The sequence below is a fragment of the Xyrauchen texanus genome, chromosome 37 (assembly GCF_025860055.1).
Source record: "Xyrauchen texanus isolate HMW12.3.18 chromosome 37, RBS_HiC_50CHRs, whole genome shotgun sequence".
NCBI classification, from domain to species: Eukaryota; Metazoa; Chordata; class Actinopteri; order Cypriniformes; family Catostomidae; genus Xyrauchen; species Xyrauchen texanus.
Window position 1 is genome coordinate 1385114 of NC_068312.1, and position 72089 is coordinate 1457202.

The following is a 72089-nucleotide window of genomic DNA, read 5'->3' on the forward strand; positions in this document are numbered from 1 at the left end:
AATTTGTTGACTTTAATTCTCTCTATGTTGGACAATTCAAATGTCGTGGCAGACAAACCCTCAAGTCATCATGTTTTACAGACAATATGGAGCTCAGTCTTGACTATGCGTTTACCTTGACCTTTCATCTGTCTTTGTTGAAGGCAGTCAAGTTCAAGTATAAGAATGTCCTTTTGAATGAAGCAGAGGCATTCTGGTGAGAGGCGGAGCTCACATGGCATGGAGCAGGCTGAGGCGTGGCTGTGACATGACCTGGAGCTGACTCTGGAAAGTATGGCAGGACGGATGATTCAAAACATCTGATGTACCATGGGTAATGTAGTTGTTTACCATGTATTTCCACTATCAAACTCAGCTATTACATTTTTAAACAATGAAGTTGAGAGAATGCAGATGGATAGATTCAACGGAAGCATATAACATTGATGAACAATCTCACAGTAGGTCTGTCTTTAAAGTTTTACAAGTTATTGTTGAAAATTTTATAAAATAAAATTACTGGCAAAATGTCACCAAGCACACGAGTGAAACTGTAAAACATTGTATTGTAATTAAAAGTACTGAATATTATTAAATGTTCAGTGTTAAAATGTCACCATAGACATAAAGGGACATAACATAAGTGTTCAAATGTTGTTTGTAGTAAAAATAAATAATAATAAAGAAAAAACATTGTTTAATAAAACATGGGGAGACGTGAAAATACAAAAAAAAAAATCTGATAATTTTTTTAAATAGATTCACATAGATAACAAAGAACAGCAAAACAAATATACAAAGAATCAACATTAAATATATATATATATATATATATATATATATATATATATATATATATATAAAAAAAAAAAAAAAAAATCACACATTTTAAACTAAACTTCTCCTGAAAAAACTCTGAACCTTCAACCAAAATTCTTGGATCTTAACACTCCACAAAAAAACAATATATGCAGGGAGACCTAACCCACCTTTGTCAAATGGCCTGTGTAACTTATTAAAATGCATCCGAGGACGCTTACCATTCCAGATAAAGGATTTAGCTATACTATTAAATTATTTAAAATAAATGAAGGAAACTTCAATGGGGAGAGACTGTAGTAGGTAGTTGAATTTTGGAATACAATTCATTTTAATAACATTATCCTTCTCATTCATAGATGGTAAATGGTCTGCACTTATATAGCGCCTTTTTAACCTTAACGGTATTCAAACACTGTGACACATTCACCCATTCATACACACATGGCGGCAGAGCTGCCATGCAAGGCTCTAGTCTGCCATTGGGAGGAACTTGGGGTTCAGTGTCTCGCCCAAGGACACTTCGGCTTGTGGAGTCATGTGGGCCGGGATTCAAACCACCAATCCTGTGATTAGTGGCCGACTTGCTCTACCAACTGAGCCACAGCCGCCCCTTAATAGATAAATGTGCCAGCATCTTGCAACCTCCCTTCAAGATTTATAAAAAAAAAACCCTGATCATCAGCGTTAGGTGCATAAATACTAGCCAAAATCAACCTTTGCCCCTGATTTTTCTGCAAGTACAATAATGACTCTTCCTAATTTATCTTTACTCTGTTTGAGTAAAAGATAAATTGTAGATAAATTGATAGATGTTTACTTTTCAGTATAATGACTCCCCACTCTTACTTCAGCCATGGAAAGAAATAACCCTCTTTCTTTTTATGGGGTGCCCCAACCCAATCACATTCCACGTGGAGAGAGACAATCCACTCATATGAACATTTGACATATTAGAAAAAATAGATTGTGTGTCAAAAATAAAATTATAAAGACCACATTCCAACATTGGTTTAACTTTCAACCCTCGAACTTCCCCCAGAAAAACAAAACAAAAAAAACATGCGCATTAACGACTGGAGTGCATGAAGGCGTCAACTGGTGTCCATCCCTCTAAACTCAAACAGTACATGTGTGCCTATGAGAACCCCCGCGACAACATTGCCATCAGAATGCTCAGGTCCGGTGTTTCTATACAAATTTTATTAGACAGAATTACACAACAGAAAATAATCTATAAAACAAGCTCCAGCCACTAGCGGAACCAGCACAAAAAATAGAAAGCCGTTCAGTTTCCTTGGGTAGTCAAACAAATGTTCATTGAGCTGGCCCATTTAACTGCTACATGAGTGCAACAAATGACCCAATAACTCCAATGTCCTGCAAGAAATATTGCACAAAACATGCAGATTTATACACAATACTGTCGCAAAGGTGTTTAATCCACAAAACAAACTCCAGCCGCTAGGAGGAACCAGCTCAAAAAGAAACAAAAAAGGCACTCAGTTCCTCGGACGGTCAAGTGAATGTTCAGTGAGTCAGACCACTTGGCTGCAATGTGAGTACGACAAAATAACTTACTCAGTCATTGACTTTATGAAGGACATCGCTTGCTGGGACATGTAAATATTTTGCGGCCATCCTTAGCATCTATTCTCAACTTGGGAACATCAGTGCAAAAGTGACCTTCTGTTGATGTAAGAGTTTCTTGCATTCCTTGAATCGATCACATTTGTCTCTTGTCGAATTTGCAAAGTCTGGGAAACACTGTGATTTTTCCAAGAAAGCCTTCCATTACCCCTCACCTCACGTAACGCAAGATCTTTATCGGAAGATCTCAGAAATTTGGCCAGAATAGATCCCTCAACCGGATCCCTGAGAACTCGCTCGATTTACAGTTTATGGCCTGTTATGTCGAACAGACTCGGGAAGAGCCCGTCCAGGAATTTCACTTTATCCTGACCTCAGGAATTCCAACAATTCGGACGTTATTACGGCGATTCCGATTATCCAAGTCCTCCAACTTCTCCCAGACACGCTCCAAATCCATCTTGGTCGCTAGCGGATTAGCAGCTAATTCCCTCTCCGATGACTCCAGATAATCAATCTTTGACATTCTCAACATCCGCCACTCTTGTAACCACCTCAGTGAACTTTGTCTCCATGGCAGTGATCGATTGATGTATCACAGCAAGATCCTCCAAATCAGCAATGACCTTCATCAGCATTGCAGACACGTACATCAATTCTCACCAAATTTCCTTCAGTTGTCCAATCAAATCGGCTTCCAGTCTTGCGGACTGCTGCTCAGTTGCATCAGCTTGAGCACATCTTTTAATGTCTCCAGAGCCCGAGGATTTTGAATTCTTTGACATATTGTCTTCCTAGAACAGTTAAGGATCAGGGTGCATCGAATCTCACCGGTTTATTACATAAAAAGTATTAAAACTAGCACAGTGTGCAGAGCTCGCCGTTCACACTTCCGAAACCACATGGCGTCACGTGACTCCAAGGCTTATGTTTTAAGATGAAAACAATTATTATTATTCTTGGTTTTTTTATAGGTGTAATTAAAGTCACATTTACACCCCTGTTTCCATTTATTTTATTTTTTTCCAAAGTCAAAGGCGAATTATGTAGGACATTTATACCTTGATGAGACGGTGAAGCATTGGACTTGAAGGAAACAGGTTTGTATATTTATCTTGCCTTTGAAATACTTCCAGGGGCTGATCAAAATAGGAACATGCTAGAATCTGCCAGAAACATTTTACAGACCTTATTTTTTGGGAGTTTGTAAAGCAGCAGACTTATATTGTTTAACTCGTTTGTAAGTTTATTTGGATAAAATGCATGTAAATATAGACAAAGTTGCATGCATCAAACCAAATGACTGTCAATTTAAGTATCTTTTTATAATAATTATATATTATGTTAATCAAATTAATAAGTATATTTAATATAAATGATAATAATTGTATTTATTTAATTTATTTTGCAATTATTTGTACTGTATATTATATTTGGTAGAGTTTTTAATTTTAAGCATCTCTTTTCTCTTTCTAGTTATGCATTATACTGACAATATAACAATGTCATCTTGCCATGCAGAAAATAAACAATGTGATGCAATAAATTTGTATTTAAAAAAATATATATTTAGAAGTTTATTGAACAAAACACATAACTTATAGGGGATAACTGGAACAATAGTTAAGTGGCAGATGCAGACCTCACGTTCATTAAGACAGTGAGAGAAGGGAAGTCATTTGGGCAGACGCCGACACGCCAATACATGTTAGGGATGTGAGGATCGATACAATATGTTGATACTTCCGATACTGATGAGGTATCAAGAATATCGATCCTCACATAAAAATATCGATTCTGAAGTTTTTTTTTAACAAGTGCTCTTATTATTTATATTACATGAATATTAATGCATCTCATTAGCTTTAAAGTGGAAAAAAAGAATTAAATAGACAAATTGTTTCATGGCACCGGAACATTCTTCCTCCGCTCATCTTGATGTGCAGAAATGCTTAAATACACCTGCAGACAGACAGCGCTCACCCTTTCAGTCATTGTGCTTGTTCAAAGAGAGAGCAGTGTTTTCCTGATGTAATGACAGAAAAACAGCATCTGGAGTTATTCACACTAAATAATGACAAACCTAGACATGACATGTATTATAATGGACTGAGGCACACTGAGGCCGTTGTGAAGAAGGCTCACCAGTGCCTCTTCTTCCTGAGACGGCTGAGGAAGTTTGGACTGAACCACCACATCCTCACACGGTTCTACACCAGTACTGTAGAGAGCATCCTGACTGGCTGCATCACTGCCTGGTACGGCAATAGCACCGCCCACAACCGCAAAGCCTTGCTATATATAGCAAGCCTTGATATATATATTTCATATACTCCTTACTTATTGTATATTGTGTGTATTGTTTACTGTACATTGTATATAATTATTGTGTTGTGTAAGTATGTGTACATCTGATATGTAAATTGTGTTGTGTAAATATGTTGTTTACTGTAATTGGTATATGTCTCGTCACTGTCATGACTGCTATGTTGCTCGGAACTGCACACAAGAATTTCACCTACTGTTGCACTTGTGTACATAGTAGTGTGACAATAAAGTGATTTGATTTGATTTGATTTGATTGATTTCACTTGTTTGACAATTTTTACATGTAAATTCAGAGGTGTTAAAACATTGATGTGTAATCCTCATAAATAAATGATACCCTTATGACAACTTACTATGGGTTTAATGTAGTAATATTGTATTAACCATGACTAGTAACCACGACTGTAGTAACCATGTTTTTGATACAATTAACCATGGTTTTACTACAGCATTACTGTAGCATCCATATTGTAACTTGGTTTTAGTAATAGTAACCATAATAATATCTATGGTTATTTTTTAGGTTTTATATGTGGCTTATACTAACTCATTTTTAAAGAGTAAACAAAGTAGCCTAATAATTTTTTGTTTAGGCCCATACATATATACAAATTTAAGTAATAATAATGTAAAACATTTTATACAAATAATTAGTCAAAACTCCATTTAATAGAGGTATTGGTATCGATATTGGTTATATTGGCCTAAAATTAATCGTTATCCAATCTAAAATATAATAAGTGGTATTACCCATCTCTAATATATGTTTGCCAAATTGAACACAAATCACTCCACTGCAACATGTGAATGACACGTGACATCTGCCTAGGCCTTTCACTGACTTCACGCGGTTTACGTCTCGTCTGCGTCTTGTATTTAATGTAGTAGCCTAAATGGTAGAACCTTTAAAAATCAAGACATTGAGTGTTCAGTGAGAGTGCGTGATGCAAAGTCATAATTTTGACCCTGAAGGAACGTCACTCAAAGAATCCTCCCGCCCCATTGAACAGTGACTTTCGGCGTCTGTGTCGGGTTGACTGTATTCACCCGGATCATGAAACGCTCTGGTATTTTTTAATGTTATTTTGCGGCCATGCACAGATTGTCTTTTGTCGTTTATGTAGTTTTGTCTTTTGTTTCGTTGGAATTGTCGTTTTGCCTAGAGATCTACCGACGGGACATTCTCAAAGCTAGAGAGGTGAGCGTGATTTTACCGTCTTTATGAGAAATAACGATACACATACTACTTTAAAACACAAATATGATCAGTGTTTGAGTGTCGGTTGTTGAGTCATTTTGAACCATGTTTACAGGTAAATCTCACACTGTGATGTTGCTTTCCATCTACTTAAACTTCATAAACATGTTGTGCTTTAATGCGTTCGGTTAATGAAATTATTACTTGTTCCAATATCTGTATGACTATACAGCGCTGTGAAAAATGATTCGCCCTCTCCGTGAGTATTTCTATCTTCAAGCGAAATTTAACACAAAGGCATCCTGAATAAACACAAAATACAGTTTTCAAATATATATGCCACCATTAGCAGCAACAACTGTAACAAACACTTCCGATAACTGGAGATCGGTCTTTCACAACACTGTGGGGGAATTTTGACCCACTCTTCTTTGCAGAACTGCTTTAGTTCAGACACATTGGAGGGTTTTCGAGCATGAACTGACCGTTTAAGGTCCTGCCACAGCATATCAATCGGGTTTAGGTCAAGACTTTGACTAGGTCACTCCAAAACTTTCATTTAGCTTCTTTTGAGTCATTCAGAGGTGGACTTACTCATATGCTTTGGATCATTGTCTTGCTGCATAATCCAGTTGAGCTTGAGCTTCAACTCACGGACTGATGACCGGACGTTCTCCTTTAGGATTTCTGGTAGAGAGCAGTATTCATGTTTCCCGCTCTTCCATGCATGGCATTTTTGGCCAGTGTCTTTCTGATAGTGGAGTCATGAACAGTGTCCTTTATTGATGCGAGAGATGCCTGCAGTTCCTTGGACGTTGTCCTTGGCTTTTTGTGACTTCCTGGACAAGTTGTCGCTGTGCTCTTGGAGGAGTTTTGGAAGGTCAACCACTTTTGGGACGGGTCACTTCTGTGCCAAGTTTTCTCCATTTGGACATAATGGTTCTCACTGTGGTTCTTTGGAGTCCCAGAGCCTTTCAAATAGCTTTGTAACACTTCCCAGACTGATGTATTTCAATAACCTTGTTCCTCATCATTTCTGAAATGTTTTGACCTCAGCATAGTGTTGGCCTTTTAGCCAATTTCATGCTGCTGATAAAGTTGTGTTTAGGTGTTGATTTGATTGAACAGGGCTGGCAGTAATCCGGTCTGGGTGTGTCTAGTCCAGCTGAACCCCATTATGAATGCAGTTTCATAGATTTGGGGATTTAGCAGGGGACAAATACTTTTTCCACACAGGCCCAGTTGGTATTGGATATCTTTTTTGCTTCAATAAATAACATTATCCTTTAAAAACTGTATTTTGTGTTTGCTCAGATTGCCTTTTGTTTTATGTTAGATTTTGTTAGAATTTTTGAAAACACACAAACGCAGAAGAAATCAGGATGGGGACAAATTATTTTTCACAGCACTGTATGTCTATATACTGTATATACTGCTACCTATATCTAAATAAATACCTTTAGGCCTATATCATATACTGGACCTATACCTCTACTTACCTATTAAATTTATTGGATAACACCTATATATCTACACACCTGGATATGTTATACAGATGTTTAAATGAGCTTCAGTAGGTCCAGTACAAGAAGCTTGAACATGTTAGTCTCAGGTCTAAAACACTAAACTTATCGTCTGAAAAATATGAGCATCACTTCAATTTTCTTTTCAAAAGTGTGTCACTAGTCACTCAAATAAACATGCATTCAGAGTTACTCAGAGAGGAAAATGAAGAGGAGGTTTTGGTCTTCAAATTTCCCCTCCCCTACTCTCTTTCTGACTTTGAAGAGATCTTTGAAGTGGATATAGAAAGTTTTCACTCCTTTCACAAAGTTCCTGTTGCTGCTATGTTATTTGCAGTGTAAACAACAACATTTCAGTTACAGAAAAATGCTTCCATTTTAAAACAAAAGTTAAAAAAATTAACAAATAATCCAGTGTCTTGCTGCAATGCTCTGATTAGTAGTTAATGAAACTACTGTTGTACTCGCGATAACTATATCAATATTTCAGGTCCAGCTTGCTAAGGGTGCACCAAAGTGGCATTCAACTGATCACAATGTAAATTCAGGACATTAATAACATGAACAATTACATTACAATTTGAACTTCTTAAACTACTTCAAAGAGTTCTCATAAAAAAAAATCCTCCATGTACAGTTTGTCCAGATACTCAGGTGACCTTTCACCCCACACTTCCTGTAGCACTTGTCATAGATGTGTCTGTCTTATCTGGCACTTCTCACGCACCTTACAGTCTAACTGATCCCACAAAAACTCAATGGGGTTAAGATCCATAACACTCTTTTACAATTATATATTGTCCATATATATTGTGTTTCTTTCAATCAATCAATAAATCAATCAATAAATGTATTATTTATAGAGCACTATTAAAAACAACTACCGCTGACCAATGTGCTGTACAATAAAACATAAATTACCATCAGATACAATCAGCACAGAGTCACACATAATACCCTATAAAGCATCACGTCACAAATTGTAGGCCAAATCAAATACAAATATTTTTAGCTTAGATTTAAAAATAGGCAGTGTGGGGGCAGTTCTAATTTGACTTGGTAGGCTGTTCCAAAGTTTGCGAGCTGCTACGTCGAATGCTCGATCGCCCCTAGACTTTAACTTTGATTTTGGAACCACTTAAAGTCTTTGATCGGCTCACCTGAGAGCTCTCACTGGGTGGTGATCTATCTACAGGTCAGAGAGATATGAGGGTGTTAAACCATTTCTAGCACTTTAAAATCAATTCTATAGAGAACAGGTAAACCATGCAAAGAGCGTAAAATAGGGGTGATATCTTCCTGCTTTCGAGCCCCTGTTAAAACTCTAGCAGCCGCATTTTGTACCATTTGAAGGTGACATGAAGAAGAATGGTTAATTCCCAGGTATAGAGAGTTGCAGTAATCAAGCCTAGTGCAAATGAAAGCATGAATCACCCTTTCAAAGTTCTTAAAAGAGAGTAAAAAATAGATTTTACAACCGTGTTAACTTGTCTATCAAGTTTTAGTGCACTGTCCAAAAGGACTCCCAGATTTTTTCCATAGGGCTTAACATAGGGTGTTAAGGCATCAAAATTGAAATTGGCATTAATCTTGTAGAAGTAAATACCACAATCTCTGTTTTAGACTCATTTAAACTTAAAATTTTTTAAAGACATCCATGATTTAACATCCATAAAGCAAGCTACCAAGGGGTCTAAACTGCTCTTTTGAGTCAGTGGAAGATAAATTTGTGTGTCGTCAGCATAACAGTGGTAAGATATGCCGTGTTTATTACAAATAGAACCAAGTGGAAGCATATAGAGTGAGAACATTATGTGAGTTAGAGTAGAAGCTTGGGGGACACCGCAATTCAAAGGAACAAACTCAGAGTGGAATTGGCCTATATTGACTGAAAAACTCCTGTTTGTAAGGTATGATTGAAACCAACTTAAGGCTGAACACTTTATAACCACAACCTGTTCTAGATGAGACAAAAGAACATTATGATCCACAGTGTCAAAAGCAGCACTCAGATCTAACAGTACTAGCGCTACAGAATCTCTGGAGTTGGTGGCTTATAAAACATCATATAACACTTTTAAGAGAGCTGTCTCAGTAGAATGAGATTTCTTAAATCCTGATTGAAACGCATCAAAGATCTTGTTTTCAACCAAGAAACTCTGAAGTTGAACCTCCCCGCTTTCTTTTCCGGCGCTTTTCCCTCAGGAGGAGGTACAGAGGGTGGCGTAGACGTGTCGGTAAGAACGCTAGGAAGGGAGAGGAAGAGTCATTTGGGCCTCTCTGGGATTGATTAGGCCGAACATCAGTTGCGGTTTGAAAACTTAAGAGCGTTTGCTGATCGTACACTAGTAGCATCGAAACAGCTTGAAATAAAAGAGACCAAAAACACATTAAAACAAACAAACTGCAAGCATTGTATAGCCTTCATTCCTCAAAACAATGATTGACTGACGAGTTTCCAGAGAAAGCTGTTTCTTTTTGCCATTTTTGATCTAATATTGAGCTTAAGACGTGCCAGTCTATTGCATACTGTGGCAACTCAAAAACAAACACAAAGACAATGTTAAGCTTCATTTAATGAATCAAATATCTTTCAGCTGTGTTTGATATAATGGCAAGTGATTTTCTAGTACCAAATGATCAATTTAGATGATTACTCAATGAAAAGGTGTTGGAGTGAAGCTGCTGACTAGATTTGATCAAAAATGACTTTTTTCAAATAGTGATGGTGCTGTTTTTTACATCAGTAATGTCCTGACTATACTTTGTGTTCAGTTGAATGTCACTTTGATGAAAAAAGCACCAATTTCCTTCCGAAACAGCAAAATCTGTACATTATTCCAAACTTGTGGCTGCCAGTGTATGTAAAGAGATTCCAGTATTGCAACGTGCACATTTTTAAAAATGTTTATAATATAAATGTTTTCTCAAACTGCAGAATAATGTTTTATTATTATTTCTTTAAAAAAAAATGCAAATGTGGTGCATTTAACATGCATATGAATTTTAATCTTCATTCAGATTTGAGTTCTGGTAATAAATGAACTTGATTTGTGTGCTTCACATGATCTGTGTCATTGCATGTTAATGTTAGACTTTCTGAAGATGTTTCGTGAAGTTTTATGCATGTAGATGTATGCACTTTTCCCAATATTTCTATATGACGTTTATTTTTTTAAGGTTGCATTTAACTGGCAAAGTTTAAAAGTCTTGTTTATTAGAGGCTGATTGACAGACCTGAGAAGACAGTCCTTCACTGTTGTGTGTGTGTGTGTGTGTGCGTGTGTGTGTGTTACATGACAAATGCAATGTGGTCACATGTATTTGACATGCATGTGGTTTGAGAGATAAGATCACAAAACATTTTCAACCATGTTTACACCTGTATTTTCATTATTATTACTTTTTTGGATCATCCAAGATGGCTGTTAAAGGTGTAAAAAGAGTCCTACGTCCACTGTCAGAGAATATGATATTTAAGTAAAAGTGGTTACTTTTTGATACTGAGTTGACAAAAGTGGCCCAATTTATCAGAATTCACCCTATTTTTATTCATGTGCGTGTACTATGTTTACTGTATTTTGGCTTAAGGAAAGACTGAAAATCCATCAGTCTAAAAATAAAATGGTGAACGTTGAACAGTTTGAATGTAGAAATGTAGCTATAATGGGACCAGTGAAAAGTCAGTTTTATTTGTATTGCCCCTGTCACAATGCAGATGTTTATATATGGCAGTATAATATGTGTTCAGCTGAGAGTCAGTGAGAATCACAGTAATGTGCATGATTGTATGAAAATCCATTCCTTGTGGAATCAAGATCTGTTTCACCTCAAACGTGTCTAAAAACGATTTGTTTTAACATAGAGCCTTATCACCATGCTCATATATACAATATGTACAGTATAACACCAGACAGAATATTGCTTTTTTCATGAACAACATTATATTTAAGCACAGTTAAACCTTTTGTGATGCACAGAGTTTAATTCATAGACCTGTGAAAACCACATGCTTTCTCATTTTAAACTCAAATATCAGCTGCTTTATTTTCATTTTTTACTTAAAGAAAAAGGGGAAAAATGCCTTCCATATGAAACAGACACACTGTTTTCATGTTCAGGTCTGAATTATAGATGCATTGATTGTAATTATGTTCTATAAATAATCTAATAAATAAATTACAATCTTGTAAAGGAATGCTCAAGTATCAGACATCTATTTTAACATCTCTCCTTTTCTTTTTCTTTGTTGTATCTAAAGGAACGCTGTGGTGCTGGTAAGTAATTATACAATACACCATTTCATCAAAATGTCATTGGATTATTCCATGTCAAATGAATTTCTGAAACTTCTGCTCAATATTTAGATGTTGTTAATACTTTGTCTGAAGTTAAACATACTTGATCAAGATTTTGACATTATTGTTTTAATGTGAATAAACAAAGCTACATTTCAAGCTTCACATTATTTGGGCATCAGACCTTTGTTATGTTGGACAAGAAAAATTAGCTTCATACCATGTGACCCACATTTGGTTTTCAACCGTTGAAAATGGGTGAAAAAAGAATTCGTTTTTTGGATGGAACCAAATTTAGATCCCCATATCTTTGGAATTTAACAATATGTAGCTTTAAAAATGAAGATACAGAAAAGAAAGTTTATTCCGAACCAGAATCTAAAACTATATTAAGATATCTTTAATACTTCTGAAGTTCAGGCACTTCAACTTTAGAAAAACAACACACAAACAATTGGCATTGATATTAGTAATAGATCTACCTATCTCTGTGTAAAAAATACAATAATACTGAGGTTATTGTGTCATAATACTGACACATTTCTGAGGTTATTTTCTAACATGTAGTTTTGCTCCATTGTGGTGAAAATTGTCATTTTGACCCTGATGACAAAATAATGGATCAACTAAATATTGATCGATGACATTTCATATTTGGGCTTTCATCATCAATATAATTATTGATATATGTCTACACTAGAAAGAATTTATCCAAAAAAAAATTTGCAGCAGGGACCTGTTTAATAGCACTGTGTCTGAAATGACTTTCCGCTGATGTCACCAAAAGAGCCAAATAGCGCCATAGTTTTAGGCTAAAACATTTTGGTAAATGTTCTGGAATGAAATAATGCTGGGCGATAGGCCAGATAGATATATCTGACAAATATCCCGATGCCAATAATCAACACTCATCGGCAGACGATGTTCAACAATATCGGAAACCCATGGAACTGGGAAGTTTCCATAAAAATTAAATAGTAGCTGAATAAAATTAGCACCTGCTGAGAGTTGCTACCCACCAAATGCAGGTTTTTACGTTCTTATTTCATGCGCTGCGACGTGTAATTTTGCTCATCTATCTGCCATTGTAACGGGCAACCTGCAAGACGTTTCAGAGTGACACATGACGAGAAATACTGTTAGACACAAAGACACTTGAAGAAATACACTTTATTATCATTTCAAGAAGAGATGACCATGTCTGTGTCTGATTCGCTGTTTGTTCAGAGGCGAGTCCTCACTCTTTCAGTCATATGAGAACAGTTGCAAATATACTGTCATCTGTGAGAATGCTGCAAATAAAAAAAGACATTCTGAGGAGGTGCTCGGAGTTAAGCTCGCTTTATTTCCACGGACCAGTTCCAGTTTAACATGCACTGTTAACACAACTCTGCAGGTTCACAACTCGTAAAATAATACAAAAATACCTTGAAAGTAAATTTGTAAATAAAAAAAAATATATATATATATATATATATATCGTGAACATATTTTGGTTACACTTTATTTTAAAATATCCTTGTTACAGTGTAATTACACAAATAATTACTGATGTAATTATTATACGTTTAGGGTTAGTTGCTTGTAATTACATATAATTGACTGTTATTACTATAGTAAATACATATAATATGTGTAAGAAGGACACATTAAAATAAAGTGTTTATTTTACCATGTAACCCATATTTCTCAAATATGAAATGCTCACTATTCACCATCCAATCAATTCCTGATGAATAGAATCAAGCCATGTTCTCCATTTTTTTATCTTAATGAATATCCTGTTTCACATTATTACATTACAGAAGTAAAATGGGTTGTAAACGCTGTTTCGTGTTAACTTTAAATTTGGATTTCTCTTTCATTCATATAGATCCATACATTTCATTTACACTGAAATTCAGCAGCGCAGACTACAATTCAGTCAAACATATGCTCATCGCAGATCATTGTCAATGTCTGAAATCTTTGCTTTTTGTTCATTTGTATGTTTCATGTATGTTGGCATGAAAGAGCGCCACCTGCCTCAGCTGAAACTCTACACGGCTCTACATGGACAGGATGTGTGCGTCCGTGTGCATCTTTCTGTGGAACCTCTGCGTATGTACAAGATCACAATGAACCATATCACCCATTATGACAGCACAATGATGACTTGGGTTCAAGGAGTAGTTCCCAAAAATAAGTAGTTCCCATGTTTCTTTCTTGCATGGGGCACATAAAGACACATGTTAAACAATGTCCTGCTCAGAGTTTCCATTCAATTACTTTAAAGGGGGAGCTGAGTGCCAAACATCACCATAAACGTAGTCCATATGACTCTTCTGCTGTGAGTCTTCCAACAGACCAAAATTGACGTTAGTTGTATAATCAAGAACGACTCTGACAGGATAATTGAGTGAGACTATATTGAGAACCGAGTTAGTCTGATTCTCCAACAAAGTTTAGTGATGTAGAACAACTGTTTCGTTGAAAAGATCTGACTCTTGTGTTACACAGAAGCAAACAAGTCATATGGGGGAGTAAATGATGACAGAATTGTCATTTTTGGGCGATAAATCATTTGTGTTTTGTGTTTTGTAGTGACAAATGAAGCTTTGAAGATTGACTTCAGTGACTCACAAACGGGTGCCTCCCACACACTCCTCATCTGGAACAGAAACCGCACTCTCTTGGTAGTCTGCTGACGTTTGGAAATTGAATATGAGTTGCGATAGAGAGAGAGAACTACAGTTATATTCCAAACACATATACGTTGGCCTCAAATGTGTTTGGATGCTTCAGTCATACTTCAAAATGTGTGAATGTCAATGCATTAGATAACCTGCAAACAAATGATGCTAAAGTATATTTCAGAACCAACTAGCATCAAGGCAGTAAAGATTTTTCAGCAAGGAAAGACAGAATTGTTCAATAAAGGGTTCAATGCATTAATATTAATAATGAAAATAAACTATTTCTGTAGGCTGTTAACAGTTGCCAAGACACAGAGCTTGTCACATTAATGGAGAAAGTATGATCACAGTTTTGCGGTTATTGACTTTAAATGCTGCTCTTCTGATCAGAATTCAGCTCAGGACTACCAGTACGTGTTATATAATAATGATGATATTTTCTTCCTCTCCAGTGGAACAGCACTAACGGGGAACAGCTGTTTCAGCCTCATAAAGCTAAAGTTCTTACACGCAAGACGACCACGACACCCCATCGGACATATGTGAGTGAACGCTTGTGTACCTCTACATGTGTTCAGCTGTACTGCGCGTGCCGTCTTCTCAATGTCACACTGTCTCCCTCTAGTGGATCCTACGGTATGACTGCTTCCCGGCTCAGTCTGGCTCTGAGGTCAACATGTCTGTTTACAGCCACAGTGATATGCTGATCAGTGCATCTTACATCGTTGAGCACGTCAAAACAGGTGTCTGTCTCTCTCACTCGCTTCACAAATGTCCAGAGTTTCCATTAAATGACAAAAGTTGCTGATTCATGAGTGTTTTGACTATGTCTCGAACCAGACTATGACGACCCAATGCCTGAAGCCAGTGTCACCGTGGATAATCGTGCTAAACAATTCACTGTTACGTTGCAAACAGACCAAATTGTGAGGATCAGCCTGTGTTACAAGCATTCATATGCAGAGTGTAATGAATTAACCTACTTTGGTCAGGTGGGTGAATATGTGCAAGTGTGTGTTTTTGTGTGTATGTGTGTGTTTAGACCTAAATATTCGAGAATGCAGTGAATTCTGTCCTGTGTGCTGCGTGTGTACGAACATGTACAGGTCATATTTCACCCCAAAATCAGAAGAAAGAAGTATAAAATGATTTAGTAGTTACTTGTGCTGTCAATGGATTACGTTTGCCATTTAACAGCTGTGTGCAAGTGACGTTTCAAGCACACGTGATATGTTGTCGCTAGCTTTAGCACACTAGCCTGCCTCAGGTAAACACCTGTGTGGTGATTGTGAAGCGTTCAACTCACATTTGTAAAGGCGCTCTGTTCACTGAAGCTTTGCTACATTCATACATATCATTATTTACAATTGTTTTGTCAGACCAGCAGTGCTGCCAGGTAACTCCGCCCCTTTTGCTACGTACGGCAAACGGTGTGCTCGGAGTGCATTTAGTGTCCAACATTCCACACTCCGGTTGAAGAAGTGTATTATCCGGGTACTTAAATACACTGCATTTTCAGTGTTAACATACTACTCACACCACAAAATCGTGCAGGAGTGTGCGGTTGGGATGCAGCTAATGTCTGTAAAATGACTGTATTACTGTCATTAGAATCACAATTGTAAGACGAGAGTTACAATAACATAAAATGTCCGGATACATTGTAATTAAGTTTTTTCTTGGATTTTGTGGTAAAATATTACCACGTCATAGTTATAATGACATTTACCTATGTACAGTTTCACTCTAGATGCACAGGATTTGCATAGATAAATGATTTATCAAATGATCATGCTGGATGTGAAGTCAGTGTTTGTGTTTCAGATTGACCCAAAGGTGAATCGGACAGTTAATCTGAGCTTCTCTTACCTGGTGCCATGTCTCTGTGTGCAGGTGTGCACCTCATCCAAACTCTTTATCAAGTACACTCATATCTACATAATCTGAATACACTATGAACTCGTCATAAACTAGTAATGCATAACACAGATTATTGTGTGTTCACAGCTGTGGTATACAGGAATTGACACAAGAAGAAACACACAGTGTCCCTTAAAAGAGAGCATACTGCCACGTGAGTTATATATATATTTGTGTATATAAATGGTTTTATTTCCAGATATTCCAAAGTTGTTGCTGCATTTGTTTCGATCACAGCCTGCAGCTGAATTGTGACACAGTAGTGGGGTTTCCCTCTTACATAAACCTCTGGGATTCCCCCAATGTACAAGCTCACATATGCAGACGTGAGGGACGGATGATATTTTACATTGGTGTGTATAAATGGGTGTAGTTTATAGTATATGTCATTTTCCCACTGTACTCCCAGAAAAGTTGAATTCTTTCCACTGTGTTGACATGTTGTTGGGCTCTATTCTATGACGTTTGCTATCCGGTCTGTTCCTCGCACGTGCACTCTTCAAACACCATGACCATTTTCACATTCAATTTTGAAACAAAACTATAGGTTAAAAAATAAACTTGGCGGCATCATTATTTTATTTGTACTCAAAGATAGGTAGTTCTATTACAAAAATGGGTATGCAAATGCGTTTAGTCGCATAGATGGAGATAAACTTCATTGAGATTTTGACATTTATTGTTTTAATGTGAATAAACAAAGATTCATTTCAAGCTTCACATTATTTGGGCATCAGACTTTTGTTTGATAAGAAAAACTAGCTTCATATCATGTGACCCACATTTGGTTTTAACCTTTGAAAATGTATAAAATGTAACAATTTTCTGGATGGAACCACATTGAGAGCCCAGTATCTCTGGGATTTAACCATATAGGGTCTTAAAAATGTAGATATGAAGAGAATTTTATTCTGAACAAGAATCTTAAAGGATATTAAGATATAATTAATGCTGGCGTTATAGGCACTCCAACTTTGGAAAAACAACACAAAAACTATTTTTTCCCACTGGGATATACAGTAATGCAACAAGAGGTGTGGATGTCAACTGATTTTTGCAATGGATGGACCCATCTCTGTGTACAAAATAAAATAAAAAAAATCCAGTAATAAACTCTGTGAACCTAACTGGGTTCTCTGGTTAGGTTCACAGAGTGACCTAACTTTGCGAATGACGGTTCCCCTTTCAGCCACTGTCCCAGCGAGGAACCTCTGAAGTGCCTTTGTCGGTGCTGGTGTAGTTTGTGCCCAATTGTGTATTTATTTGAATTGTGTGCTTGATCAGCATTGTAATCTCTATCCTGCTCTTGCAGAGGGAGGTGAAATCTTGCCTTCGAGTTCAGTTAGAGTTCTCGGCTGTGTTCTGCATTGGGAGCCGGTCTGCCCATCTGACCAATCAAATCCCTCTGTCTCTCTGTGCTGGCTTATTCATGGGTGGAGCTTTTACTGTGTCCCTGCCCCCAACTCCACCCTGCACAGCATACAGCACCTGGTAGGTGATCAGAAGAGCAGTGATGAACAAAGACGATATATTGGCAATGTGAGGATGAAATGGTAGTTCACCACACACACTGCACACTGTGCAGAATATACTACTGTCTACTATTTTTCAAAAATGAAACAGTATGCATCATTGTTAATATGATGAGAAAAAAAAATCATTCTGTAAAGGTTTTAGCAATGCACTAACATGTTTTATTTTATTCAAAAAAGACAAATCTAAATGAGTTTATTGAAATAATCCAGTATGCATTTCTCAGCTGAACAGCTGGACAATGACCTTTACTAACGGGCTAATTACCTCTGTAACGTTCCTGTGTTGTCTGTCCTATGTTCTCTGTTTTCACCCGTCACGTTTATGTCATGTTTCCTGGTCTGCTCCGTGTTTTCCGTTTCACCTGTCACCGCTCCCATTCCATGTCACGTTTTCCCTGTTGTCCGCACGTAGTCTCACTGTCCGAGCGTGAAACTACAATTCCCACAATTCCTGGCCCCTCTCACTGCCTGCACTCTTCATTGTTCTCACCTGTGTCTCGTTGAGTCTTCATTGTGTTTGTGTATTTAACCGTGTCTGTTTCTCCTTTCCCTTGTCGGTCTTTGTTGTATGTAGATGCCGGTTGCCCATGTTTCCATCATTGTTTTTTCACCGCAGTTTTCCCCGAGTATGCCTTCTGTGTTGTGTTAACCCTTTGTTTGCCTCTCGTGTTTTGTTTACCTTTTCCCATCGTGGATGTTTCTTTTGTTGGTGTTCTTTTGTGTTGCCATTTACTTTGAATAAACCTTGCTGCGTTTAGATCCTCGTCCCTGTGTCTACCTTCACCGTCATTCGTGACAGAAAGACCGACCGCAAATGGATCTAGCAGCGGTTTTCACCATGCTGGCCCAGGCAAATTTTCCCGTCCGCGAGTACTCACGGCTCTTCTCCATGGTCGCCATCCACACCGGGTTCGACGACGCTTCCCTGAAGCTTATCTACCGGATCGGGTTATCATCAGCCCAGCGGCGGAAAGTGCCGGAATTCGGAGTGCACACGTGGAGGGAGTACGTGAGTCTCACCCTCCGAGAACACGCACCCGAGGAACCACCCCTCGTGTTCCCGGCTGACGACCCTGAGCCCCTGCCTTCCCGGATCGATGAGCCAGCGCAGCCAACTTCTTCCGCCCGGAGAAGGAGGAGAAGGAAAGCCTCCGCTCTCCAGCTCACGCCTGCCACAGTCAGCGAGCCAGCGCCCACGCCTGCCACGGTCAGCGAGCCCGCGTCTGCCACGGTTAGCGAGCCAGCGCCCGCGCTTGCCACGGTCAGCGAGCCAGCGCCTGCCACGTTCAGCGAGCCGGCACCTACGCATATCACGGTGAGCGAGCCAACGCCTACGCACATCACTGTGAAGCGAGCCTGTCGCCCCTGAAGTCAGTGAGCCAGCGCCTGTAGCCTCGACCGTCCCTGAGCCAGCGCCTGTAGCCTCGACCGTCCCTGAGCCAGCGCCTGTAGCCTCGACCGTCCCTGAGCCAGCGCCAGTAGCCATGACCGTCCAAGAGCCAGCGCCAGCAGCCATGACCGTCCAAGAGCTAGCACCAGCGGCCATGACCATCCAACAGCCAGCGCCCCTCGAACCTTCCAGGGCTCCGCCTCTCGAGCCTTCCAGGGCTCCGCCTCTCGAGCCTTCCAGGGCTCCGCCGCTCGAGCTTTCCAGCGCTCCGCCTCTCGAGCTTCTCGAGCCTCCCAGGGCTCCGCCTCTCCAGCCTCTCGGGCCATCCAGGGCTCCGCCTCTCAGAAGTCCTCTCGTGCTTTCCAGAGCTCCGCCTCCCGAGCTTTCCAGGGCTCCGCCTCTCAAGTCTCTCGAGCCTTCCAGGGCTCCTCCTCCCGAGCCTCCTAGGGCTCAGCCTCTCAAGTCTCTCGAGCCACCCAGGGCTCCGCCTCTTGAGCCACCCAGGGCTCCGCCTCTCAAGCCTCTCGAGCCTTCCAGGGCTCCGCCTCTCGAGCCTCCCAGGGCTCCGCCCCTCAAGTCACTCGAGCCTCCCAGGGCTCTGCCCCTCAAGCCTCTCGAGCCTCCCAGGGCTCCGCCCCTCAAGCCTCTCGAGCCTCCCAGGGCTCCGCCCCTCAAGCCTCTCGAGCCTCCCAGGGCTCCGCCCCTCAAGCCTCTCGAGCCTTCCAGGGCCCTTCTCCCTGAGCCTCCTACGGCTCCACCTCCAGAGCCTCCTATGGCTCCGCCTCCCGAGCCTCCTACGGCTCTACTCCCAGAGCCTTCTGAGCCCCCTACGGCTCCGCCTCCCGAGCCTCCTATGGCTCCGCCCCTAAAGGCCCCGCCTCCAGGGCCTCCTACGGCTCCGCCTCCCAAGCCTCCTACGGCGTCACCTCCATCGGCTCCGCCTCCAGAGCCTCCCAGGCCTCCGCCTTCAAAGCCTCCTACGGCGCCACCTCCCTCGGCTCTGCCTCCAGAGCCTTCCAGAGCTTCGCCTCTAGAGCCTCCTATGGCGCCACCTTCCTCGGCTCTGCCTCCTGAGCCTCCCACGGCTCTGCCTCCTGAGCCTCCCACGACTCTGCCTCCTGAGCCTCCCTCTGCTCCGCCTCCTGAGGCCCCAGAGCCTCCCTCAGCTCCGCCTCCTGAGGCCCCAGAGCCTCCCTCAGCTTCGTCTCCAGAGCCCCTTGCAGCTCCGCCCCCAGGGTCTCCTACGGCCTTGCCTGCGCCTCCTTCGGCGCCACCACCCAAGTCTTCATGGGCTCCGTCTCAGAAGTCCTCCTTGGCTCCGCCAGCTCCCCTAGTGGCCACTCTTCCTCCCAGGCCCCTTGAATCAGCCCTAGCCCTATGGCCACCTCCTAGGTCACCTAAGCCAGTCCCTGTCCTGGAGCCACATCCCAGGTCCCCTGAACTGGCCCCTGTTCTGCGGCCACCTCCCAGACCTCCTAGACCTGTCCCTGTCCTGAGGCCGCCTCCCAGGCCTCCTGGACCCGTCCCTGTCCGGTGGCCGTCTCCCAGGCCTCCTGTCCCTGTCCTGTGGCCACCCCCCAGGTCCCCTGAACCGGCCCTTGCCAAGTGGCCAGCTCCAGGGCCATCTGAACTGGCCTCTGTCCTGTGGCCACCTCCCAGGCCCCCTGAACCGGCCCTTGCCTTTCGGCCAGCTCCCGGGCCACCCAAACCTGTCCTTGCCCGGTCGAAACCTCCCTGGCCTCCTAAACCTGTCCCCCCCAGACCACCTGACCCGGTTCCCTTCACCCCCAGGCCACCTGACCCGGTTCCCTTCACACACCCCCAGAGACTGCTTACCTGCCCTCTCGGCCTCCCTGGTCTTCCGGTCTGCCCCTTGTGCCCCCGTGGACTGTTACATTTCCCTTCTTGCCCCCGTGGACTGCCTTGCCCCCTGTGCCCACATGGACTGCCTAATTGTTCCGTGTACCTCCTTACTCTGTCTTTGTGTGCCTTGTGCCCCCTTTGGTCTGTTTGTTTTTCCTCCCTTCTAGCCCCTCTCGCCCTGTACATCTGGTTATTCCTGTTGGTTTTTCCCTCCTGTCTCTTAGGACCGTCTGGAATCCGGTCCTTTTGAGGGGGGATTATGTAATGTTCCTGTGTTGTCTGTCCTATGTTCTCTGTTTTCACCCATCACGTTTATGTCATGTTTCCTGGTCTGCTCCGTGTTTTCCGTTTCACCTGTCACCGCTCCCATTCCATGTCACGTTTTCCCTGTTGTCCGCCCGTAGTCTCACTGTCCGAGCGTGAAACTACAATTCCCACAATTCCTGGCCCCTCTCACTGCCTGCACTCTTCATTGTTCTCACCTGTGTCTCGTTGAGTCTTCATTGTGTTTGTGTATTTAACCGTGTCTGTTTCTCCTTTCCCTTGTCGGTCTTTGTTGTATGTACAGGTCCTTCTCAAAAAATTAGCATATTGTGATAAAGTTCATTATTTTCCATAATGTAATGATAAAAATTAAACTTTCATATATTTTAGATTCATTGCACACCAACTGAAATATTTCAGGTCTTTTATTGTTTTAATACTGATGATTTTGGCATACAGCTCATGAAAACCCAAAATTCCTATCTCAAAAAATTAGCATATCATGAAAAGGGTCTCTAAACGAACTATTAACCTAATCATCTGAATCAACTAATTAACTCTAAACACCTGCAAAAGATTCCTGAGGCTTTTAAAAACTCCCAGCCTGTTTCTTTACTCAAAACCGTAATCATGGGTAAGACTGCCGACCTGACTGCTGTCCAGAAGGCCATCATTGACACCCTCAAGCAAGAGGGTAAGACAAAGAAAGAAATTTATGAACAAATAGGCTGTTCCCAGAGTGCTGTATCAAGGCACCTCAGTGGGAAGTCTGTGGGAAGGAAAAAGTGTGGCAAAAAAGCTGCACAACGAGAAGAGGTGACCGGACCCTGAGAAAGATTGTGGAGAAGGACCGATTCCAGGCCTTGGGGGACCTGCGGAAGCAGTGGACTGAGTCTGGAGTAGAAACATCCAGAGCCACTGTGCACAGGCACCTGAAACAGCGGCAGAAGCGCCTGACCTGGGCTACAGAGAAGCAGCACTGGACTGTTGCTCAGTGGTCCAAAGTACTTTTTTCGGATGAAAGCAAATTTTGCATGTCATTCGGTAATCAAGGTGCCAGAGTCTGGAGGAAGACTGGGGAGAAGGAAATGCCAAAATGCCTGAAGTCCAGTGTCAAGTACCCACAGTCAGTGATGGTCTGGGGTGCCATGTCAGCTGCTGGTGTTGGTCCACTGTGTTTTATCAAGGGCAGGGTCAATGCAGCTAGCTATCAGGAGATTTTGGAGCACTTCATGCTTCCATCTGCTGAAAAGCTTTATGGAGATGAAGATTTCATTTTTCAGCACGACCTGGCACCTGCTCACAGTGCCAAAACCACTGGTAAATGGTTTACTGACCATGGTATTACTGTGCTCAATTGGCCTGCCAACTCTCCTGACCTGAACCCCATAGAGAATCTGTGGGATATTGTGAAGAGAAAGTTGAGAGACGCAAGACCCAACACTCTGGATGAGCTTAAGGCCGCTATCGAAGCATCCTGGGCCTCCATAACACCTCAGCAGTGCCACAGGCTGATTGCCTCCATGCCACGCCGCATTGAAGCAGTCATTTCTGCAAAAGGATTCCCGACCAAGTATTGAGTGCATAACTGAACATAATTATTTGAAGGTTGACTTTTTTTTGTATTAAAAACACTTCTTTTATTGGTCGGATGAAATATGCAAATTTTTTTGAGATAGGAATTTTGGGTTTTCATGAGCTGTATGCCAAAATCATCAGTATTAAAACAATAAAAGACCTGAAATATTTCAGTTGGTGTGCAATGAATCTAAAATATATGAAAGTTTAATTTTTATCATTACATTATGGAAAATAATGAACTTTTTCACAATATGCTAATTTTTTGAGAAGGACCTGTAGATGCCGGTTGCCCATGTTTCCATCATTGTTTTTCACCGCAGTTTTCCCCGAGTATGCCTTCCGTGTTGTGTTAACCCTTTGTTTGCCTCTCGTGTTTTGTTTACCTTTTCCCATCGTGGATGTTTCTTTTGTTGGTGTTCTTTTGTGTTGCCATTTACTTTGAATAAACCTTGCTGCGTTTAGATCCTCGTCCCTGTGTCTACCTTCACCGTCATTCGTGACAACCTCACTCAAACACGTGACCACTGCAAAATGACCAGTTTCTCTGGATTTACTATTTTTAGGTATGTGTTTGAGTGAAATGAAATTTTTAGTTTAATTCTATAAAGTACTGACAACATTTCTCCCAAATTCCAAATAAAATATTGTAATCTACAGAAATAAACTGGTCCAAATAACAGAAAAGATTCAGTGTTTTCAGACCTCTAATAATGCAAAGAAAACAAGTTCATATTCATTTTTAAAGAACACAATACTAATGTTTTAACTTAGGAAGAGTTCAGAAATCAGTATTTGGTGGAATAACCCTGATTTACAATCACAGCTTTTATACATCTTGGCATCCTCTCCGCCAAAGTCCACATTGATGTTGGGTGACTTTATGCCACTCCTGGCACAAACATTCAAGCAGCTCGGCTTTGTTTGATGCTTGTGGCCATCCTTCTTACTCTTGATCACATTCCAGATGCTTTCAATGGGGTTCAGGTCTGGAGCTTGGGCTGGTCATGACAGGGTCTTGATCCGGTGTTCCTCCATCCACACCTTGACTGATCTGGCTGTGTGGCATGGAGCATTGTTCTGATGGAAAAAACAATCCTCAGAGTTGGGGAACATTGTCAGAGCAGGAAGTTTTTTTCCAGGATAACCTTGTACATGGCTTGATTAATGCGTCCTTCACAAAGATGAAACTGCCCAATTCCAGGATCGGTGATGATCTGGGGGTGCTTCAGCAAGGCTGGAATCAGGCAGATTCATCTTTGTGAAGGACGCATGAATCAAGCCATGTATAATGGGGTGAAGACTACCATAACTCACCTTTCTGTTCACTTCAATCCATCTTTAACTCACTAAAAACAAACGCCCTCTTATTAATAAAGCTGCTTATTGCCAATAATAAATGCACAGTGACATATATATTATGATTCACTAAGTCGAGAGTCATCAGGTTATAATCTAGCTGCATTAACTCTTTCCCCGCCAGCGTTTTTGACGATTTTCGCTAAAGTTTAATAGCCTGCAGAATATTTTCTTCCATGAATATATGAAGATGCTGTATATCAAAATAAAGATCTGAGCCTCTGCTTTTAGGCAGATTTTATTTTATCTTCATTTGTTCTTTTTTTATTGCCACTTGAACAGAGGTAGGTTTTGTCAAAAAAAACATTTCGGACAAAAAGCTGAGAAAAAGGCATTTTTATCAAACAAGTGCTTTAGTATTAGTATGGTGTTCCACTTCACGTTTGAGATGATCGCAGTCTGTTTCTTTGATCAAAGAGTTGCGTACTCTTTCAAAACATGCGCGCGGGTCTTCCTTACCGTATACCACCTAAAAGACGGATACCTGGAAAATTCTGTGTTTGGCGGGAAGCTTTTTTATGGGCTGAAATATGTGCCACCAGAAACTGAATTTGAACCATTTATATTTGAATTTGAATGGCTAAACTTGAATAATTGCATTGAAAAACTGAATTTGAATCACATCATTTGAAATTGTATTGTTTAATTAAAATTGAATTTATTCAAAAACTGAATCTGAATTGTATCATTTGAAATTGAATTTATTCGTTTGGAACTGAAGTCCAATAAAATTTGATCCTCACTGAAAATTAAACTCTCTATATATCTTCACATTCACTTCTCACAATTCAGATTCAGTTCTCAAACTCAATTTCAAGTTACTGAGACAGACATCCGGGTAGTTGGAGGATGAAGGAAGAGCAATCGAGCGCAGATCGATAGATAGCGTTCATTGGCGCACAGGACTCCTCTTGGGCCAATCAGCACCAATGTTTTGGAGCACAGTACGTTACCCGCCATGAAACTATGGAATTACGATTGTGTCAATAATAATGAATGTAACTTTATAAAACTGAACGCGTTGTGGGCTTAACAGTGATCTACTCTGATTGGATAGTGAGCTTTTGATGGAGAGGTGCTCTCTGACCCGGATGTACAGACGTCACTCAGTGGCGCGCATATTAGAAAGCTCTCGCGGTGATTTGTAGTTATGCAATACGTCGTGCTTTGTTGTATTACTTACTAACAATATGTAAATAATATTTGACCTATAATTATATAATTTAATATTATATGAGACCTTCGATCGTCTAATAATCGTCTTCGATCAGTCTGTAAAGATGAGCTCTCAGGAGAGACACGGAGCGGCATCATCTTCCTCCTCTTGTCCTTCAAGGCAGCTTGAAGTAAGTTCGTGTTACTGAAGTAACCAATAACATCGATAAAAGTTTTATTCATGTAACGTTACAGTGTGCAACAGTTCTGACTTTATTTTGCAAATTTATTGTTGTATTGTAAATGCATGCTAAATAAAATGTTGCTGTTTTGTCATTGTCATGACTGCAAAACTGAAACCTGGCCATATCTTGGTCCACTGTTTGACTCTGCCCCGACTGCTGAACGGACTGCTGCTGACCCTGCCTTGTGCTGATATTCCCGAGCGACTGGTTAAGAATTTCAAGGTTGTTATGTACAGCTGCAGATGCAGCATCTGCACCAAGATTTCTGCCTTGCTGTAGAATAAAGACCAGTTTGATATCTGAACTGTCTACATTGACACAGTCACAATTGAATATAATAACTGTGCAAAAGAGCAAACAATCAAACTACATAACATCATGACATGACATCAGTGCATTGCAAACTTGTGAATGACAATAAAAAATATTAAAAAATATGATATTTTATATGTGTTTATCAAAACATTGTGAATAAATATAATAAAATATATGCAATATTCCACCACTGTGTTGAAATTTAGAGTGTTTTCTGTAAAATGAGACAATTTCTATCCATTTACTCCAATGTATGTGGACAGGACGCTCTTTTAAATTCAGATATGCCTAATTCTCTAAAAAATTCCAAATATCCTGCAGAGCTGAAGTGGTTAAACAATAAATTTGCAAAATAAAGTCAGAACTGTTGCACACTGTAACGTTACATGAATAAAACTTTTATCGATGTTATTGGTTACTTCAGTAACACGAACTTACTTCAAGCTGCCTTGAAGGACAAGAGGAGGAGGAGTGGAGCATTTGTTTAATAAGCAAGGTCTTTTATTCAGATATTCAGAATTTCTTTCTGAATACCAAATACCAGTAACCCCAAAAGAATTTGCTACAGTAATGGGTGCTATTCCCTCTGGTTTATGTATGCATTTTAAAAACCGTAATTACTTCACACCAGTATCTACTGCATCCTTTCCTAAACCTTGTGATACTTCTGTTGCTCAAATCTGTTTTTCAGAGTCGAAAGCTAAAAACTATAAGATCTTTATTTCTTAAGGATTTGATTTCTGTTCCACCTGTTATTTCCATTTGGAATAATTTGTTTGGTAACCTTAATTGGAAAAAAATCTGGTCTTGACAGCAGAAATTCATTCTCACAAATAAAGTGAAAGAAATTTCCTTTAAGTTGATACACAGGTTCTATCCTGTTAAGAAATTTATACAAAGATTTAAATCTGACATTGAGCTAACATGCTCTTTTTGTGTGAATTCTGATGAAACAGTGGTTCATTTATTTTGGTCGTGTCATTACACTCAGAAGCTCTGGAATGATATTGATGTTTTTATCAAGTGTAAGATTTTGCCAGGCTTCTCAATACATATGAGAAACATTATATTTGGGTATTTTGATTCAGACCCCACAAACGAAAATGTCTGTTTTGTTATTAATTTAATTATTTTCCTAAGCAAATTCTATATTCACAAATGCTAATTTTTAAACTGTAAACCTATCTTCTCTGTCTTCTTAAAAGAAATAGAAAATTATCTAAATTTGATTTCAGTATCTACTAATAAGAAAGCCATAAGGACTGTTAGAATCTGCACTGCATTTGATCTCTTCATGTGAACATTTTTGTGTGATGTAATGCCCTACCTCTTCTTTTATTGTTATATACATTATTATTATTATTATCTTTTTTTATTATTATTATTATTTTTTTCTATTTATTTTTGTCTTTATTGTTTTGGTTGATATTATGTGATGTACGTATGCTTTCTCTTTTGTATGTACCTGTTCTTTGCATTAAAAAAAATAATTAAAATTAAAAAAAAACAAAATAAATAAAAAACAAGAGGAGGAAGATGATGCCGCTCCGTGTCTCTCCTGAGAGCTCATCTTTACAGACTGATCGAAGACGATTATTAGACGATCGAAGGTCTCATATAATATTAAATTATATAATTATAGGTCAAATATTATTTACATATTGTTAGTAAGTAATACAACAAAGCACGACGTATTGCATAACTACAAATCACCGCGAGAGCTTTCTAATATGCGCGCCACTGAGTGACGTCTGTACATCCGGTCAGAGAGCACCTCTCCATCAAAAGCTCACTATCCAATCAGAGTAGATCACTGTTAAGCCCACAACGCATTCAGTTTTATAAAGTTACATTCATTATTATTGACACAATCGTAATTCCATAGTTTCATGGCGGGTAACGTACTGTGCTCCAAAACATTGGTGCTGATTGGCCCAAGAGGAGTCCTGTGCGCCAATGAACGCTATCTATCGATCTGCGCTCGATTGCTCTTCCTTCATCCTCCAACTACCCGGATGTCTGTCTCAGTAACTTGAAATTGAATTTGAGAACTGAATCTGAATTGTGAGAAGTGAATGTGAAGATATATAGAGAGTTTAATTTTCAGTGAGGATCAAATTTTATTGGACTTCAGTTCCAAACGAATAAATTCAGTTTCAAATGATACAATTCAGATTCAGTTTTTGAATAAATTCAATTTTAATTAAACAATACAATTTCAAATTATGTGATTCAAATTCAGTTTTTCAATGCAATTATTCAAGTTTAGCCATTCAAATTCAAATATAAATGGTTCAAATTCAGTTTCTGGTGGCACATATTTCAGCCCATACGTTTTTCATAAAACCCAGAAAATTCCGTGTTTGGCGGGGAAAGAGTTAAGCATGTGGGCTCGAGGGATGAGCGTCCTGTAACAGAGTGTGCATCAGCCGGATGCAGTTTCAATCTCTCCCCCTTAGATCGGGACATTTACACAACTCACAGAAGAGGTGCTGACCACAGAGAGAAATTACTGTTTCAGAGTTTGTAGTTATTTACATGATATGCTGTATTATTTGAACTTTAATAAAGCTATAACGCATTAAATATAACTGCATTAAAGATGTTGTGCATTAAATATAACCAGGGCCGGAGTGAGAAGAGAAATCGGGCCGGGATTTTACATGGCAACTGGCCCAAAACTTGAGCAGGAGAGAGCGATATGTCTTTTTCTGCATATCACAGAGCTGTTTTGTGGTCCGTTCTGCATAACGTGGCGGCTCATTATAGCATATTGCGACCCATTCAGCAAATTACGGGGCCTACACACCAGCACGCTTGGTTCTCCCGATGGCCAGTCTGCATCTGATCATCCCCAAAGTGCGTCAGCCCACCGGGAAAATGCCCAGTTTGCCAGAATACCTGTCCAGCCCTGAATATAACCGCATTAAAGATGTAACGCATTAAATATTACTGCATTAAAGATGTAACGTCTAGGTGTTTCCTTTAAAGAGCTCCAGCTCCATTTATTCCACAACGAGAGTGCTTCTGTATTTACTTATTTGGTTCTTAATTCCCTTATACTTTGTGATCTACATCACCTGAAGCTGTTGCCCTGAGTGCATCTGGACTGTGATCTGTAAAATTCTTGCTGCTCTCACATGTCATCATTAGAGTTTAAAGTGATCTTATGTTACATTAAATTAGAACAAACGACCTATAATGTGTCATTACATTTCTCCATCTGAGATCAGATCTACAGCGTATAAATGTGCCATTTTACAGTGAAAATTCAAAAGAGGAGGACTCATTCTGTTTATGACTAGCATGGTGTTAAAAACTTAGGTGGGTTGCCTATGTAGGCAGAATTTTAAGGCATCATAGGCACACTCCTAATGCAAAGGGAAATGCAACGTGCTCAGTTAAAAACATAAGATGCCAGATGTCAATTATGAATATACTTGCATTCAGTTCCAAAAAATATTGATAAAATGTTGATTACATAACAATATTTCAGAATACAGTCCAAAAAACCCATTTCAAATACTTAATCTATTCCAAATCCAACGCTAAATTCGGTGGAAAAGAAGAAAACCCGTAATGAAGTCGGCACCTCATTGAGAATAAACCATTATTTTCTAATCTGCTTACTTTGATGAGCAAAATTAACATGTCAACATGGTCCGGTGAAAGACGGGACGTGACTCACCTGAGGTGATTATTCTGCACTTGAAAAATAATTGACAAGACTCAAATGGGAAAACATCCATAGCAACTTGTAACTCAGCGTTTTGGAAATCCGCTTCCCGCACCACCACCGAAGTGGTTTCTATAGCTACTTTGAGTTTTCTTACGAGATGACATTTTCCTGCACGAAACACGTTCAATCTGAGCTGAAATTAAACTTTGTATCTGCTCCAGATATCCTCTTTTCAAAATAATATTTGTATTATTAATTCTATTTCAAAAGTGTAACATTATTGACAGTAATTTAAATGCAACTTCTTTAAAAATATAAAGCCAATCAAACATATTAAATATTTAAATATTTAACTTTTAATATGTCTGATACATGTTTAATAATTATAAGTAATTTATACTATTTCAATATTTGATGAAAGTTTGGTCTGTTGAAGTTTGACATGACACGTTTTCAAAAATATATGCCATTTTATTTAAAATTGACAAATGAATGAATATGACATGATAAAATATTGACAAAATTTAAAGGACATTTTTTTTGTCAAAAGACAAAAATTATGAGTAAAATAAAAAACTGAGCAAATGAACACTAGTGTGCAATATGCAACAATCCGTGTTTCTGATAGTAGCATGTGAAATTGTTGTCACGGGATCTCACTACATTACAGATTTGATTTCTGCTATCATCTAAAAAATTACTTTACAATAAAGTATTATTTTAGTGATGTAGCAGACATAAATGTGTACACTCTAAATATGTATGACAGTATACTGTTGCAAAGATAACCATTGAAAGCATTTTCCTCTGCTTTTTCATCAGAAATATGACGTGTCTGCCGTCGATAAACACCCTCAGATGTGTGTAAAGGTAATACACACCCGAACACACATCAACAGGACATGAAAATTGTCTTCTGTCGTTTGCAGCTGCACTTAACTTGTGTATTTGTTTGTTTCTTTGCAGTTTTCTCTAAATGGCAGTCATCAAGTCTTCTGCCCTTTTGTGTCAGGTAAGAGTATATAGAAGAGCAGTGTCATTGAGTAACGTACTGCTGTCCTGCTCTCTGCCTGTTATTTGATGTGCTTTTCTCAGAGGGGAAGTCTGAATGGAGTGTGACCGTTGTTCCTGGATCTCTGCACCTGCATGTACAACTGACATCTACCACAGCAGCTACTTTTGCTGCTCAGCGGTGTGTCAGAGATGGAGCACAGTGTGCGTCTGATGGACCCGTCATCTCACGCCATGTGGTTAGTAACGGTATTTCTGTCCCGAGTCTTTCCGTCCTAAAACACTGTGTCTATATGCAATCATGTGTGCAGAAAACCTGTTGTTTACTGTTTTCCCTGCATCAGGTCTGCGTCATATCAAGTTTTGTTTTGTAAAGATATTCAATCACAGACACAACTTCTATGTTTATACTGCTCTCCTCAGGAGGGGGGCACCACAGAGTCTGAATTGAGCGTGCCGTTTCCCTTCCTTTCATCAGAACTGTGTGTACAGGTAACAAGAAAGATGCATATGTTACCTTTTTCATGTCTGTCTATGTCTAACTGTTAATCACTATCATATGTTCAGAATAGCATTCTAGCTTCCTGTTCTTACTATTTCGAACTTGTTTTTAGTATATGGGTGTTTCTTAAACTTTGGGTATTTTCAGCACTGTGGACTTCTAGAAACGTCTAGGATACGGATGTAACCTCCGTTCCCTGATGGAGGGAACAAGACGTTGTATCGAAGAAGCGACACTAGGGGTCTCTCTTGAGTGCCGAATATGCCTCTGATCTATGAAAAAAGGCCAATGGGAATTAGGCAGACAGTATTTGCATACCCCGCCCCCGGACATACGGGCATAAAAGCGGGCAAATACATCGAGTTCATTTAGGATTTTTCTGAGGAGCCTGAAATGGTCCGGCCACTACAGTGGCTCGGCTCAGCGACGTGGCTGGGAGGACACAACGTATTGTTCCCTCCATCAGGGAATGGAGGTTACATCTGTAACCTAGACATTCCCCGTCTGTCGCTCACTTCGACGTTGTGTCAAAGAAGCGACACTAGGGGTCCAATTCAAATCACGCCATGCGCTGAGCCTAGCCTGGCCTCTTTTCTCTCTATTTTTCCCGCATAGAGCCAAACGGCTGGGCCCTTACACGCATCGTGGGAAGGGGGTCTTACCCAGTTGGAAAAAGACCCTGCGGAGACCACACCTGCCCAGGAACGGGGAGGTAAGTGGTGAAATACGTCACATGGGCCACTCAGGTCACATGTGGAAAAATGCCGCGGTGAGGGCAGCTGGAACTGCCTAAGGGAGACACGGGTCCACTCGCACTCGGAAAATACACACAGGAGGAGTCCGCGCAGGAGTCCCGACCTGTGGAGCACCTTATTCCATTACAGGGTAGATTTGAGTACCCGTAGTGGATTGGGTCCGCCGAATTGCGGACCCATAGGGCTAGGGAGCAGTCATCCAGGGATCCGAATATATGGAATCTCCTGGGAGAGAAAGCGCACAGTTTTACCTCGACCGAGGGAAAGGGCGCTAGGTTCAAGTGATCCACCCAGCCAGTCTGTAAGCGTGTTACCGAGTTCTACCGGCTCGGACCTGAGAAAACATGGGACGATACTGACTCAACCCTGAGATTGTAAAAAACTTAATGATGTGGTTCGAGCTATGCATTGCTGCCCAGTCGTGAGTCAGCAGAGTGAACAGCAGTGGACTGAGCACACAGCCCTGGGGGGCCCCAGTGGTGGAGGTGGAGATGCTGTTCTCCCAGTCAGGAAGTTCAGGATCCAGTTTCAGAGGGAGGTGTCCAGGCCCAGCAGGTTCAGCTTTCCAGTCAGGTGTTGAGGAATTAATGTGTTGAATGCTGAGCTGAAGTCTATGAACAGCATTCGAACGTATGAGTCCTTTTTATCTAGGTGGGTGAGGGCCAGATGAGGGTGGTGGAAATGGCGGCGTCTGTTGAGCGGTTTGGACAATACGCAAACGCGGGTCTAGTTAGGGGGGCAGCTGGGTCTTAATGTGCCTCATGATGAGCCTCTAGAAGCACTTCATGATGATGGGTGTGAGTGCGACGGGATGGTAGTCATTAAGGCAGGACACTGAAGACTTCTTTGGCATAGGGACGATGGTGGTGGCCTTAAAGCACGTTGGAACGACGGTGCTGCTCAGAGAGATGTTGAAGATATTGGTAAGAACATCTGCCAGCTGGTCTGCACATCCTCTGAGCACTCTGCCAGGAATGTTGTCTGGTCCAGCAGCCATCCGTGGGTTGACTCTACGTAGCGTTTTCCTCACATCAGCCGTGGTAAGACAGCACCAGGTTTTCACCTGCTTCTGGAGCGGTTTTGTGCATCTGATGAGTGGTCTGTATGCTGGAATTAGCATAACAGAGATGTGGTCTGAGTAGCCGAGGTGGGGGTGGGGCTCCGCCTGGTACGCGCCTGGGATGTTTGTGTAAACGAGATCAAGCGTGTTCGCCCCTCTCGTTGCAAAGTCCACATACTGATGGAATTTAGGGAGCGCTGTCTTGAGATTCGCATGATTGAATCTCCGGCGACAATAAACAGTCCATCAGGGTGAGCATTCTGCAGTTCGCTCATAGCACCATACAGTTCACAGAGCGCTTCCTTAGCGTTATCGCTGGGTGGAATGTAAACTCCGGTTATAATAACAGTGGTGAATTCCCGTGGTAAATAAAAAGGTCTGCATCTAACAGTCAAAAGCTCCACCAGCGATGAGCAGTAACTAGAGACTAACATAGAGTTCTTGCACCATTCCGTGTTGATGAAAACACACAAGCCATCACCGCGAGTCTTACCGCACAGAGCTGCATTTCTGTCGGCACGATACGAGGCATGTTTCACGTCTCCATGAAAACAAAGACGCAGCAGTCTCTAAGCTCACGCTGCGTAGTCTGCTGGAGTCGGATGTAGTCCAGTTTATTGTCCAGGGAGCAAACATTTGAGAGCAGGATAGACCGGAGAGCCGGCCGGCTAGGGTTTTTTTTTATGGACCCCCGCCCTCTTACTGCTCTTTCGCTTCCTCGCACACCACTTACGACGTCCCCTCCCCCAGGCACTGGCATCAGGTGACGCCGAGGACTGGAGGCCTGGTCTCCGCAGCAAGCCGAGTTCGCGTAGCAACTCCTGCAGTTCATCATGCAGCTTGGTTGTTGCATGAATCTTATATTTTAACAGTGTCTGGTGATGGTAGACACGAACATCGGTTGCTCCAATGTCCATGTGCCGTAAAAGTCTTTTTGGCTCCGGAGTGGCTGCTGCGTGCTACCACGCTGCCATCTTGGATCAACCAGACCTACCACATCGGCTGAAGACAGAAATGGAGAAACTCAAACCTTATGTCCTGTTGTGGAATGCAACTGATTTTCGTGCTGTAAAGAAGTCACTCGCTTGTTGGAGATCACGTCGGGTTCACCACTTTGTAAGGGGGGAAGGGGATAAGGTAAAGTAGGAATAGGGAAGCCACCCAACTGGCCCAAGGACGGTATGCAATGGCATGGCTGAAGGTCTTCTGCGTGTTCTGTCTTATCATGTGCATTCAGTTTAAGTTTTCATTCCAATTACATAACTATATTATTCATTTTATGATCCTCATTTATTTTATCTGACTCCAATTATAAAAGTTTCTAAGGATATATTAATGTTCTAATCTTAGTTATTATCATTATATTTGATTTAACATTGAATCATCCTATTTTACTCTATTTTATATTGTACTCGTTCATTCGGATTCCTGTCACTTAGAGAGTCTCGCGCCGGCCGTGTACGTGGATCTCACGGTCACACATACCAGTATTGGTCATTAAAACAGCAATTGACTAAATACTAATTAGATGGCTGCTCAGGCTTGCCATTTTATGTACAAGTATTTTATTTAAACTTTTTTTAACAAATCCCCTTAGATAGTAAACACTTAATTAGAGTATCATTTCTACGCAGAAGTCACGACCACTAAATTTACAAAGATAGACCAACATACCCAATTTAAAATAGCTTTATATGATCATGCCATAGTTTCTTAGCTAGAAAATATTACAATAACCAGAGGTTTAGACTTCACCCTATTTAGGCTTGGTCGACACATCATGTTGTCCTAAATGGAAATTCCCTATCGAGCCTGTACACTCGAAGTACACTAGAAATAATGCCAATTAGTTAGTGGGAGCTCTACAGTCTCAGCCGGTGTGCCCCATGCTCCACTCAAAACTGAGCTTTAGTTCGCTTCTTACCTGGTTGAGGATTTGCGGAAACATGAACTTAACGTAATCTACTAAAGACAATAGTTTCGTAGTAAATCAGAATAAATTCAAATGTAACAATTTATTATCCAGGTAAAATAATAAATTCATCAATCCAATTAGACAATAATAAGTCATTTTATCAAAACATAAGAAATTCAAATTGCAATTACCTGAAATAAACTACACACAGTAAACTGTGCAGGACAGTCTGACTACAGAGAACCATGAACAATGTGTCACATTTCCTTAAATACCCAAACCATGAACAAAGGGAATTTTGGGAATGGTTAGGTTTGGAAGTCCTGGGAACATACCTCATTAGCATACAGGCAGGGATGGGACAGACCTCCAGAATTATACAGCATTTGGCAGAGACCTTATAGGTTTGTTACCCTTAGTTTTATCAACATGGGAAAGGGCCCAATATACCAGTTACATAGAGACATTTTAAATGATACCAAACATTATGCCTAGTCACATTATTTGTATACATCAGACATGATATTTGGATGCATGTAGATCTTAGGTGAGTTTGAAGTGATTCTGAGCTGAAGGAGGAGGAGTAGAGGGGGGGGCAGATGTTTGTGAGTTTTTCGAGAATAGGCCTAAATTGGCCTGAGGTGAGGTAGAGGTCAGATGTTAGATTTGTGTTTTATTGTCCTTGCTCAGTAGGATGTGTTTACTCAGGTGAAAATGTTCTTCTGTGTGAGAGATTTTATGACTTGGTTCTCGCAGAGTTCTTTGACTTTTACGACATCTTGGTGTCAGCCTTACATGGCGATTTGCAGTTGTCATGCTTATCGCCACCTACTGGTTGGGGCTGGTCAAAAGTGGTGAGTTATAGTAAAAAAAAAAAATATATATATATATATTGATCTGTTTCTCACCCACGCCTATCGTATCGCTTCAAAAGATGTTTATTTAACCACTGGAGTTGTATGGATTACTTTTATTTTGCCTTTATGTCCATTTTGGAGCGACAAAGTTCAGGTCACCATTCACTTGCATTGTATGGACATACAGAGCTGAAATATTCTTCTAAAAACTTAATTTGTGTTCAGCAGAAGAAAGAAACTCATACATCATACATATGGCATGAGGTTGAGTAAATGATGAGAGAATTTTCATTTTTGGGTGAACTAACCCTAACTAAAAAAAAAATGTTTACCTTAGTATTAACATCTTTTAAGAATTTGCCTTGGAGTAACAGGTGGCCTTTACTACTATGTACTAACATTAAATACATAGAGTATGTATTTACTGTGTAACCACATGTGCTGCTACTGAGGTTGCGGGTAGGTTTAGGAGTAAGTGTTGGGTTAGGATAGAGGTAAAGTTAAGTGTGTAACTGCAAATGTAATTAAATGCAAGTACTTTTAATGTAATTACAATGCAACAATATGTACATAATGAATGCATTGTATTAAATGGTTAAGTACATAGTAGTTAAGGCCACCTAATATAAAGTGGGTCAGAGTAACATACTTTGGTACATGAATATGGTATTCATTCAGTATGTATCGTAGTTTATATCAACATATCGTGGTATTATCATCCGTTACTATCACTGTACAATAGAACATGGTAAATATTATTTTTATAAGGGTTATTTCGCAAGATGATAATAGAAATTATCATGAAGCGTAGTGAGGTCATGTGACATTGTAGCATTGAAATGGTTATTATTGCACAATGCAAACTGTTACACGTCCTATTTTTTAAGAGCAGGCAGCAGACTGCACAGTAAGCAGTACACTAGTTTTGCATTCTCAACACAGCCCATGAAGGTGTCTGTCAGCTGATGTTGACTCTCTGTCTGTAGGTGTGGCGCTTGGATCCATTTCTCCTTGGCAGACGAATCATTTGTCCTGAGTGTAAGTGGAAAGCTCCATAATCATTAGAGTATGCTGATAGATTAACATAAATACACACACACACACACTCACTGTGAACTCCTAACTGTCACAGACACTCACAGGAGATGGGGGCTCATCATTGGTGCTGCGTTCACCCTCATGGTTACAGTGACTGTGCTGGTCTGCATCACATGCTACTTGCTCAAAAGAAGCACATCAGGTCAGTCCAGAAACATCTCTTTTTAAATTTTGGCATGAAGCAGAGTCTACACAAGCATGCTGTCCCATCCCAATGCACAGCTTAACAGACACAAGGGGGTGATAATTACCTTCAAATATCTTGAACTTGCTCAGCAAAGCAATTTAAAAGCACACAGCATGTCACCAATTTATGTCAAATACCAAAATTAAATGGATTAATTGAAGTAAATGCTCAGTTTTGACTGGGACTAAATGAATCAATCAACATCAAATAAAAAAAGACTTTTGTGACTTTTTTTAAGAGGTGCATTTAAAATGGTATATGATCTGCACTTATATAGCACCTTTTTAACCTTAACGGTATTCAAAGGCTTTACACTGAGTCTCATTCACCCATTTACACACATTCACCAATGACGACAGAGCTGCCATTAAGGTGCTAGTCTGCCATTGGGAGCAACTTGGGGTTCAGTGTCTTGCCCAAGGACACTTCGACATGTGGAGTTGTGTGGGCCGGGAATCGAACCGCAAACCCTGTGATTAGTGTTAAATATTATTACAGTTTTTAAACATGAATCAAACAATAATTTTTTTAAATAACAGGGCACTCCTGTCTGTTAATGCTGATCTTCTGTAAAGCTGCTTTGAAACGATGTGTGTTGTGAAAGGCGCTATACAAATAACAATGACTTGACTAAAAATAATTTAATTTACAATGTATGTTTTTTGTATATTATTTTCACAATTAGAGTAATATTAAATGCATAAACCAGAATTTGTTTTGAATAAAATTATGATTTATTTTATATAGTTTTTATTTATTTTTTCAGAAGAAATTTATATTTTCAAAGCACCAAAAGAGAAAATATATAACATCCAGTGAACAAGTTAAGGTGGCAGCTGAAGGTTCTAGTATTTTTTTCTATATGCCAGTTTGTTTTACTTTCTTTCTGTTAAAAACTATGGCTGTCAAAAGAATAAAATAGTGATTAATCTCATGATTCCCGACCAGTCTTTAAAAAGCAGAAAGAAACTGTAATAATGGCAAAATCTGTCATTTGAAACTTATTTTTACATAATATATACTTATGTTCACTTCCTAGAACCCCCTTGTGGTCCAATGGTGATTCCCACAAATGTTTTATATATGTATATATATATATATATATATATATATATATAAGTAACACATAAATAATCCAACCTGGTTTTATAGAATCACGTTTCTATACCTACATACAAGCAATATGATTTTCCGTGACTTGTTGAACATATTGCAGGAGTTTTGTGGCGAAATGAACACCAGAGGTGCTACAACAACAATGACTTTTATTCACAAGTCATGAGTGAAACGGCAGATTATCAGTTCATAAATACTTACTTATCACCCTGTTCATCACACAATGTTATCTTATGATATCTGAACACTTTTACTACAGCGCATGACTCATTTTAACATTTGCATTACATAATCAACTACATTTACAAGCTTGTTCGAGTGTGATTAAATTGTGTGTTAGCTCGACTGATAGATCGTTGCACTTGTGATGTAAAGCCCTGGGATCTTGAAAATTGAATTTCGTTTTTCTACAGTGTGGCGTTCTGCTGAAAGGAGACCCTTGCTGCTCGTGTGCTCATCTGACAATACGGCCCACGTTACTGCCGTGTGTTCTTTGGCATCCTGCCTGCAGGGGGAGATGTTCGTGGACGTGAGGCTGGCGCAGTGGGCACAGTGCCGCTCTCAGTCCTCTCTGGCTCAGCTGGGACCGGTGCCGTGGCTGTTCGGTCAGTGTCACGCCGTGCAGAAGGCAGGCGGTGTCGTCCTGATCGCCTGGAGCCCTGACGCCCATCAGGCCTATCTGAGATGGCAGAAGAGCAATTCAGTAGCGAAGAGAAAAGGTGCGTCTGGGATGTATGGGTGTGCCGAAGATTGTTGTAAAGACAAGGAGAAGACGTGCTATGATGAAGAATGGATGGAGGAATGGCAGCAGTCCTCTTCGATCACCGCTCCTGTGTTTAACTCCGCCCTCGCCTGTCTGTGGGCGAGTATACACAGCGACGGCCAAGGCCAGGGATTCGGATTGGTTTGTTTCCAGGGTATTGACGGCAGCAGTGACATCCCAAAACAGCTCAGATGTGTGCAAAGATACTGTCTCCCTAGAGATCTGCCCTCTTTAATAGACAACCTGGGCAGCTCGATGGATGGAATTGGAAAAACAGAAGGAAGTAGTCGATGCTGGTCACGACTTGTGTCGAAAGCGCTGTCGTTCTTTGCATCACGCCAGCTGGCACCGAGACTAGAGGCGGGACTGCCCGTGTCAGACAGGCGCAGCACCAAGATCATTCCGAGGTTTTCACAGAAGTTAAAGAGTGGCAGAAAATGCAAGATGTTGAAGCGTAAGAAACGGCAAAGTAAAGTTGCATCATCGTGTGTGTCTAGAAAGAAATCAAGTGAGGCGGAACTACTAGGAGCACAAATATGAGATGAACCTGCTCTGGAGTTTCTGACTCGGACGTAACGATGATGTAAACCAAAGCTGATTTTGACTGATGATCGCACTTCACTTGTGTTCTTGTCTTTTTATTGTTTCTTTACTCAAGACAAGACCGACGCTCAAGTGCACAATCATCCGTAACATCATTCAAGAGTGTCCAACAGCGGGCAGCAAACTATCAAACAAACTGCTCATTAAATATTATTAAACCGAAGGCAATGCTAATATGAATAATATATGTAAACATTTCTTATTGTGTGTTTTTGTTTATGAAACTGCATCCGTGGACTTGTATGGTTGTTTCTTATATTTTAAGACCACAAAATTCTCTGAAAATGTCTCACAGCAAACCAGGTTTGGGTTTAAAGGAAACGTTCACCCAAAAATCACCTCAGGTCATTCTAAACCTGTATGACTTTCTCTCTTCCGTGAAAGATAAAAGAAGAACAGTGATTTTAACTGCCAAGCTTCAGAAAAAGTAGAAAACGCACACAAATAATAATATAATAAATGCAAAACATTGCTAATTTTTTTATACGTTTCATGAAGGATTGCATCTGGACTTGTATTTGTTTAGTTTCAGGAGTAGTTTGGGTCAGTTAGTGAAGCTGGACAGTTAAGTAAGGAGTAAGTGCGTGATAATGACAGAAGGGCTGATTTTGTATTAATGACCAGCAGACTGTACATTATTCAATGTATTACGATTATTTTTCAAATGAATAAATCCACTATTTTCCTGCATGTGGGAGTGTTCAATGATTCATAACAGAAGTCTGTTTCCATTTGCTGGTCTCCAGTGTTTTCGATTCACATCGGCGTATGTTCTCGGCAGAAAATGTGATGTTTAGCATAATAAAAAGAATATGCTAAAAAATGTGTCATTGAAAATAATATTTGCTGTGATCTTCCATTCACCGCTTTCGAAGTTTACCCTGCAAACGTTTACTTCTGCGTTTCAAAACCCGGACTGTGAAAAAGGTCCATTTTGAGGGAGCCCGCTATGTCATGATGGAGCAGCTGAATGACCTGCTCGCTTCGGGGAGTGTTGCATTTGTGGTACTGGAGCAGTTGTAGTTTGTTCTATTAAAGACCTTGCTGCCTGGAGACGCTGCAGAAATCAGAGTAATAGCTGATATAATGAGGGCTGAAATGGCTGCTATGCCAATTCGTCTCGATGCTCAAATCTGTTCCTGCATATTGTGAGGACCTCTGAAGAAGCTACCACACACACATACGTGCACAAATGGTCGAAACACATCATGATTTTGTGAATGAGCAAGGGACACTTCACCCAAAAATGAATTTTCAAAAGTGAATCTCATTATGATGCCATCCCAGATGTGCCTTTCTTTAGCAGAACACAAATGAAGATTTTAGAAGAAGATAGATCTCTGTCAGGTTCTCATAATGCAAGTGAACGGGTGCCGGCACTGTGACGGTCCACTTTGTTTTCATCGCCCACACGGTCGTTTCAGCCGGCGGTTGCGGCCCCAGTGCGGCTGCATTGCGTGTGGTTACGCCACTGCTGTCAGGGTTTATTTTGTGATATTGAGCAGCTGGAGAATTTGTCAATTAATCAGAAACAAGAATTCAATAATGTTGAGGTATAAATACATGAAATATTCAAACTCCAATTTACCCAATAATTTGATTTGATCACACACCAACAAATGGAACCAGTTTTATAACGTCACAAAAACGGTATTACTCCCCTCTGTACCTTTGTTTTCTTGCACTTACCCATTTGTCAAACAAACAAAAATGCTATATGTAAAACATGTTTTCATTGGTGCATGATGGTTCTTTTTTTCTTTTCAGTTAGCTTTTTTTTTTTAGCAGAATCAGGAACCATCTAACACCAATAAGACTGACAGTAAAAATATATGCAAATTTCTCAGTGTCAATAGAGGAAAATGTTTTTATGTGTTCCCTTACAGAAATCAGTCAATAATTCGGATGAAACCAGAAACTGTGCCGCACTAATGTTTTCAAGCTCTCAGTGATTTGAAGTGGTTCACAGGATGATTTGGTGTGTATATTCATCTTGCTGTCAGAAAGCTATTTTGCACCTACAATGACTGCAGGTTGCAATTAAAATAGTTTTGCCATGTTACATGTTTTTGCACAGGTTTTCTCAACAGTCTTCCTTTCTTTAGATGCATTAGGTTTGTTTGCAGAACGTTATGGCACCTGCCCTTTAGTGCGATCACACCGATAACGCTAGGCTGGAAGTTATGCAAAATATCCAAAAACTCTCATTTCATTAAGTGCATTCAGCCACTCATGCAGGCACGCACAAATGGCCAGAGTTTAAACAAACACATGTTTTATTTGAACAGAGTTCATATGTTCAGAAGATCTTCAGTATTTGGTTACATCTATGCTTCACTGGCTGTTTGCAGACTCGTCTACTGTTACATTAATCACCTGCTGTAAAACTGTAATCATACCTTGTTTTTCCCATGGCGCATTTACTGTATCTAAACTTTATGTCCTAATGTATCTTTATACAATAGTTAGTTCAGGTCCTCAAATGTACAGTATTTGTCCAAGAGTGGTCAATGCTTTGAAAAATGAGTACAGTCAAAGTAACTATTAACCTACTGTAGTAAAGCCATGGCTCATTTTCCTAGTGGAATAGTTCACCCAAAGTTCATGTGTGTTCAACAGAAGATTTCCTAAAACCAACCAGAATAACAAGTGACAGTGCTACATTAATATATAACATTTTATCAATAAGATTGGGAGCAGAGTAGTAAGTGGACTGCTTCTTAATGACATAAGTTACCACATTCCTTTTTTGCAACCTTACAGAACTTTTTTTATGACAAAAGATAGAAACTGATATGACACAGAACACCAGAAGCCATATGGGCTCTTAAGGAGGACTTACGGAAGCAAAGCTGGAATGTGGTTTATTTAAACTAAGCTTATGATTAATTTCTTTCTACATTTACAACCTTATATGACTATCACTGTCCTATACGAACCCAAAGGAAACACAAATATGAAGTCAAGCTGTGGATCACTAGGGGATTAGAAAATGCCTGTAAAAAGAAAAATCGATTATATAAACAATCCTTAAAATATAGAACTAAAGAAACAGATACAAATGTAAAAATAAACTGATAAGATTCATTCGATTCAACAAGAAGGATCGTTACAACAAACTATTGCAACAGCATACGAGTAATGCACAAGAGATATGGAAAGTGCTTAGAAGCATAATTAATAAGGGTACAGAAAAATTCAATTATCCAAATTATTTAATTAAAGACAATCAACCTAACATAACCAAATCAAAAGAGATTACTAAGAATTGAATGATTACTTTGTGAATGTTGGCTATGATTTAGCAAATTATATTGTGGACCCAATAATGAAGGAGGGTGTAGATGTCGATAATATTGATATGAATACCAACACCATCTTTCTGCAGAAAATTGAAGAGAAGGAACTAACTGATGCGGTAAATAACTTTAAAAATATCAAATCCACAGATGACAGTGGTAAAAAATATTATAGAGTATATAGTGAAACCACTGGCCCATATCTGTAACCAGTCACTCCAAACAGGCATATTTCCATATGAAATGAAAATAGCAAAAGGTCATTCCAATAGGCACTCTTTTTCTTTCTCTTTCCTCAGTTCTCCAAAAATTTTGAAAAACTTTTTGTTCAAAGGCTCGAACAATTTCTAGAAAAACTAAAACTTTTGAGCGAATGTCCATATCGGTTTTAAATCCAACCGAATTGAAAACTTTCAAACGATGGTTTGATATAACAAATTGTCATAAGATTTAAATAAAACAATTTGGAAATCTAAATATCAAATTATGATAGAAAATGTTGAACTAGAAAGAGTTTATGAAAATACATTTTTGGGGGTTGTTATTGACCACAAACTATGCTGTAAACCACATAGAAATCATGTCAAAATAAAAATGTCAAAGTCCATTGCAATATTGCACAAAACAAAAGACATTATAAATCCAAATTCATAACATATATTGTACTGTTCCGTAATAGTTCCTTACAAACATACAAAACAATCACAAATCCAATTTTTATATTACAGAAAAGAGCAATAAGAATTATAAATACAACTGACTATTATGAGCCAACAAACAATTTATTTATAAACTCACATGCTCTCAAATGTAAAGATTTGATGGAGTTCAAAACATCCCGCACAGAATGAGCAGAATGGCTGGTGGCATTGTCATGCTGGAGGGTCATGTCAGGATGAGCCTGCAGGAAGGGTACCACATCATGGAGGATGTTTTCCCTGTAACGCACAACGTTGAGATTGCCTGCAATGACAACAAGCTCAGTCCAATGATGTTGTGACACACCGCCCCAGACCATGACGGACCCTCCACTTCCAAATCGATCCCGCTCCAGAGTACACAGTACGGACATTGCAATGTATTGCCCTGGCCACATCTGCAGTCCTCATGCCTCCATGCAGCATGTCTAAGGCACATTCACACAGATGAGCAGGACACTGGGCATATTTCTTTTGGTGTTTTTCAGAGTCAGTAGAAAGGTCTCTTTAGTGTCCTGAGTTTTTAGAACTGTGACATTAATTGCCTACTGTCTGTAAGCTGTTAGTGTCTTAACCGTTTCACAGGTGCATGTTCATTATTGTTTATGGGTTATTGAACAAGCATGAAAACATTGTTTAAACCCTTTACAATAAAGATCTGTAAAGTTATTTGGATTTTTACTAAATTATCTTTAAAATGCAGTGTCCTGAAAAGGGCATTTTTATATCAGTTAAAGGAGTTCATTTGTGGAATAGTTTTGAAAAAGAAATGAAAATGTGTAAAACACAGCACAGATTTTTAAAATATTTAAAAATAAGATGATTAACGAATATAAAACCGATGTATGAACACTAGTGTGTATATGAATTTCCTGGACATAAGGGTATAAAAGGAGCTGGAATGTAGCCACTCATTCAGGTTTTGTGCTGAGGAGCCGAGACAAGGTCCCGGCCATTTCAGCGGATAGTACAGCATTGTGGCAAGAGGGACACAACGTCTCATACACTCCATCAGGGAACGGTGGTTACAACAGTAACCGAGACATTCCCCTTCTGCCACTCACTCAACGTTGTGTCGATGTACTGACATTAGGGGTCCCTATAGAAAAACGCCACAACAGCTGAACCGTGTTACGTGAACTGCCGATGCAGGTGCAAGCAACCTGCTGCGTGCGTGATAGCAGGTGCATCAGTCTGCACTTAACCTCCCCCAATGCCCCACAAGATGTCATGTAGTTCCCCACACCCCTGAGGGGAGGACGCAACGTAACTATTATGGGAGCAGGCCGCGCCAGCCGCAGTCTTTTCTCTCTATGTTTTCTCTCCACAGAGTATTCAATTCGGCTGGGGCCATCTAATGCTTTTATACGCATAGGAGAAGGTGTTTTTTCCTTTGCTATTCTTTCAGGGGGAAAAACCCCCACAGAGACCACATCCTGCCCAAAGGGGAGGTAACATGTGGTATTACGACACGTGGGCTCATCCGCCACACATGGAAGAGGTGCGGTGGTAGGTCCTGCCTCGAAGGGGAGGAGCTCTATAAACACAGCGACCAGGACACAGAAAGCTCTGCCCAAGGGAGACGCGGATCTGCCGACTTGGAGACCGTACCATGGAAAATACATCACAGGGGGTTACCGGAGTAGTCGGCAGCTGTGGAGCACCTATCCCAGTACAGGGCATATTAGTACAGTAGTGGGTCTGGCTGCAAACTCCTCCACCGAATTTGCAAGCCACAGGGCTAGGGAGGAAGGCATCCAGGGTTCACGGGTTCATGAACTCGCATGGGAAAGAAGCACACGTCTTCGCCTCACAGATCAGAAAGGTGCTGTACACAAGCAGTAAACCCAGCCAGCTGTCCCATAACCTTACCTGTTCATACCTGAAAATGCACGGAACAAAACCGACTTAACCCAGAGACCAAAAAGTCTCAAAGGTATTGGGTGTTGCCCAGCCCGCTGCCCTGCAGATGTCTGCTAGAAAGGTGCCACCGGCCAGTGCCCACGAGGATGCCAGACTCCTCGTAAAGTGTGCTCGTATTCCCAAAGGGGCGGGCACGGCCTGGCCTGGTATGCCAACATTATGGCATTCATGATCCAGTGGGCAAGCCTCTGTTTGTAGACAGCGTTCCCTTTCTGCTGACCGCCAAATCATACAAAGCTGCTCAAAGCATCTAGAGCTCTGCTTGCGATCCAAATAGGTGCACAAAGCACACACCAGACACGGCAACGATAAGGCTGTGTCTGCCTCCTCCGGGGCAGCTTCACTTGCAGGCTTGCCACCTGACCCCTAAAGGGGTCGTGGGAACCTTGGGCACCTAGCGCGGTTGGGATCACGTGAGAATCTACCAGACCGAACTCCAGGCAAGTGTCTGGTAGAAAACGCCCTCTCGTTAAAGATGGCCCTCCTAATTTCGCTCACCTCCATTAAGAAGGTTGGGAACCTGCAAGCTTGCCTGGAGTTTGGTCCAGTAGATTCTCAAATGATACGAACCCAGGGACCAATCATCTAGCCACTCAGGGGAGGGTGGAGGATTCAAGTCCAGCACGACACTTGTGCCAGCCCGGGCAAGCATAGTGGTCAGCTCTGCGTCAGCCTCAGACTGGGTGGGCAGACTCCACTCACCAATTCTCATTGGCCTTTTCTCAAAGATTGGATGTGTTTGGAGCTCCCAAGGGTGACCCCTAGTGTCACTACATTGAGTCGAGTGAGTGACAGAAGGGGAACCTTATACAACCTGTTTTATTCTACATGGAGAGGGTCTCTTTATGTGGGTGGCCGAATAGTACTCGCTCATTCTCAGTAAACGTCCTGTTTTTGGACACTTTCACTCTCGCTTTAAATGAATCATGGCTGTTTGTGAAAAGTGAATTTCTACAATGGCATCTGAAACTGAAAACTATTGATTTTAAATGATGCTGCATCCACACAACTAGGTGTCACTGTAAGTCCAAGATGACATATTGCATCTTTACAAGTGAATGGGACAAATTTTTTGTAGGATTTAAAGACAGAAATGTGAAGCTTATCATTTAAACAAAAATACATTAAGTTGTAAATAATACTATTTGACCTATAAAGTTTCTTAAATCGCCATTTACTGGGTTAAAACGTTACGTCATCATATATTGAACCTGGTACATTACTTTAATGGTGCTTGTGTTTTTTGTTCTTTCTGGAGCTGCACTGCCAATAGTCACAATATTATTATTATTATTATTATTATTATTATAAGAGCAAATTTGGCATTCAGCTTAACACCTCCTTATGTGTTCCATGGAAGAAGAAAGTCACATGGGTTTGGAATAATAATGGTGAGTAAATAATGACACAATTTTCAACTATCCCTTTAGAGCTTTGCCTTAATCTTTGTTCTGAAAATGAAAGGTAGGAACAGCAAAACATGCATTTTGTCGAAGACACCTTATCAAATATACAATAATCGTTTTTTTGTTTATGGACGTCTGTACGTGAAGGTATTATCTAGAATTCATTGATTACTGTGACCAGTTGCAAAGTGTTGCTGATCTAAACAGAGAAGCGTTCAGTTGGTGTATATTAGTGATTGGGGCGGCAGGTATGATGTCACACCTTGTTGTTTTGCACAATACAGCTACTGGAAAGACAAGTTTATATTCTGAAGAACATTTGAGCTCGAATGTGCAAGTAACATGTGCCTCAGAATTTGTTGATGAATTTGCACAAAGTTCATAATGATTTTGTGTGACAAACACAGATGAGTATTCAAAGCACAGGACACAGAACTGAGGACACCCTTCTGTACACATGATTAACAGTCTGATGTTTCTTCACACATTAATGCATGGTTCCCAACTCCCATTTCACTCTCAACCTTCATTAAAAGAATTGTTCTTGTTAGGACATGTCTCAGAAGCAGTTATCAATCTCCTTATTAAGAAACCCAAGCTTGATCATGGTAAATATACTGTAGGTTAATTACAGACCCATATCAAATGCCATCAAATATTAAAAACTAATATGAATCTTTTTTTTCCCCCAGAGGAAATTGGCATTTCTGAATCATTTTTGTAAGGATTTAGGCCCCATCGTTGTTTTGAGACTGCACATATCAGAGTTACAAAAGACTTGATTTTATCAGTTGCATCTCTCTTCTGGTAATATTAGATCTCAGTGCTGTCAAAGTCTGTCTCTCGCATGTTTCCTTAGACTCTTATTTTGAAGTGATTTCCCGGACTACATTTCCCAGTATGCACTGCCCACATCACTGCCATCCGTTCCTGATTGTTTTCACCTGTTTTCCATTCCCTCATTAGCTTTTGTTTGTATAAATACCCTTTAGTATTCCTTTGGCAGTTCTTGTTTTTTTTGAGTTCCTGTTTGTTGTTTAACTGTCATAATTTTTATTAAAGCCTGCACATAGATCCTACGTCTCATCTCAGCAACCATTTGTTACAAGTGCTGCCTTTGACAACATAGACCATAGGGTTGGTGTGGTACCAACATTTATTGTTCTTTGTTACAATATCAGCTAATATCAATAATGATCCTAAAAATAGGCTTCATTTCAGCTTGATCTCAGGAAAATCATTACACATACAGTATCACAGCAGTTCTGAGGTGAAATGTCCACTGTGTGGCATTAAAAGTGAGTTAAATGTTCTTCTAAACAGATGAGGTTTTTAAGATTAATGCACTATTGAGTTTAAATCAACAAAACCGACCTCCCTACCCTAAACCTTAAACCTAAACCTAACCGATAGTGTCATTAAAGCAAATGAGAGATGAAAAACACTATTGCATCATTTTGTGGTGCTTCTATGACACTTTGAGTTCACGTGTGGACTGGCGTGTTCTTCAGGACTCATACCCCGCTCCTTTACATCACAAGTGCAACGATCTATCAGTCGAGCTAACACACAATTTAATCACACTCGAACAAGCTTGTATATGTAGATGATTATGTAATGCAAATGTTAAAATGAGTCATGCGCTGTAGTAAAAGTGTTCAGATATCATAAGATAACATTGTGTGATGAACAGGGTGATAAGTAAGTGTTTATGAACTGATAATCTGACATTTCACTCATGACTTGTGTGAAAGTGAATAAAGTCGTTGTTGTAGCACCTCTAGTGCTTTTTTCATCAGGAAACTCCCACAATACGTAAAACAAGTCACGTAAAAATCATTTTGCCAAGGTTTTGGTATACTAACATGATTCATTGGTTTAAAAACAATAATCATTTTTGCATTTTTGCAGTTCCGTTAGGAAACTCTAGTGGCACTTCGTCCATTGTGTGGTCATGAGCACTGAGAGAAGCTTGTTCACAATGGCTCGCAATATCATACGACATGAGGGTGAATAAATTATGAGTCAAGTCATTTTATTTGTAAACACTTTTCACACCAACATTTTTACTGAGACTGCAGGACATCCAACCAGAACACTACAATAATCCAGCCTTTAGGTCATGAACATGTTATTTGGCATCAGAGACTTGTCATGGTATAGGAAGTCCTCCAGTGGCCAGGGGCCGGTTACACCAGCTATACATATGTTACAACTTAGCCTAGTTGTGGTGTAAATGGGCACTAAGTCACAATTTACACACTACTAAATATTTGAGCCTTGCACCATTAAACTTTGGTTTATATTCTATGACATCAGTGAGCTCATGTTTTGCATGACCCTGTCCCCGCATTGCATCAATCACTTCGACATACAGTATGATGTTGACATTAGAGAGAGAGAGAGAGAGAGAGAGAGAGAGGGATAATATGAGGGACAAGGGCTGAACCCTCCGTTCCATTAAACTGCTCTCTATACTTATTTTTGTTATTGTATTTTTTTTTATTATTTTATTTATTGTGATATATTTATGCATAATATGGAAATGTTTTTTTTTTGTTTTTTTTATTGTTCACTTTTATTTATCTACATATGTGTTTGTATATTACTATTGCTTATGCAATATTGTGCTATTTTACACAGTCATGCCAATAAAGCTCAATTGAATTGAATAGAAGAGAGAGAGAGAGAGAGAGCTCTTCAGCATGAAGCCGTCATCCGGTGTCAACACATTCAAAAAATATAAAGGATATTAAAATGAATAAGTGTCTGTTTTTCCAGCCTGTTGTATTAGCATTTATTTATCACCCCTTATTTATTTTAGATACAGTTCCTATATATTGTTATTCACACAGAGCAAATATACTATTTATTAAATCTAATTTTATTACGTATCATATTTTAATGTGGATAAAATTTATTACAGCTGACAGTTACATGAGCAGACAAGGTATGAACATTAACCGTAGCGAGAGAGAACTTTAAATTCATGGCTTTTTAACACCTCTGTGTATAAATTTGAATGCTGTTTATTGGATCAATACAGGTAAACGTCATATTATTGACTACGCATTACTTTACAGAGAGTTTACAACATACCAGTGAAGTCTTGCCCTAAGAACAGGTGGTGCAATCAAATTAAGCTCTGACTTGGTAACAAACTAACTAGTAGTTACTAAGCCCTTAGTGTGAACTTTACGTCCTAACTTACATAAGAACGTACGCACAGCAGGTGCAACCCGACCCATCAGAGCCGACTAGTCTTATGTGTGTCTTTTATTTTGACTCATTGATTCTTTCCAGCTGTGTGTCATACCCTTATTAGTGAGTTTGTGAATTTGTCACAGTTGGTCACCGGTTTTGCCTGTGTGTTTGTTTATATTTTTTCCCAGTGTATGGCCAGTTGATATGTTTCTACCCTGGCACCTTCAGCTGGGCGGCTGATTAGCAACAGCTGTTACTCATTTTCCCTGCTCTATTTAAACCCCTCAGTGTGTCAGTTTCAGTGTGTCCAGATTATTGTGTTGTGTACCTCACTCTGTCTAGCCTCGGTCGGTATAATCGTCACCAGTCTGTGGATTACTCATTGCCAGGGGGTTCAGCCCCTCCTCGCCACCCCTCACCTCTGGTCAAGTGCACGGCTTCCATCACTCCCTTTCACCACCTGTCAAGCTCTGCTTCCTCATTGCTCTTCACCCCCCTGCTGTCGACACCAGACATTCCCTGTTTCTCTGCCTGTTATATTACTGCCTTGTGTTAATAAACTGACTCTGTTGTTTGCTTAATTTTTTTTATAATGAATCAAAATCAATTTGCTCATGCCTGCCAAAATAAAAGTTTTTTTGTGAAATTGAAGATAATATGAAATATATTACTTCTATATAAAAATGTGATATTCAAAATAGTAGTATTAATACTTTAATACCTTCCTGTTGACCGCTCTGTAGTAAACTCATGGTTCATTTCAGTAACTTAACCATTATCTGTTTAGTAGTGTTGCATAAGAATTATAAAAGTGCTAAAGTTATTCATAATTTTGACATTTAAAAAACTACTACACACTTTTGTGCAAGGCAGCGCAGTTAATAAAGTAGTTTTATGTAATTTCATCAGTATAAATATCAAAGTACCAGGGCTGATATTGTACCAAAGAACAATAAATGTTGGTACCACACCAACCCTATGGTCTATGTTGTCAAAGGCAGCACTTGTAACAAATCAGGTCACTTGTTGTACGTATCACAGCAGTTTCATGGTGAAATGAACACCAGAGGTGTTTTATTCACAAGTCATGAGTGAAATGTCAGATTATCAGTTCATAAACACTTACTTATCACCCTGTTCATCACACAATGTTATCTTATGATATCTGAACACTTTAACTACAGCGCATGACTCATTTTAACATTTGCATTACATAATCATCTACATATACAAGCTTGTTCGAGTGTGATTCAATTGTGCGGTAGCTCGACTCTTTTCATCTCAAACCGTGGACTGCTAGTGTATTTCATCTTTATTTAGTCATTGATTTTAAATTCCATATTACTAATATTATACTTCATTGTAACACATTGATGAGAGATTATAACCGGTCACACTTTACATTACAGTTTTCATGAGAAATAATGAGTTACAATAATTAACAAAATTTTTATTTTGTGGCACTGCTTGTAATTACTTGTTGATCTTGTTACTGCTTTAGTAAAGAATACATTCAAGTTGTTATACAGCTAATATAATAGTGCAACTTTATACAGCTGTAAGGTATGGCGGAGGATCAGTGGCCTTAACAGATTCACGGACAAACAAGAACTTACTGTTGAAACTCCCCTAATTACTGAAATAGCGCCAACCAGTCTCCACAAGCACAATAAATGTATTGACAAAGAGACAATGAACTATTGACAGAGAATCGCATGTGACATCCGCATGCTCACCACGTGCTTATCATGTGGACAGGAAGGGGGAAACTTTTGAACGTAAAAATGTGTGTCTTTCTTATAAAGCCTAAAAGGGCTTAGTTTTAATGAAATATGTTGTAATCCCTGTGTACTATGTATTTTGGTGTAGATCAAAATTAGTAGAATTGTTTAGTAGTGTAGGAGAACTCATTATATCTAATAAGAGGCTTTATATTTAATAGCCTGAGTGTAAGAATGTTAAACCCACTTTTAAAGGTACCAAATATACCTTTCTTGGTATCAAATTAAACCTTACGATCTGGCCTAGCTAAATTCGAATATAAGATCTTCGTAGAATGATATTACGTTATGTTTTGCCATCTTTTGAGTCATTCAGCCCAAAATCTCTTACCGTCATAAACCAAGCCAGAAACATGCAAATGAGCCGTGACGGAACAAAGGAATCATTCTCCTGCCCAAAGGAAGGAGAAGTTTACGACCTCCAAAGGAATGTTAGAGAGGGCTGATTCTAACTCAATTCTTACTGAGAAGGAGAAATGAACACTTTTTAATCCTATATATTCCATATACATATATATATAATCCATGTGATAAATATGGACATGTATCTAATGTGCCATCTCACATTTTCCCTTAAATGTGCTTGATCTATGTTTTCTTGCAAACTAATGGGTTAATGTTTCAGACTTTGCATACTATGGTTAACCAAAGTCATATGTGTGGCATATTTGGTCTCTATAACTTGGTATTTTGAAGATTGAAATGACTGTGTACATGATATGTCGATAACAACAACATATTAGTATTACAAGTATATTTCCTATTTTCTTTCTTGCACATGCAATGGGCAATTTTACAACAAAGAGCAATAAACCAAATTCCCGCCTAGAACTCAAACCCTTCTTATTGGTCGAGCCAATGAGAGGTGGGACCTGTTTCCTGAGGGTATAAAATTGCTGCGCCCACTTCCTCGCCCCCTCTTCTCTCTTCGCTCTCTCTTATGCTCCTCTGGCTTCCTGCCTCTCTTGCCCTCTGAGCCTTGTGCTCTCTCACTCTCTCGCTGAATGATGCCAAACTAGAAGGCCCCAAGGACTCCCAAGCATGCGCCAGGCTACGGCCTTGACTTTCCATTCACCAAAGATTCTCTGACTCTCACTGGTTCTCTCTCATCAAGACAACATCATCAAAGATCAACTGGAGCCTCAACAAATTGCATCAGGACAGTTTAATTCAAATGGGACATGCACGTATCAAACTTAGTCTCATTATTTGATACATTAAGTATCCTTAACCCCTTTCTAAAAAGGGCGTGTCAGAACTAATATGATGGTTTGCTCAGGCTGTTGATCTGCTGAACTTCAAACAATGCTATAACTTCTTGCCTTCCTGTATTCTGCTTCAGCCCTCTTTCCCTTGGTAAACTGTATGAATGTATGTATATGTATGTTAGAGTAGTTTAAATGTTTAGTCTAGTTAATAAAGTCTTGTTCATGTCACACGTAAAGTTGTCTGTGTCTCAAGCTCATATCTAAAGTCACTAATCATAGATTTTGACTACTTGCTCTTAATACTTAGTAAGAAAGACATTTCCCTTGCCCGGAAATGTACATTTCTATTAATTAATTAATTAATAACCAATATTGAGTGTTCACGGGATGAACCGAGTATTTGGTTGTGATGTTAATGTAGCTACATCAAGTTAACCCGATTAACTGATCCAAATATTCATAATCGATTATAACAAGTTATGATTGATTATTAATATTTCATAGAGCTGATTCACTACCTAATGGTGGAAGAATGTAGAGCTGATTCGCTACACAGCGTTGGTCTTGGGAGGAGGGTATTTGTTATTCCAAACAGTTTGCATGTAAAACAGCTGTTGTTCTGTTACATGAACTCCACACCTCATCACACTCTCTCCTGAGCAACACGCCAGATATTTACATGCTTCTCAGATATCCACTGGTAAGATATTTGACTTTTATAACTCTCTAATCAGACAAATTTCAAACCGCAACAATTTATTGTGGACAGTTTTGAAGCTGTTGTATGATACATTTAGTGTTCATCCATCTATATGATCTTTAATGTTAAGATGACTAAGAATAATAGTAAATCATTAAAAGTATGAAATAACACAACTGAAAGAACAGGAACTATGTAGTGACCAAAAAGTCTTCTTTGAAGTAGCCACCCCGTGTCCAGTCTGATCATTCTCTCAAGCAGCGTCATGAGGTGCATCCAGAGTATGACACGCCGAATTCACATTTAATCATGGGCAGGATATGAATTATGGGTATCAACAATTCAATGGAATTACTACTACTGAAAGTGCAAATTATTTTGATATAAAATGGAATTCTTGATATTTGAAATTGCATTTTCACCAGTTAAATTGTTCTATGATCGGTCATTTACTCCTGTTCAAAACACAATTAAGTTCTTACTATTCTAATCTCACAAAGCACTTCTTGTATAAGGATCTTTTTTATATCAGTACAAGTACCAATATTTATTATTGATACCAACAATTCTAGTGAGAATGGATTTAAGAAATTAATTATAGATATCTGTTATTTTGTACTGAATAGGAGTTTACTAGTGAAAATGCAATTAAAGATATCAAAAATTACGGTTTTACTAGTACTTGAATTTATTTTATTAATATAAAGAATGAACTTTTTTTGTGCAAAACTGAATTGCGTACATCTTTCACATCCTACACATGATTAAAAATCAATTTGACTTGCCATATCCCGAGAAGCTGAATGTATTGAATGAGTTGTCATGTGTTTTGACACTTGTTGACTGCTCTTCCTGTAATATCCACTCAACATTCACAATTACATTTATTTATTTATTTATTTATTTATTTATTTATGTAGGCATGATTGCCATTATTAAATCAACATTATTAAAATGTTAGTTTAATTATAAAAAACAAAAACAAAGAAACAATATATATTTATCTGTCCCTAATTTACCTAATCCCAAGCATTTAAACATAAGCCTGTCGATCAAAAGGTGTTTCTCTCTCTCTCTCTCTAGGAGTCTCGTTGAGTGGAACTTCTCTGGAAGTATTTGTTGGCAGATTCCACTGAAGTGACGACTCGCATGTGTTCCTGAGGCGTTTCACTGGAGAATCCACACGTAGGGATCAGTTGTGTGTGTGTCATGAGTCTGTGCACACTGCTGCTGTTGTTCTCTCTGCTGCTCTTCATCTGCACACATGCACTGAAGATAAATCAAACCAATGAGGAGCGCACACTCACCTGTGGACAGGTAAGACCCGCATCAAAACACCACAAAGCGGAGAACGCTTACTTTTAAAAGGACATGAAGAAACATGTTACTCAGTAACATAGGCCTCATGTGTGGGTGGGATATGTCCTATGTCCCCACCACTTTTAGTATAAGGCCACTTTTGTCAGGTATGAGTCTAACACAGAAGAAACATCTCCAGTTCTTGAGCAGGAGTTTCTATTTCGTGTGTATGTGTTATGGGGTGGTCCATTCACTGCCATTCAAACGCATCTGAATGCAGGAGGCTGGAAACGCAACCTCTTGCAAAGAAATATCATATGACGCTGCGTACCCAAGTTCAAGCCTGGTGAACTCTGAACTGTGAATTCATACGACGAGAGGACACATGACCAATAGCAGATTGAAACATCATACTATGACCTCTAGACTCAGTACAAACAATACATATTTTAATGCTGCATGTTTTATTGTTGCTGGAAAGTGAGTAGACAATAGATTTTTTATAAATAATATTATTTTTTATTTGTGATGGATTATTTACTTACACCAGAAGCCGTTCCGAGTGACATCATATCCTAGTTTATTGCTGCCCGAAAAAATGTGCATGCTCAAAGCCTAGCGTGACCGGCCCTTTAAGATGAGTGGTGATCCTGCGCTGACATTTGATATTTTTAGTGTCACAATGACTGTTGTTGCGACTGTTCAGTGATGCTTAAGGAATATTCTGGGTTCAAAACAAGTTACGCTCAATTGACAGCATTTGTGGCATAATGTTAATAACCATAAAAATGTATTTCGTCCCTCCTTTTTTTTCTCTCTCCCCTTTTCTCCCCATCTTGGAACGCCCAATTCCCAATGCGCTCTAAGACATGGTGGTGGCGTAGTGACTCAATCCAGGTGGTGGAGGACGAATCTCAGTTGCCTCCGTGTCTGAGACCGTCAATCTGCGCACCTTTTCACGTGACTTGTTGAGCGTGTGTGGAGGCCTCACGCTATTCTCAACGGCATTCATGCACAACTCACCACACGCCCCACCGAGAGCGAGAACCACATTATAGCAACCACGAGGAGAATACCCCATCTGACTCTACCCTCCCTAGCAACCGGGCAAATTTGGTTGCTTAGGAAGCCTGACTGGAGTCACACAGCACACCTTGGATTCAAACTCGCGATTCCAGGTGTGATAGTCAGCGTCAATACTCGTGGAGCTCTGCAGGCCCCTCATCCCTCCTTTTCTTTTATAAAAGCACAAATGTGTGTTCCAGTGAGACTCTTACGATGGAAGTCAATGGGGTTCATTTTTGGAGGGTTATAAAGTCAGAAATGTGAAGCTTATAATTTTATAAATGTTCTTAAATTAATTCTTCTGTTAAAACATATGTATTATTCCAGCTGTAAAGTTGTTTAAATTGTAATTTTTACAGTCATTTTTGGATTTACGGCATAATGTTGCCATGACAACAAAGTAGTATAATTGTCTATATCTTCATACAGATGTGGTCTGTAAGTGATTTAATGACAGTAAAATCATGTTAACACACATATTGTTTATGTCTTGTGTATTTTAATGTTTACAGATTAAACCCCATTGACTTCCATTGGAAGTGTCTCACTGGATCACATATTTGTCCTTTTTTTTAAGAAAAGGAGGAATGAGTCGAAATTATGCTTTGTGGTTACAAATGCTGTTCATTGAGCTCAACTTGTACTGAACCCAGAATATTCCTTTAAGTGACAGTGGTGATGTTGTCTCACTCTAGCATTTCTGCAGCCTGCACTCCTTTCCAGTGAAATTGCAAAATGGAAACCACTGACATTTAAATGTAATCTTGATTTATTTAAATAAAAAGTTAGATTTGGGTGGAATAGAACGTGAAACCTCTATCAGTATATTAGAGGCTAAAATATATTACCACTAGACCAAACAGTCACGCTAATGTGTGTTTAGCTGATTTTTTAATTGATTTATCTATCTGTCTACCAATTTATTTTTCTACTTTGTGTATTATTTTAAATGAACTAATTTAGTGACACACACAGTTTTAACTCTTTTACCCAAAAGTCAGTGTTAAGCTTTAACAGTTAGTGTATTTCAGTGGATTGACAGTTGTGTTCCAGCTCGGGCATGTTTCGACATGGAAAAGAAAGTTACAAGGAATTTGGTTGTTTGCTGAGGTGTAGTACAGCATGTGTGTGCCAGTTACAGAGTGGGTGGGTGTATGTTTTGATGGTTACATTAGTGTAAACTTGAACAAGTCAAACCTTCGATTGTGTGCTTCAGAGAGTTATGTGCATGTTTTTATTCATATGTATCCACGCATACATGCATGTCATGTTTATAGACTGAAGGCACTCTGTGTTCTCATGCAAAAGCCACAGGGACATGCTTTGATCTTTCAGCAGTCTATGCATATCATCACATAAATACCAATTGATTTGCATCTGCAAAACAGAAAATGACATTATAGCCAAAATTTTCCTCCTCGCTGCTTTGAATGAAAACATATTCATGCCAAAGGATTGTAATGTAATCCACAGTTAAACTGTGTTTTGCTGCTGATGTTATGAAACAGGATATTCAATGAGAATTCATCCATAGGGAATGATTGGATTGGGAAAAGTGATCTCTGTAGAGCACAATAGAATTTTTTCCTCTCCACAGACTTCTCATAATAAAGACGTGTAAGCTATGAACCAAACCTTGCCAAAGCTTCTAGAATCACCAAACAAGCTTTGATTTGAGGTGAAATGAAGTATATCCATGTATACTTCATCCAACAAATTATTACAAATGGTGTTATCAAATCAAAAATCGAAGATATGATATAAAACTATCGACTTAAAATCTTTGATTATAGAACTATAATTTTGTAGGTAAGTAAACTATAGGGCTGTCTATCAATTCAAATATGGAATTGCGATTACTCTCATACAACCACTGTTAGTAACTTGCAATTTTAAAGCACACAATGGTTTTAAAATCCACGTTTGACTCGGGATGACTGTGTGCAATTTCTGTCTTCAAGTAATGTTAACCACAGACCTTATTCTACTTATTAATCGGAAACGATTTTCTAAAAACCCTTTGGAAATTCCCAAGGGAACCCATTGCGAGTCAGCCTTCTGGTTTGGTCTACTAACTGACATCATGACTGAACGGCTCTATCATGTGACGGATGATTGTAGGGTGCTGAAAATAAGAAGGATTGGTGACATCAGTCAAAAAGGAAAATTGTTTGATAGGCTGAGCAAGATCACAAAGACCATTTTTGATTCTTTGGAATAATATGTACTGATGAAGTGTGTACAATAAGACCAGGATCACGTGTGTTAAGAAAGTAGGGTTTTGGTTTTGCAGTGGTCTAATATGGTCTATTTTGTTTCTAAGCATACTCATACTATCCCAACACATATTTGCTACTGTATGCACTACTGTACTGCTGTATGCAATGTAATTCATGTTTCTGTCTCTCCATAGGGTATAATGCATTGTGAAGTTAAGCCAGGTAAGAAGTCTATGAATGTGTAAGTCACAACAAATTCTGATTCATTGAACACCCTCTTTTACCACAAAAACGACTTCATTTCTTTAATTGTCTCTTTGTGTAAGGCGACCTTACGTGCATGGGACATGACGATCATGTATATGTGAGCAGTCTGAACGCATACATTGTGCCGTGCCTAACACTGAACAGGACCAAAAGTCTGTGCCTGAAAATCCAGGTGAACATCACAGTTGGAGGTACCTCATCACAGTGGCTTTGTTCGACTGACAATTGTTCTCAGTAAATCCAGAAACAGACATTATTCAAGTACACAAACACAGATGCGAATGCTTGGCCAATTCATTGCAAGTGTGGGGTCTTGTTGCACATACTTAACACACTGTATGTTCTTACGTTACTGTGGCAGTTACGAACCTCAGTACTTAAGAGGACATTACAGTTTTCTTCAAATGTCTGTACCGGTAAACCGGATGTGTTATTATTCAGGTAACAATCTATAAACATGCCCACAGTTGAAAACATTTTCCCTATGGATGCCCATTTCTGCCAAAAAAGTCTAAATGATGAGATAAAGACTTAGTATATCATTGTATTTCTTTTTCTCATAATTCTTACTTTATCTCATTATAACTTACTATCTCATAATTTTGACTTTTATAATTATGAGTTTAACTCATATTGACTTTTCTCTCAAAAATATGACTTACTCTCTCTTAATTATACATTTTAACTGATAATTATATCTATCTCATAATTCTAACTTTATCTCATAAATATGACTTACTAGCTCATCATTTTGACTCATAATTATGATATATCATTTAATCTCATAATTATTCCTTTTTTTGTATGACTATTGAAAAATGATGACTTTGAATCTAATAATTATGACTTTGTATCTCATAATTATGATATGTATCACCCCTTGTGGATAAATTAAGAATGCAACGTGTATTTGCGTTGTATTGTGACATAGCACATTTCAAATATTTGTCCAGGCTGACCAACATGATTACTTCATGTGGTGTATTGATACTGTGTTAGATGCTGGCCAACCTGTGGATGTTGAACTGCCAGATGATGGCAGCGGTGAAGAAGATGCAGAGGAACCGCATGGAAATGCTCATGAAGATGAAGATGAAGATCACATGACTGCTGTTTCCAATGCTGCCAGTGTCCTCGTTTGTTACAAAAGCCCTACGTACTTTGATTCAAACATTCTGCACTTCAGTTTCTCCTCTTTAGACTTTGAAGACAGCACCACACTGAAGGTGAGACATGTTGTATTTTTAAAGGGAGAGATCTATCTATCTGAACGTCCGTCTGTCCGTTTCCTTTTCAAAAGAGTTTATAGAAAGTTCATGTTACATCCTGCTTAAATGTCCCTGTTTGTTTGGACAATCTTATTTTCATGAAACTTTGTATGTTCTTATTTATTGTTCTATTTTTTTAGGTGTAATATTGAGAAAATAACAAGTTTGCAGTAATGCAAACATATTTAATTTAGTAAAAATATTATTTTAATTTGAAAACACTGCATTTATAGTTGTTGTTGTTGCTAGTTTGTATGTTTGAGTTGAGAAATACACATTTCAGCATTATCAGTTATCTATTTGTGCATTTTCCTTGATAACCAAGCAAGTTGACTCATGATACCATTTATTTATTATATCGCAATCGCAATATTAACCTCAATAATCGCAATATGACATTTTCCCCAAATCGTGCAGCTTTAGGGCTGTCGATCGATTACAATTTTTAATCGAATGAATTACATGGTGTCCCAATTAATTAATCGCATATACAAATATTTACTGATAAAGCCCCTCATATAAATATAATTCAATATATAATGATTACACATATTTATATCAATATATAATTATACATAGTTATCTTTAAATATTTAAAAATGAATGATATATATATATATATATATAAATTTAACAATTTACATTTGCAGTTGTCATTTATTCGAATATTTTGAGAATAAAGTAAAAAGTATGAGATTAATAAAGTCATAATATTTTGAGAATAATTTGAGAAGGAAAGTGATGTGGTGGACAACAGTAAAGTGGAGCATCTGTGTTTTTACATACAACATCACTAACCAGGGAGATAACTTGGCAATGCAACCGAGCTGAATTTGTGGGAAATATTTGCGAGCTCTCTGTTCATAAATGAGGTGTGCATTGGACAGGAGTTTTCAGCATGGCCGTCTGTCAAGGGAGGTGTGAAATATAGGCTCGTGCTCAAGTTCGTATCAATATATTGTATGTAGTAACATCCCCTCGGTACAGTATTGTTTAGACAGGAAAACCCAATAACAACACCAATCTGGACTGCTTGAATCTGTGTGATTCTTTCTCCTGAATACTCTAAGTTTCCTACATAACTGCTGCAGAGTCCGGATACTAATGTCTGTGCTGATGAGCCAAAAGACCAAGGATTTCTTTATTGCTAAATCATATCTTAAATTATGATTTAACAACATCCTCCTCATCCATTGCATTAATGAAGCTGCTGGATCGGCGTCCATTCTATCGTTGTGATCAGACTTTATTCTAATTATTGTGACTTTATTCTCATTCTAAATTTAATATCATAATGCCATGATTTTATTCTCAAACTATTACGACTTTAATCTCATAATGCTTCAACTTAATTCTTGTAACTGTTACTTTATTTGCAAAATATTACAACTATACTATTCAAAAATGTAACGTGGCGTAAAGTTACAAATAACTTTATTTTTAAAAAATGCATCTAGAAACACCTGCAAAACCACTCGCTCCGCTCACATACTCTGGTTGGGTGTCATGATTCCAGGTTGTTTTTAACAAAGCAAAGTTTCAGTGCTTGATAAACTGTATATTTTTGTTCCTTTTTCTCTAGTGTGCAGACTTAATTACAATAATAAGACAAGTTCAATGTCATTTGATTTGAAATCATTTAAAAATCAAGGCACCCCAAAGAGGCTATTTTAACGCAGCAGGTTAACTGCACGCACATGACATGGAAACGTGAACCAGCACATATACAGGCAGTGACAGTTTGATCATTTTTGTTTGACTTTAATGTGACATTTATCAGACTTATGTATTGTGCCATATAGGCTTATTGCTCACTGTTCTGCTATTTTGAGTAGCGTTTCAGGAAAGTCCATTGCAATATACATTCTTTATTCCCGCATAGGAAATAGGTGCTTTAATCCACTGCTATAAGCTCAAGCTTTTCAAACTTTCATTACATTTTCAGTCCAGGCTTGTCAAGCCAACATCAAAATTTGTCTCAACAAACTTTACCTATCAAGTACAGTTTTGCATCTCTTATATTTTAATTAGCCATCAAAACACACATTTCATCAGCTGAGATGAATGTGTTTATGCTGTAGGTGTGGATGTCTTTATTGGTGGAGATCAGGGAGGCAGATCTCGGCGGTCCAGTCATGGTTTATTCTGCAGACACAAACTCTACTCTCAATATTCCTGCAAAAGAGGAAGGTAAACATGCTTTAAAACTCATACACATCCTTCAATTTTGTTATTATTGGTAGTTGTAACAAAATTGGTTTGATATCAAGGATGGTCGGTTCTGTACTAACACATCTTCCTCTTTTAGTGTGTTCCAGATTAGATGTCGTCTTCTGTAATGGTAAGTTAACATTTAAATTTACCCCTCTGCTGAAACTTGGATATCTCAAATGCTGTGGCCAAAAATGACCAAATATGTGGAATAGAGAGTGACAATTAAGAGCTGCGCCCACAATAAAGCTCCACAAACTCCTTGTCCTTCTGACTTGACCAAAAATCTGCCATTTTTCCCACAACAACAAAATCGGCTAGCATATGGAGGTAACATTAGATAATATTTGTCCTGCTCCATCAAGGCAGTCGGTGTGTGTACATGCTTACATCATCGTCATAGCAACAGATTGTGATCAAGTCAGATTACACCTGTTTTCTTTGGAGGTTGTTAAAAAATCATGCCAGACTTCTCAAACAAACACGATTATACATGTTATGTGAAAAGAAAACCCACAAATAGCTACATGGGTAACCCAGTGGTCCACTGGAAGCTGGTGTTTGTTGAGGTTTGTTGGGGCGGTGTAAACTCGCCTTACGTTCCTTTGGATAAAAGTAGGGTGTAACTGATGGGTCGGTTGGGAATCGAGAATGCATGAAAAGTACCGTCATTATTTATCATTTAAAGAGATTCATTCGATCTAGACATAGATTTACATACGACAAACATATTACCAAAAAAGTGTTTATGATAGTTGATGTTTGGTTAATTGTGTTAGTGGCACCAAAAAAATTGGATTGTGCCAGACAAACTGGTCAGATTGTGAAAATGATCCATTGAGAGTTAAAATGTTGACCTCTCTGACAGTCATTATATCATTTGCACACTGGATTAAAGCATTTGCAAAATGTGTTTTATTTGTACTTTTGCCCGTCACATTTATTTTTCATATTTTCATAGATCTGTAGTTCATATTACAATTGATTCAACTGCATGCCTGCCCATCAATTGAGTGCAGCAATGCCCGCAAACTTTTGCTGCTGTTTTGGTCCCTTTAATTTCCTTCATCAAAAATTGGCGCCATGAACCAAACCAACCAACTCTGAGGTGAATCACAACATTACAAACTTTGATTTGAAGCAAAAAACTATTTGAAAATCAGACAAAAAGACAAAGAATCTGTGTATTTAATGTCTTTAATAAGGGAATGAATTACAATTCCATGAAGAATTGTGAATGACATAAATTAAAAAAGTATAAAAATATCAAACTATTGTTTTAAAGTTGTTATATAAATAAAACAGTTGATTTTGCCTCGATTGCGTCATTCACAGAGCTCTACTGGCGCACTTTGTTGGTTGTGATTCTCTGATTGGTGGATCTTTCTCTTCAGGATCATGGGTAGTGTAGTTCTTCACCAGGAAGTCCACTATAAAACATGATTTTTAAACAATGAAGTAGAAATAACGCTGACTGATTAACAAGCTCACAGTGGGCCTGTCTTTAAAGGTTTATAAGGTATCATTGATATAAATTTGTCTATGCAAAAAATGTCTATGCTGCTTTGTTTTGCAGTTGGTCCCAAACTGCGCAGGACAACTGAACATGCGACGGGAGTGGTGACATTGTATGTGGCTGATAAAGATAAAGAGAGATTCCGAGAATTCCAGGCATGCCAGAAGCTGGAACGGGAAGGAAGGTGTGTGAAGGTGGAATGGGTAAGTCAACAAAACAACTTTGCATTTAGTCAGTTCATGCAGCCTACATGAGCATTGTGACAATTAACTTCTATTTCTGTCTCTTTCTCAATGTAAAGAATGATGCTAGGAATGATTTTGAGATTTCACTCAGCTCTGTCGCCCCTTGTCTGTGCTTTGAGGTACAATTTTTTTTATTCACATTAAAAGGCTTGCATACAAACATATAGAACAGTAAACAGTCACATTGTGTGCCGTTCAATACACTTGCCTACTGAAGTAATGTTTGAATACACAATATATGTTCAGCAATGTAACTGACTTAAAACTGCCTGGCAAGAATGCAACTATAAATATATTAAAGTGGGAAGAAAGTTAAGGTTATCCTGGTAACAGTTTGTCTGTCTTTAACTGATTGTTTATAGACACACACTCGTATTTGCATTTTATATTTTTGTAGATTTGGGGGGACTTTCCTCGACAAGAGTTTTGTCCATTTTTGAATGAAACAGGTATGGTAATACAAAACATAAAACATTATTATTATTATTATTATATATTACAACAAACTTCCCATTTCTGCTATTAAACCCTCCAGTACACTGGTCCCATACACTACCATTGTAAATGTATAACTGTGCAAATATGAGGGACAAGTCAAAATGTATTTATTTATTTATATTTGTAATCAACAGCACAAATGCTGTCTTCTGAAATAAAGTTGTAAATATCGATTTGATATAATTATTGCAACCATTGTTGACTTAATCTGCCCTGTATGTTGTGTTATGGTGTCTTTCTCTGTCAGCTATCTCAAGCTCCAATGTGTCACTGTCTGTGGCCGAGACTACAGCTCATAATAAAGCTATGGGTAAAGACACGACAGCTTTGATCTGGAGCGTCACTGCCCCCTGCAGGCTGCGCACTGAACTGTGGCTGTGCAGGAAGGTCTTGGCACTCGGTGGCAGCTGCCATCAAATCAACCACACACTTCATGTAACGAATAACCGATGGACAAACACTGAACACAGATTCTGGGTGAGAAGTTGTTTAGTAAGGATTTTTTTCAGGAACCAATTTATTTTGTGATTCCATGAAACTGAAATGGAAAATAAAGCAGACATCTCTCACCAAGGACCTACTATGGAGAGATATAACGGTCAAAATAAATAAATAAATAAATAAATATATATATATATATATATATATATATATATATATATATATATATATATATATATATATATATATATATATATATATATATGATGAAATAAAATAAACTAAATTGAGATGTATTGAAATGTGAACTGCAGTAAATAAATACTGTAAATCAATAAATAAGGTGCCAAACTAATCTATTTATTAATTTATTTATTTGTCAAAAATGAAATATTTGAAATAAAAATGGTCATTAGATACTTCAAATGTCATTTTCACTTTAAAGTTGCCAGAGTAAAATGATTCACGCTATTTCTCAGAGGCCAGGATATATTTGATTTGAAGAAAATGGGAGTGTCTCTTGAACATGCAAAACTCTCCACAACCATGCTAAAGTGTTGTGGGTGTTTTGATTCCAACACATGAAAAAAAATGTGCTTAATTATTATGAAATACTACTAAGTCATATTAATTAGATAAAAAGTCAAAATGATGAGATCAAATGTAACAATTATGATATTCTCAAATTGACTTATTATCTAATCATTTTTAATCTCATAAATATGAATGAGTATCTCAGAATTATGATTTACCAAAGCATTTTTTTCCCCAGTGTGGTGCAGATTGGCTTCCATAGATTTAAATGTTTTTAGCACATTGATTTGAAGTTGCTAGGGTGTTCTTGGCGGTTGCTAGGTGGCTAGGTTTTATCATCTGCCAGGCGAAAATTCTGAATCCTCAGAAAAATTATCTCACAACTCTCCGTAACAAGCCATGCAATTTGATGTATCATTCATATCTTTAGCACAAATGTATGAAATACGTTCCAAAGTTTGAGTTATAGGTTTGTTAATATTCTCCCTAGATATGACCCATAGTGATAGTAATGCTTGCCTTGACAAGTAACAAAAAAAGCAGTATGGATTCCTTAAACGCCAATATATTATTTCATCTGTTGCAGGAATTACAAGGGGAGTTTTTGGAAGTGGAGCGTCACCCTTCAGTGTGTGTGCAGGTAGTTAACAAGTGTTTTACCATGTTTGCAGTTCTTTTCTAAAATCCGACTGTGTGTCTTGGTAACTGGACAGTGTTGTGTCTCTTCTCCAGGTTAAAGTAATGGAAATGGATGGTTATCTGGGTCCAGTATGTCCTTTTGAAGGCAAGATCTTTTCTGATCACTTTTGATGGCATCAGCATTTAAACAATGTTTAATGTGCTGTAATAATGTGCTAATAGAACATAATGCAGGCACAGAGTATTGCAATCCTCTCTTTGTTCTTTATATTGTGTTCTGTTTCTCTGCTGTAGTGAAGCGGACACACTGGAGTTTTCCGCTGCTGTTGTGTGTGATGCTCATGTGTCTGTCTGTGTTAGGAGCCTATGCAGTGCAGGGTACACTCAAAAGTGAGCATAACACACACACACACACACGCAAACACAGTGGAATCTCACAAAACCTGTCAAGAATATATACAGGTCATACTTCACCCCAAAAAGAGAAAGAAATCAGGAAATTATATTTTACAGAGAGAAAGTTTATTTTTAGGGTAATTAAGATTTTTGCATTGTGCTACTATATAATGATAATTAAAGGGAAAGTTCAATTGTACTTGAATAAATAAATTCTGTCATCATTTACAAGCCTCACAATGTTTGTTCTAAACCAGTATGACTTTTTATGGCTTTCATTGTATGAAAAAAGATTAACTAAAATTATTGTTCATATGGGTTTGGAACAAATTGAGAGTGAGTAATTTAATAAAATCATTTCATTTTTAGGGGAACTATTCTTTTAAACACATTTCCCACCAAATTCTTTACTTCTTCACAAAATACTAGGGCTGTCTTTAAATTAGTGCAATTAATTATTTAAAAATAACATGTTAAAAATGAATGCAATTATTTTTATGCATATTATATCTTACGTATATATATATATATATATATACATAGACCGACATTTAAAAAAAAACACATCCTGTGAGAACATCAGATGGATTGCTGTGGACTGTAGGTTTATATTCAATGATATGGGAACAAAACCAACAACATATTGACTTCTGAAGCCCCTTTTTGTACTGTCTAATCAATGCTGTACTCATCTGACAAAATAAGTGCGGCACTTTGGGAATGACTGTTACAAAACAGATAAAAAAAGAAAACACACACACAACAGCTGCGCTCTCTCGAACTGCCACATTCTGCTGCACTTATCCCTCTCCTCCGCTGATTTGCCCAATTGGGAGCTGGGTGTGTGTGTGGTCACGGCCCGGCCCCACCCTCGTCACACTTTTATATTATGTTATATTTAAATACAATTACACAGAAATATTGATAAAAATATGTCTTCACATGTATCACACTGGTGTGAAAATTTCATTTTTTGAAATGTCAAAACATTTCTAAATTGTATTATTAAAAAAACTAAAATACATTAAATAATAACTTTTATATTTGGCAGTTAATATGCCAGAAATATCTTTACATGCATGAACAATTGAGAAATTATTCATGACTTACAATATGGTGAAAACCATCGGGTTATGAATGATTTATAATCCTTTTATACCTCCTGGTCAAATTGAACTGCACATGCAGAAGTTATACGGAGATTCTGAACTTAATAGGAGGGTTAGTCAATTGACAGCCCTAAAAAAAACAACCAAAAATCCCCTATACTATTAATTCAATTAAATGTAAAATAATAACAAATGAATTGTTTCTTTGTTACAGATTGGGTATTCAGATGGCTTAAGGTGGACGATTTAAACAGTGAGTTTTTTCCTTTTCCCCCTAATCTGTCATTGTTTCTCACCGTATGCTGTTTTTATTACTTTTTCTCTGCACACTGTCTGCAGTTGGTGCAGTTATTTAGCACAAATGTCTCTGTGCTCTGTCAGATGGGGTGGGTGGAGTTGAGGTGCTTCTGGTGTATCTGCCCGATGCAGACGACAGCATCACGGAGCAGGTGTGTCGTCTGAGCTCCAGTCTGTCCACTCTCGGCTTCACTGTGTCTCTGGACCTGTGGGGCCGCTCAGAGCTCAACGCGATGGGTCCCGTTCCCTGGCTACACTCCCGTCTCGAGCACATACAGCGGTGTGGAGGCAAGGCAGTGTTGGTTCTGACACCAGCTGCTTGCAAACTGGCCGAGGAATGGAGCTGCCAAGGAGCAGGAAAGAACATGAAAGAAGACAAGGAGATGAAGAAAGTCTCACAACCCTTAACCGGCTCAGATGTTTTCAGCGCATCGTTGAGTTGCATTCTCGCGGACTATCTACAGGGGCGTGCTGGCGAGAGGTTTGCGCTGGCCGAGTTTGAAGCACAACTGCCCAGGTGCCGTCGAGCGGTGGCAGTCCTCCCAGAGTTTTTCCGTGGGCTTCCGTTGTTCAGTTTGCCCTCTGAGAGTCTGGGCTTCCTGATGGAGCTCACACATAGAGCTCATAAAGGACGGGGCACAGCTGGATGGTGGATTCGAGCCAGGGCGTTGAGGGCAGCATCACAGGCGTTATCAGGGGGACTCTGTGACCTCACAGGACACACATGTGAAGAGTCTGGGACAGAAGATGCCAGGGAATGTGTCCCACTACAACCGGACCAGACAACCGCACCAGTCAGTCCTGTTCTTAACACCAAAATGAGCACTATAGGCTGGGTCTAAATCAGCCTCATGTAGATAAAACTACACATTTTCAAAACTGACTTGTCAGTGGGTTCCCTGAACAATTCAACGATTTTTCAGGAAGCCATGGAGAATTCATCTGACCCTAATCGGACTAAAACTAAAGGCGTTTACATCAGACCAGTGTTTCGCAACTTCTAGGTCACGGGTCTGTTATGTTCCTCAATTTAAAACTTTCTGATGGCAACCCAAGTGAAATGTCAGGCAGCCGAGGGAAATTTGATGATATTCACAATTCACACTAAATATGCTTCTCATCTGAAACGTGCATTTGTGAGGTGCAATTGGACTGGTTGGGCCATCACCGGACCACTTGAGCCAATGATCTGCTCTTCTCCAACCTACGGTGCCTCTGGAGTTCTGTCGAGTTTAAAGCTTCACTGCAGAACTTTGGGCTCTCTAACGACATCTGTGATTGAAACCTAAAATTTCAATAATTTGCATTGGCCCTGATGAATGAACACCACCTGCAACTTAACCCAGCGAAGACTGAGCTCCTTGTGTTTCCAGCCAACACTGCTGTTGAATACGTCACCATGCAGCTGGGTTCAACTACAGTAACGCCTTCCAAAATGGTCAGAAATCTAGGGGTAACTATCGATAACCAACTAGATTTCACAGACCAAACCTCAAAGACAGCATGATCATGTAGATTTACACTCTACAATATCAGGAAGATAAGACCCTTCCTCTCTGTACATGCCACACAACTGCTCGTTCAGTCCCTTGTCATAACTAGACTGGACTACTGTAACGCTCTCATTGCAGGCCTTCCTGCATGTGCTATTAGACCTCTCCAAATGATCCAGAATGCAGCAGCCTGTTTGGTTTTAATGAAAATGCGGACATAAAAAACAGTCACTGTGTCTGCTTCAGCTTACCTAAAATAATTTCTGCAGAGCTACATTATCACCAGAAGCCTGCGGTCGGCTGATGAATGGCGCCTTGTTTTACCAACAGAAAGAGGCACCAAAACACTTTCCTGGACTTTCAGCTTTTTTGTACCACATTGGTGGAATGACCTTCCCAACTCCATTCGTGAAGCTGACTAACATTCTGTCTTCAAAAAACAGCTAAAGACACATCTTTTCCATGAGCATCATTCACTCATTAAAAAAATAAAAGATATATAAATATATGCACGTAATATATATATGTATCGGGATTACACATTTAAAATATGAAATATAACTAACTGTATTCAACTACAGTTACAATTTAAATCATTGGTAATTAGAATACAGTTACATTCAAAAATTATTTTGATTACTGTAGAGATTACTTTGCATTTTATTGTAATTTGTTTCATTTAATATTTAGTCCTTTTCAGATGGAAAACATTTATACATATAAATGATCCAAAGTACATTTGAACCATACCTGTCAACATCTCCCATATTTCACACCCATCTTGTTATACACATTATTGTTATTTCTCCCAGGAAACTCCCGTAATTTGTATGGCCCAAACCTCGTTATATGAATAATTACATCAATATATTATTCCAAGGTGGTCCAGTTGCCAGATCTTGTATGAAACTACTCACACAATCGACACATCATACAAATTTCTGATATCTGCACATGTAGTAGACACATGAAGTTGAATCAAGCATCACTGGTAGATGGGAGGAGTAGACTCAAGTGGTGCTCTGGCAAAACAAACTAAATATACATGTAAAAACAGCTGGACGAAATAATTTAATTTCGTATGTCGAAGCCATATCGACAATGCCCACGCCTTTTGCAATGTGTGTCACACTGATTTTAATATCGGACATGGTGGGAAAAATTACGTTAAATTGTCAGCTTTACGCTAAGCTAAAATGCTATTTCTAGCCATTTTACATGCAAATGTCACTTTGGATCATAATACATTTTTTCAAGTAAGACCTTTGATATCAGGGCAAAAATCATATTCTTGATAATAATATCTAAAAATCCTTAAAACAAGATCAGTTTGATTGATCTTGTTTTCGAAACAACACTGCATAAGATATTTGGGTTTTTCAGAGAATGTATTTTTAACATGTGTATTTTGTCTTACTGTACTGACAGAGATTTTATAGTCAAAACAAGTGAAACAATCTTCCAGTGCTGAAGAAGTAATCCAAAGTATTTAGAATATGGTACTGACCTTGAGTAATCTAATGGAATATGTTACAAATGATATTTTACAGCATGTATTCTGTAATCTGTAGTGGAGTACATTTCAAAAGTAACCCTCACAACCCTGGATATATATATATTCTTGTTGTACTGGAATCTGTTTTGAACACGACTGTTCTGATGCTAGTGAATCTTTGTAATGCAGCACTTCTCCTACCACTGACTCCTTAAGATGATTCGCTTATAATGTATTCCTCTTTTGTAAGTCGCTTTGGATAAAAGTGTCTGGCAAATGTATAAATGTAAATGAAATGAAGAAATGGCACTGCTCTTCTGTGCAGATGGATCTCATGGTTTGAGGTTAGCTGAACTAGCATAGCCGGAGTCATAACATGTTTTTTATCATGATCTTGTGCTATTCATTTAAACATTCACAACTGAGATATTACTTGCTTTGAGGAAGATAAACAACACTCTTATTATATATTTTAATTTGATTATTCAAGTGTCGCTACACATTAATGTTCGTATTGTAATAACGTATCAATTTGAGCGATGTAACTCGTGAAAAAGCTGATATGAGTTCGACTGAAAGCCTTGAATTATTTTTATATTATATTGTACAGCCTCAGTCGATAATGCAAGTGAACCGTAATACTACAATAGTATGTCTTTGCACCGCACAAAACAAGGATTCAATAATGATGATGATGTAATATACTTTATTAAACATGAAAATAATGTTCAGAAATTTGTAATAAAATAATTACAATAATAAACAGTTTTCTTTATCATTTCTTAGAAAGTTAAGTTATAATAGAGAGTTGATTAGGCCTACATGCTAAACTAAATAATATTTCCATTACTGTGCTATGAAATCAGTACATTATCAATAATTTGAGAGGACATTGCTTTTCAATGTTCCCTAAGTGTTTATGTGCCACTGTTTTCTCATTTCTTATACCCCAGTTGCAGAAATGCACAAGTTGTTGTATCACTTTTAGCAGATAGTGTGTTTATTCTGTGCTGTAAAAACAATTCTGGCAGCTGTGGTTATTAAATGATAAACGTAATATATTAACCTTCTGAAACTGTAAAAGTCTACTTTTTACTTTATAAGGTAAATCACATTAGTAATTACAGAACAGCACATGATGACAAGAATAGTGATCCTTCCGGGAGCAATGATCGATAAACCTATAGAGACGGCGCTCTGTGTCACTCACACAAACACTAAACACCATCAGAGTAACACGTGTGAAATTAAAATAACGCAGTAAACACGTAGAGACGGCGCTCGGTGTCACTCACACA

General features: G+C 38.9%; 2 protein-coding genes across 4 annotated transcripts in view; both read left to right on the forward strand.

The window, feature by feature from the left end:
* The first annotated feature begins 5703 nt into the window (after window positions 1–5703).
* Window positions 5704–40340, forward strand: LOC127631311 (interleukin-17 receptor E). Its single transcript, XM_052109397.1, has 17 exons — window positions 5704–5914; window positions 11699–11714; window positions 13749–13835; window positions 14319–14410; window positions 14863–14952; window positions 15036–15153; window positions 15251–15402; window positions 16235–16303; window positions 16418–16484; window positions 17643–17821; window positions 30536–30583; window positions 30680–30725; window positions 30809–30963; window positions 31148–31216; window positions 36800–36851; window positions 36946–37053; window positions 38628–40340. Exons 1-17 carry the CDS (start codon window positions 5810–5812, stop codon window positions 39515–39517), a joined length of 2343 nt encoding a protein of 780 aa, XP_051965357.1. The 5' UTR covers window positions 5704–5809; the 3' UTR covers window positions 39518–40340.
* Window positions 40341–53743: 13403 nt separating this feature from the next.
* wu:fl23c11 (uncharacterized) overlaps window positions 53744–72089 on the forward strand; it is a 20241-nt gene continuing 1895 nt past the window's right edge. The window contains exons 1-16 of one of the 3 annotated variants that reach the window (XM_052109174.1): window positions 53744–53799; window positions 54883–55116; window positions 58577–58604; window positions 58709–58840; window positions 59649–59875; window positions 61999–62107; window positions 62226–62258; window positions 63705–63847; window positions 63946–64008; window positions 64287–64338; window positions 64635–64864; window positions 65949–66002; window positions 66095–66146; window positions 66296–66391; window positions 67721–67759; window positions 67888–72089. The exon at window positions 67888–72089 is cut by the window's right edge and continues 1895 nt beyond it. In XM_052109174.1, the coding sequence (XP_051965134.1) occupies window positions 55009–55116; window positions 58577–58604; window positions 58709–58840; window positions 59649–59875; window positions 61999–62107; window positions 62226–62258; window positions 63705–63847; window positions 63946–64008; window positions 64287–64338; window positions 64635–64864; window positions 65949–66002; window positions 66095–66146; window positions 66296–66391; window positions 67721–67759; window positions 67888–68645 (2124 nt within the window). In that variant the 5' untranslated portion in view covers window positions 53744–53799; window positions 54883–55008 and the 3' untranslated portion in view covers window positions 68646–72089. Of the gene's footprint in view, window positions 53800–54836; window positions 55117–58576; window positions 58605–58708; window positions 58841–59648; window positions 59876–61998; window positions 62108–62225; window positions 62259–63704; window positions 63848–63945; window positions 64009–64286; window positions 64339–64634; window positions 64865–65948; window positions 66003–66094; window positions 66147–66295; window positions 66392–67720; window positions 67760–67887 lie in introns of those variants that run through there. The other 2 variants (XM_052109175.1, XM_052109176.1) reach the window with 2 other exon arrangements.

What these genes read in the sequence shown, in the direction of transcription:
- LOC127631311 (XM_052109397.1), top strand. Translation starts at nt 5,810, where the DNA reads ATGCACAGATTGTCTTTTGTCGTTTATGTAGTTTTGTCTTTTGTTTCG. An exon ending in CGACACCCCATCGGACATAT is followed by an intron (nt 14,953 to 15,035) that starts GTGAGTGAACGC and finishes GTCTCCCTCTAG; the next exon opens with TGGATCCTACGGTATGACTG. An exon ending in ACCCTCAGATGTGTGTAAAG is followed by an intron (nt 30,584 to 30,679) that starts GTAATACACACC and finishes GTTTCTTTGCAG; the next exon opens with TTTTCTCTAAATGGCAGTCA.